General features: G+C 37.3%; 4 protein-coding genes across 4 annotated transcripts; 3 read left to right on the top strand and 1 right to left on the bottom strand.

Moving 5' to 3' along the window:
• Nucleotides 1-29,539: 29,539 nt before the first annotated feature.
• LOC104096672 (PLASMODESMATA CALLOSE-BINDING PROTEIN 3-like) lies at nt 29,540-32,424 on the bottom strand. Its single transcript, XM_009603078.4, has 4 exons — nt 32,070-32,424; nt 31,711-31,953; nt 31,591-31,624; nt 29,540-30,174 (listed from the first exon to the last, which is right to left on the bottom strand). Exons 1-4 carry the CDS (start codon nt 32,122-32,124, stop codon nt 29,922-29,924), a joined length of 585 nt encoding a protein of 194 aa, XP_009601373.1. The 5' UTR covers nt 32,125-32,424; the 3' UTR covers nt 29,540-29,921.
• Nucleotides 32,425-40,001: 7,577 nt separating this feature from the next.
• LOC138901806 (uncharacterized) lies at nt 40,002-40,712 on the top strand. The gene has a single exon (XM_070189598.1). The coding sequence runs from the start codon at nt 40,002-40,004 to the stop codon at nt 40,710-40,712; it is 711 nt and encodes a 236-aa protein (XP_070045699.1).
• Nucleotides 40,713-43,216: 2,504 nt separating this feature from the next.
• On the top strand, nt 43,217-43,711 carry LOC138901805 (uncharacterized). Its single transcript, XM_070189597.1, has one exon. The coding sequence runs from the start codon at nt 43,217-43,219 to the stop codon at nt 43,709-43,711; it is 495 nt and encodes a 164-aa protein (XP_070045698.1).
• A 23,671-nt stretch (nt 43,712-67,382) lies between these two features.
• On the top strand, nt 67,383-70,385 carry LOC138901804 (secreted RxLR effector protein 161-like). Its single transcript, XM_070189596.1, has 2 exons — nt 67,383-67,506; nt 69,760-70,385. The coding sequence occupies exons 1-2, from the start codon at nt 67,383-67,385 to the stop codon at nt 70,383-70,385; spliced, it is 750 nt and encodes a 249-aa protein (XP_070045697.1).
• The last annotated feature ends 1,704 nt before the right edge of the window (nt 70,386-72,089 follow it).

The raw sequence follows: 72,089 nt of genomic DNA, 5'->3' as shown, positions 1-72,089 counted from the left end.
CTTCACTTTAGGAAAGTTTAGACAAAATCCCCCAATTTCTCTTTTGAAACCCTCGATCAAATGACAAAAACGAAGATAGATTCATGATATAAAATAAAATAAAAAATGAGTAGAAAACACTTACCCCAATCCACATGGCGTTGCTTCAAGAATCGCCTCAATCCGAGCTCCATAGCTCGAAATATGCAAAAATGGCTGAAACCCCCGAAATAGAGTACTTTATATTTACCGGACATGAATTCCTTACGCGATCGCGGGACATTCTTCGCGATCGCGAAGAAAAAACTCAGCAGCCTCATAAAATACCTTACGTGATCGTGCAATAGCCAATGCGAACGCGATGGTTACCTTCATCTGAGTTATGCGATCGCAACAAATACAATACGAACGCGAAGAAGAAGCAGCCACTCCCCAGCTCAGTCCAAAACCACTACGCGAACGCGAGAGTTCTTGCGCGAACGCGATGCACAAACAACAACAGCCTATGCGAACGCGTCTGAGGACTCGCGAATGCGAAGAAGAAGAAATACTCTGCTCAAACTTTCCCTTACATGATCACACCTCCAAGTCCGCGATCGTGAAGAACCTTTAGTGTACTAGACTTCAGCAGAAACAAGCAATGCGATATGAAGGAGAAATGGTCCGAAATTGATCCGAAACACGCCCGAGCCTCTCGGGACCACGTCTGAACATTCCAAAAAGTCCCATATCATAACACGAACCTACTCGAGGTCTCAAATCATATATAACAACATCGTAACGACAAATCGCACCTCAAATCAAAATCAATGAACTTTGAACTTCTAACTTCCACATCCGATGCCGAAACCTATCAAATCACGTCCGATTGACCCCAAATTTTGCACATAAGTCACAAACGACACAATGGGCCTACTCCAACTCCCGGAACCCCAATCCGAGCCCGGTAACCTCAAAGTCCACTCTCGGTCAAATTTCTAAATTTTTAACTTTTGACCATTTCAAGCCTAATTCAACTACGGACCTCCAAATCACAATCTGGTCACGCTCCTAAGTCCAAAATCACCTAGCGAAGCTAACAGAACCATCAAAACTCCATTTCTGAGTCATTTACACACGTGTCAATATTCGGTCAACCTTTCAATTTAAAGCTTCAAACATGAAATTCATTCTTCCAAATCACTTCTGAAAACTTGAAAATCAAAAATGACGATTCACACAAGTCATAATATATCATACGATGATGCTCAAGACTTCAAATAGCTAAACAGAATGCAAATGCTCAAAACGACCGAGTGAGTCGTTACAATATTCTTGTTATGGTTTTATATAATCTAAAATTCATTTCAAGTATACTTATTATATAGCACAGTAAACATGCTGTCATAATTATATCTCTTTACATGAAGGCCGTGCAATTAAGGTCATACTTTTTGTTATCTAGCTCTTAATCATGAGGAGGAACAATTCACTTTTGGTATAGATTTCTCTTCTCTTTTTTTTGTTACATTTTATTTCTCTGTCTTCTCATTATCAATGTGTTATAGCCACTATTTGATTATATCCGACGATGACCCTTTGATGGGGCACAATTTAAAATTGGGTTTAACTTTTACGCAAAAACCGTGAAAATAAAGTTTACGCTACTATATTGGTGTATGTTAACAGATTAAATCCAATTAGTGACTGCATTTCTAAAGTTACCGGATTACAATTGCTATAGTGACGTTCATAACCTGAAAACATAAATAGAATTTTATCTAGTACGGAAGTTAAACTCTTTTAAAATCGGCGTAAGCTTAAGAGGGTGTTTGGCTGAGGTTGAACATCTTATAAGTATTTTTTAGCTTATCTATACATTGGTAAATACTAAAGTGGTAAATACCAAAGTGCTTATAAGCCAAAAATCACAAGTTGGTCACCCCGACTTATAATTTTTCGACTTATAATCACTTTTAGTTGGACCACAAATTTTATTATTTTATCCTTAATATCTTTTATAATCTCTAATATATCCTAGTAAAATAATACACCCAATCGTCTTCATACCTCATTCTTTCATCTTTTCCCGTCCCCTTTCAAAACCAAGCTGCAATTCTTCTCTTTCTCTTTTCCTTTTTTCTCCAAACATGCTGCAATTCTTCTAGTGTATCCTTTTGTTTTGCAACTAATTCCAAGGTGCCCTTTGTCTACTGGTATATTTATATGTATTTCATATAGTATTATGAAAATAAATAAGGAAGATAAGTAGCAACTAATATGTTTTAAATAACGAAACTTAATCAAATAGACAGGTTTTATTGAATTGTCTACCATGATGTGATATGACAGCTCAAGATATTTTTAATATGAGAATTTAAGTTCATTAGAATCGATTTTTTTAATTTTCTAAACGAATACTTTATGTAATATTTAAGTATAAATTTTATTATTAATTTTATCCAAATTATTTTAGTTTATGAATTAATAATATATGTTTATAAACAAGAATTTTATCTAATCAATTTAGAACTAAAAGTAAATTGAGACATATTAATTTGTATTTGAATCATATAAAAATCTTATAATTAATCATCTCTTTACTAGTGTTAACAACTTTAAGAATATTAGTACCTTTTTACCAAATATTTTAGATGCTTATTATCAATTTCAACACTTTTATTTAAATACATAACTGCTTATTTATTAAATCAATTTTAGCACTTAATTTTTTTTATCAATACTTAATGTTTATTCACTATTTTTAATCAACTAAACCAAACGGGCTCTAAATATTATCGCGTATATTTTCATATATGATTGGAAGAATTGTAAATAATGAATGAGGCACATGCTTTTAAGTGTTAAGCACTACTGGAATTACTCGGATTTCCGACGGCCTAATCCATCCAAAACCCAAGAGCACCAACGAATTATCGGCAATAAAGTGGCTGTCAAAAGATAACTAGTCGAAATTTTTTGTCAACGATCAACCATCGAAAATACTAACTAATATTTCCGACTGAAAATTTTCCAATGTTCCTGTACGAACCAATGCTTTGGAAAACTAATTTTTGATTGATGAATATTCTAGAACTTTTTCTACTATATAGAAAGACTAGTCTCGGAATACGCACGGCATGTATACATATGAACATATCTCTAGGGGTGTACATTGATCGGGTTGGTTCGGATTTTCTAATTACCAAACCAAACCAATAAAAGTCGGGTGTTTTAATCTCGTATTTTTCGGATTTTCGAGTTTTTTCGGATTTTTCCCCATAAAGTCTTCATAGCACAAAACGTAAAATTTGTGCTCCAAATATTTCTTTAATCCTAGTAAGACAGAATTATATAAGGTGTTTTTAAATAAAATAACATAAATATGAGATAACCTAAAATATTCAACAATAAAGTTAATAAAATCGCATAAAATAAATATTATTAATAAACCATAATGAAAACAAACATAATTTAAAATTATGACTAATAAGTACTATTATTTACATGACTAACCACTAAAAGAAAAATAAGATATACATTTTATCTAAACCATGGAAAAACTAAAAAAATAGATATCCAACGGTATTTTCATTAGTACAATTGAATTGAATATATTTTATTAGTATTAGTATTGATTTGATTTTGGTTTAGGATTTATTTGAGTTACTAACATTTATGAACTATAAAACTTATTGGAGCATCCAAAAATTATAAGCTCAAGCTTGAAATAATACGTTAAAAGATAAAACTATAAAAAAGTTTAAGAAATATTTATAAACTATACTACCATAAGTATTTTTAAAAAAATTATACATATAATGTCGGGTTTGTTTGGTTTCGGTTTGACTTTTTTTAGTTAAAACCAAACCAAAACAAATATGATTGTTTTTTTTCCAACACCAAACCAAATCAAACCAAATCATAGTCGGATTTTTTTTTCTCGGTTTGAGTCGGATTATCGGGTTGGTGCAGTTTGTCGGTTTCATTTGTTCACCCCTACCTATCTCAATGAATATAGAATTTTATTAAATCACATAGTTTTTATTTAAACAATTAGTTTATTTTTAAAAAAAAAAGTATGATTCTATTTCAGCTAGATCAATAACAAAACTGCAATTAAATTAGTATCTCTTTGATACGATGAATTGCCCTACCACTATCCCACTCTCTTGTGAAAGTTTCTTCCTTTATTATTTATGCTATATTATGATTTAATTTGTTAAATAATGTAGGAAAGTATAAATATCTAAATGAAATCTTAATAATCTATTTCACATTTATCAGAAAATCTAAATAAGACAGATTCTTTTCTAAGAGGGGCCTAAGATAAAGTTTTGATGGTTTGCCACTTTGTTCTACCAATTTAATTGTTTGTATGAATTAATATTAAGTAATTGTACTAAAGTAAACGCCTTGACCGATTAAAAAAAAAACTTCACAAACAACAAAGAGAATGCAAAAGCAAAATTTCATAAAAGCTAAAATCTTACTTAATTTTGAATTACCAAATTTTAGGAGCTCTATACATTCCAAATAAGAAACGACTTAATAGCTAAAATTTTAGTGAATTTAATTCAAAAAATAATTAATTGATAATTTTATCTAATATGAAATTCTTTTAAAGAAAAATTAGCCGATCATATGTAGCATTTAAGATTATTATAAAAATATTTATTTAAACTATAAATCCAAGAATCACTACGACATATATCTTGTCGACTTTCTCGATCATGTGCGCTTCGATTTCGATTCTTGAATTCTTCAACAAATCAAGAACACAATACCATACCCCCACCGATAGCAATGTAAAACAAGTGCTTTTCACGATCGTATCTCTCTTTGCCTTTATAAGCTAGTCTTAGAGTACGCGCTTCGCGTGTATTTTCTATATCAATAAATATACCATCTTAAAGAATTAAAATAAATAACATTAAATAAAGTGTTTGAGATACAAAAAAAAATGAGTCCCTAAACTTGATAGAATATTAATTTTACTTTAGCTAGTTCAATAAAAGAAGAAATTATACATCATAGAAGTCCTTAGAATTATGTGAAATATCTTGTAAAAATTATTATTATTTTGTATCTAATATCAAAAACAAAAAAGTAACACAAACTTATTTACCACAATCGATCAAAGATTTGGCAAATAGCACAAATTTAAGAGTATTATCTCTTGGTCTTCTTGAGATTCGGGAATGAAAAATTTGCCCTATAGCTTTTAGAAAAAAGGTACATGTGAATAGAGTCTAAGAATGATTAGTATTAAATTAATATTTTACAACAAACAACTAAATATACTATAAAGATATAGGGAGTTCAATTTGTAAGAATATTTACATAATAATAATAATAATAATAATTAATTAATGACAAATCATATAGAATATAATTTTTCTTCTATTGTTTCATCTTTATTGTTTCAAGTTTGCATTTTTACCGATTTGATACTTAATATTTCACAATAACCGATCTTACCCTATTTCTTGTTCTTTCACTGTTAATGCACTTCTTAAGGAACAAATATATGAATACTAGACAAGTGATGTTTGCTCAGTTGGTAAAAGCACATCCACCCACGACTGTTAAGTCCTGGGTTCGAGTCATGCTGGAGGAGAAGTGTGCAAACCCTATAGATTCTCCTAATTTGGGAGAGGTTTTAAAAAAAAAATTAAAAATATATATATGAATGCTAGGAGTTTTTTTTATTTGAAAAATACTTTACTTATACGATAATTTTGGGGGGAAAATTGAATCGCATTCTTTTGCTACTTAACCAATTTAATTATTTATTTTACGTATTAAAGAAAATATTTTCTTTCATTAATTTAAAACTTAATATTAACTCATCCCAAGTTTTAATATTTAGCTATAATTACAACTTGGGATAAATTCGAAAACTTTCCTTCGAAATTCTCTTTATAACACATACTTCTATTGCGGTTTGAGAATTATACTCACATCTCTTATTTTTATTTTTTATAACAAAATAAATTTCACATAATAACATCTATGTAATGTTCCAAATTGTCCTTCAATAGTATTAGATATTAAACACTAAATTTAGTAATATAAAATTCTTTACATTAGTACAAAATAAAAGTATTTGCACTTCCAAAATGATAAAGATGGGATTAGAACTCTTTCGTCTCAAGCTCGAATTTAACCTATTCCATGTTTTATTTTGCATATTTATTTATCTGAACTGAATATTGATCTTTAGAAATGAGGTAAGTTAATCTTTTTTCTATTCAACTATATCTTTCAATTTATTTATTAATATTATAAAATTATGAATGTATGATGAAAATTTAAACCATGATTTTATTGTGCTAATGTATATTAAGAATCTAAATTACTGAAATATGTCATATTATAAAATATATTAGAAGCAAAATAGCCCCCCGAAAGTTGTAAGACACTAAAGTAAACATTTCAAACTCAATTTTAAAGCTAGTCCTACGTTTTACGTACAACATGCAAAAACAATACTTAGACAAACTTGTCAAAACATAAAATGGCTAATGTCATTTAAAATTTCATGAGAAAATTCAATTGATGAACAAAAAAAATTACAATTATTGCTCTTTAATTTTTATTAATAATTCGATATTCCTTTTAATTTTTCCAAATACAATGAATATTCTACTTTTGTTTGATATATAACTTATGTTTACCTATTTTTAGTATCTTTAAAGTAGTGCTAATCTTTATAGTTTACAACAACTTTAATATTAATGGGCTTGAAATAAGGAAAATTATATAAAATAAAATTTAATTGCTTTTGGAATCCTAAATATAAGATTCTCTACATAATTAAGTTATGGAAATTTAATAATAAGAATTATAGTTGATTTCAATATCCCACATATTAGAAAAATAATTAAATGACCATTACTACATATTAGAAAAATATTTAAATTACTATTTTATCTAGTGTGAACTCTATTTTTAAAGGGTAAAAAAGGCGAACGACATTTCGCTAAGGGCCTTCATGCTTTTAATATAGTACTAATTTTTATTTACGTGTGTTGCACGTTAATAATAACACGTGTTGATGTAGTCAATTCTTTATATGAAGGGACACCAAATTAAATTAATAAGATAAATATCAATAATAAAACAACACTTAAAATATATGTATATATAATGCCGCCATAATTTAAAATGCTTAGAAATGTTATTACATATATTAGCATAATATGGGAACTCAAACTCATTGGATATAATCGTATGAACCTATAAAAATGATCAATTAAGTCATGTCAGTTATGACGTACTATTATGCACTTATAGTTTATAAATATGTAATGTGATGATATGTTACCTAAGACTTCTTTGTATATGTAATATTCTGACGCTTTGGTTGCTCGGTCATGATAAGAACTTTTGTTGTGGACATTGATATTTCTTTTGAAAGTGCAACATATAGTTGTCCATGCGAGAAAACATGTTGCGGGAGATGCAATCCAGCATTCGGAATTGTTTGTCCTTGTGCTTTATTTATTGTCATTGCAAAACGCAAGCGTACTGAAAATTGTTTACAAACAAATTTAAAAGGATATCCTTCATTTTTACAACTCCTTGTGCACAAATAAATAGGTAGAATTAGCAGCTTTCACGCGACCATTTATAATGTAATAGTTTTTTTCTGTTGAAATAAAAAATTTCGATCTTCAACATTTTTTTTGAAAAGTACTGCCTTGATCTTTGTCCCCTATAAATTAATATAAACAGAATTGTAGATTAATTAAAAATAATACGAATAAGTAATAAATTATATCAAAATAAATATACAAAAGAAGCCTACTTGTTTGTCAACAAATGTTAAATACCAATGCAAGCCCTCTCTATTGTTGTTCTTATATTTTATTATTGGTCCTCTTCGAATAGCCAATACCTTAATTACCCATTCAACATTATAAGGTTTAAGGTTATTTATTGGGACACATTATTTTTTCAAATCTGATTCCATTACGCCGCGCGAAGTACCTACAATATATAAGTAAAAGCTGCAAAATATTATCTAATAGCTGAAAATTAATATTGTTACACTAACATTAGTTGACATACCACAAACTATTGATCTCTAAAGATATACAATTTAAACATAATACTACGTCAATGTAAAAGACTTTGAAATCCAAAACTAAAAACTACGCCAAAAACCAAAGAAGTACGACACAAAAATAATTACAATAAAAGTTAAGATGTCATTGTTTTTCTCTCTAATTCATAAATATGACCATAAAGTATTACTAAATTACGAAAAACGGGAACAATAGAGAGAACTAATAATACTTTTGGAGAATTTTTTTTTTGTTCTACACCAAAACCTTTAGAGAATAATGAATAATGTGGAACAATGGCAGCTTATATAGAAATAACTGACTTATTCTTTTCTTATATGGATTCGTGCAATAAAGCTAAATTCTACGCAAACGGGAGAAGATTAAATAAGGAAGCATATTGTTGTCAAAAAAGGAAAAGGCTAGTTTCCTTTAGGTTTATGATTCTTTAGATTTTACTTTGCTTAAAATTCTTTCCTTACGCCTATCTTTTTTATGTTTTTTGTTTCCTTTAGGGGGGAGATTCTAAATTAGAATAGGATTTTCTTTGTTTAGGATTCTTTACTTATGTTATGTCTTTTATTTTTATTGTTACTTACGGGTGTCTTTTCTTTGTTTAGGTTTAGGATTCAATTTAAGTTTTATGTTGTGTCACTTAAAAAAAGAATTTGACCCTCAATAGGAAAGAGTTTGATATATACGTAGTTTAAATAGAAAGAAAAATCAGATAATTTACAATTATATCCTTAAATTATATAAATAATTAAGGTTATAAAAGTCGATTAATATTTCAAGGTTATTTTAATCGTGCAACATTTAACATAAATTATTCGTGCTTTTTATAATAATAATAATATATATATATATATATATATATATATATATATAAATAATTAAGGTTATAAAAATCGATTAATATTTCGGAGGTTATTTTAATCGTGCAACATTTAGCATAAATTATTCGTGCTTTTATATATATATATATATATATATATATATATATATATATATATACGGAGCACGGATCTCATTCTTTATATTTTCTTTTTTCATATGATAGTAATCTGAAACGGCTATTTTTAAAAGTAGCCACTTTCATGCCATTTTTTCATCGCAAGTTTTATCATTATCATTGCCATTGGGGAGGTATCCATGTGAACATCTAGCCATCTAGGGTGTTGGAGAATGGACTTAGGGTTAATATTACAATTAGTTATATCACATGTAGAGACTTTTTCATGTAGAAGATTTTTGAAATTTATAGCTAATTTCGCACGGTAGTTTATTTCATATAAAATTATATATACAAATATATTTTGAAAAAACTATACAGTATAACTGTTTTCAAAAATAATAGTCCACAATATATATATATATTTGTATGTTAATATATAATATTCATATTTTATACATTTTTGTGTGTATATTTAGCTATTAGATTTAATTATTTTTGGTCGACCGGTCAAATGTATAACTTCTCCATATATTTTCATATGATATATTCTATGAGTCAAATCAAGAGAAAATTTGAAGCCTTATGGAAAAGAAAAAAAGAGCAAATATCATTTTTGGCTCGCAATAGAAATTATTTATATCTACTAGCCACAAAAGTATATAAAATTTATAATTTTTTTTGTATATAACATACATAAATGTATATATATACCATTCTTTGGCTATTATTTTAAGAGCGTATGTACAAAGTCATTTTCCCAAAAACAATATAAAGCCTATTTAACAAAAAAGTCCACGACCCAAGCGAAAACTCCTCCTAGCAGGCCCAAATAATAAACTTCAAGGGTGATTTGCACAAATAGGACAATTTAGTGTCATTATTTAGTTTTCGGAAAATGGCCAAAAATACCCTTAACTTATTGGATTTGACTCAAATTTGCCCTCCTTCCACCTATTGATCCATAATTGCCCTCAACATTATATTTTGGCCTAAAAATACGTCTGACACTAACAGAAAATATAAGAAGGATTTTAAAAATGACATGGCACAATATAATTAGTCCAGGTGGCCTTAAAATGCCCCTGAAACTAACAGAAAATCTAAAAGGAATTAATGAACCACTTCACCATAATTGAACCCGACCCAACCCTCCTACCCAGTTGTCTTAGCAACCCTAACCCCCCATTAATTCATTCTTCTTTCTCCTCAATTATTTCGTCCTCTTCACCAACTCGATAACATCAACTTCTTTTCTGAACTTGAGAAAAATATTTTAAGGCATCATATAGACATTGTAAAGCTCATCTCATGTTAAGTTTTCTTCTTCACTTCGACTCAGATCTTTCTTATTTATTTTTAGACCCTGTAATCAATTCAAACTATAAATGGGCTAATTGTAGAACACTGCAAAGTTAAATATTTACACATAAAAAATAATTTCTTTATATAAAATTCACACTTTTTCTCCAAGTTATGCCAGAATCAATTCAAACAGCAAATGAGTCAACTGCCAAATACATGAAAATTAAATCTTTACCCATAAAAAGTTATTTCCTTTTATACTAATTTATACTTGTTCAGTGAATCTATTGCTAGAGATTCAAATTAACTGCAAATGGGTCAGTGAGCAAAATACCTCAAATCAAATTTTTAGATATAGAAGTGATTTTCTTAATGTATAATCGAACTTGTTCATCAAATTTTAAGGCCAAGAATCGATTCAGACAATAGCCCATTGCCAAATTATCTCAAAATAAAATCTTTACACATTAAAATATATTTTATTTATTCATACTTGTTCATCAAATATTGATGCTAGAGGAAGAGATGACAGATATAGGGAAGTCGTTCCCTCAAAATGGGATGGGGATGGGTAGGGTGATAGAGAACAAGTTCCTTGAGAAGACTACAACTAGAAGTGAAAATAGGCTAGAAACAGAAGAACCAAAGGGGGATTTGGGTTGTTTTAAGCAATTGGGTTGGACGGTTGGGTTATTGGGTCGGGTCATCAATGTAATTTATAATCCTACGTGGACTAATTATATGGTGTCATGTCATTCTTAAAATCCTTCTTATATTTTTTGTTAGTGTCAGGGGTATTTTTAGGCCAAAATATAAAGTTGAGGATAATTATGAACCCATAGGTGGAAGGTGGGCAAATTTGAGTCAAATCCAATAGGTTAAGGATATTTTTGGCCCTAACAAGTGTTAGACAATCGCTCGCCTATAGGCAACACACATTTGACATTAAAGATTTAATCATTAGTCAAAAAATCAAAACCGTTCATTTTCAACGTCATTGGGTGCCTTGTTCCGGGTGCCTTTCTCCAACTAGTTGCCTTCATAACTTTCTGGGAACTCTGCAAATTTTGAGTCTTAGCAGACACCATTGCGCGCTTCTTGTTCTGCAGTTCCATGGCGTTGAGAGCAGTTTTGCTAGCGAGTAGTAATCAAATAACTGACTACAAGATCGCAGTATGTGTTGAAAAAATAAATTAGATACATCATCAATTCACTTAGTTCATGTTTTAAGATATTAATGTGACTTGCATCATCCCCCATATTGAAAGGGAATCGAGATTACTCCTTCCTGAATTTCCAACAGTATGATCCTTTCAAACTTTATGATATTAGAATATTGTTGGTTCTTAGCAGCTAAACTTGTTTGAATTACTAGTACTAATTAACACCTATTAAGATTCGCCAGCATTGACAGTTAGCATACTTGTCTTTATTGGTTTACTAGATTCCCTTGATAGTTAGCCTCATTTCTTACATATTGTATACGGTCGAAATGAATTTGGCATGTCCAGTACGGTTCGAAGGGTGTTATATCGAAGTAAGATCCCGAAAGGGGAGGGGGGGTTCACGAACTAATCTAGAGCCTGGGAAGGCCGGTCCGTATTGAGATCGATATCATAATCAAACTCGAACAAGAATCGAACCATGGCGCGGGTAGATCTATCGTGCAGATAATCCAAAAATCAACCTACATCGATCAGGAATCTGTTCGAGGGCTCGAACCGGGATCGAGCTCGAGTCAAGATCACAAGTTCGATCCGAAATCAAGCTCGAACCAAAATCAAGGGTTCTAAGCAAGATCGGGCTCGCAGACAAAAGCCGTTGTAATCCCACTAGAGGGAATCTTGGTAGAAATTATGAAAAAGCTGATTTATCATGAGTTTCCCACTGAATGTTTATTTTATTATGCTTAGAGCCAAAACCTCTTCACTATAAAAGGACTTGTTTATCATTTTTGTAAGGCATCCATTGGAGGACTTACACTATCACAAATTGTATTATCCCATCTACAAGCAAGAGTGATCTTTCTAGTTTCTTGGATTGATTCTATTTTTGTTAAATCCTAAATTTCACTATTCATAATTGATTGGCATAGATTACGTTTTTCTCCAATCTATATTCGTACTTTTATTTATCCTAGCATTCTGTATTAAGTTGTATCACGTATCTTCGGAACTACGCATAAATTCAACTATATCCCTTTTTTCGGGGAAAGAGTTTGGCGCCCACCGTGGGGACGAGGATAATAGTGGTCACTTATTTCCGAAAATAACCTTCAATTCAGTTTCGGCTACGAATAGCCACCGACCAAATGGCTTAGCCGACCGATTACGAAGCCAACCTTCAAGATGAAACCAACAACTTGGCACTACCCGAGATTCGAGCCGGAATACCACTAGATGTCAATTCACAAATTGCTTTGGAAGCAAACCAGCGTTCCGAGCCGGAAAGAAGCATTCAGGGCGGTGCTCGATCCGTAGCCCAAGACACCCAAAACCCGGAGGAGATCGGGGTCAGCTTACGCATGATCTTTGAGATGTTACAAGCCCAACAATTAGCAATAGCTCAGCTACAGAGCCAAACTCGCGCACAAAGCAGGCCGGTTTCCAACCCACCTCGAGAGGTCACCCCCAGAACAGAGCCTGCCATAGTAAAATCTAACGAGCAGGAATCGGGGACTAATCCCGGAATTACTAAACTACTCGAGGAACTCACGAAACGAGTCGAAGCCAACGACAAGAGGGTGGAGACGTATAATGCCAGGGTCGATCAAATCCCGGGAGCTCCGCCAATGATAAAAGGGTTTGATTCAAAAAACAAATCATACAAAAGCCTTTTCCATCGAGTGCGGCACCAAAGCCAATCCCCAAAAAGTTCCGTATGCCCGAAATTTTCAAATACAACGGTACGACCGATCCTAACGAACATGTCACCTCCTACACGTGTGCCATAAAAGGCAACGATTTGGAAGATGACGAGATTGAATCCATGCTATTGAAAAAGTTCGGGGAGACCCTCTCGAAAGGAGCTATGATTTGGTACCACAATCTACCACCAAATTCCATTGATTCTTTTGCCATGTTGGCAGATTCGTTTGTAAAAGCACATGCTGGTGCCATAAAGGTCGCAACGAGAAAATCAGACCTCTTCAAAGTAAAGCAAAGGTAGGGAGAAATGCTGATGGAATTCGTATACCGATTTCAAATGGAACGCATAGAGTTACCCCCGGTCACCGACGCCTGGGCCGTACAAGCTTTCACCCAAGGATTGAACGAGCTAAGTTCGGCAGCATCACATTGGCTGAAGCAAAATTTGATCGAGTACCCGGCGGTAACTTGGGCAGATGTACATAACCGATATCAATCGAAAATTAGGGTCGAGGACGATCAGTCGGGGACCCCGTACGGACCTGTTCATCAGAACAGGATGGTTATTAATCAAAAGCAGATCGATAGAGAACAAAGGTCAAACAGAGACCGACATCGACCATACATCACCGATCAAGTAAACAATAGTTCAACACGCAATGCAGTTCGGAAGAGTCAAAGAATTGATCGGGGACAAAATTCTCGGGGGCTTATGAGTAAGAGCGGCTTCGACAAATATGCCGAGCCTATAGAAGCACCTCGATTATCAGAGTATAACTTCAACGTTGGCGCATCCGCTCTTGTATCGGCCATCGGACACATCGAAGACACTAAATGGCCCCGACCAATGCAAGCCAATCCTATCCGGAGAAATCCCAATCTAACGTGTGAATACCATGGAACCCATGGCCACAGAACGGAAGATTGCAAGCAATTAAGATAGGAAATAGCTTGCCTATTTAACAAAGGGCACCTTCGGGAGTTTCTGAGTGATAAAGCAAAGAGCCATTTTAGAAGTAGGGATGTCAGCAAGCAGAACGAGAAAGAAGAACCACAACACGTTATCCACATGATCATCGACGGCACCGATACCCCTCGGAGACCGATGCTTAAGCGCACTAAAACATCGATGGTGAGGTAAAAGCGATCTCGGACTCAAGAGTACTCACCCATGGGGACTTTGTCTTTTGGTGATAAAGATGCAGAAAGGGTCATCCAGCCTCACAACGACGCCCTCGTAATATCCGTACTGTAAATAAAACTAAGATTAAGCGTGTGTTGCTCGATCCAGGTAGCTCGGCCAATATCATCCGATTAAAGGTAGTAGAGCAGCTCGGCCTACGGGATCGAATCGTGCCTGCAACTCTGGTCCTAAATGGGTTCAATATGGCATGCGAAACCACCAAAGGGGAGATAGCCTTGCCGATAAACGTGGACGGAACTGTCCAGGAAACAAAGTTTCACGTGATCGAAGGCGATATGAGGTAAACGCCCTTTTCGGAAGGCCATGGATCCACAACATGAGAGTCGTGCCTTCGACCCTGCACCAGCTCCTCAAATTTCCAGCGTCGGGAGATGTCAAAATGGTATACGGAGAGTAGCCAACCGCAAAAGAAATATTCGCCGTCGATGAAGCCAAACCAATGTCCTCACTTTTGCCGATAAAGGGCCCGGGCCCGGAAGGAGAACGGGACACCAAATAGCAATCACAGACAGTGACTCCAACCCAGCCTGACAACCAGAAAATCGAAGAGAATGAAGACCAAAGGTTCCCTCGATCTTTCGTAACTCCCGATGACTCGGATGCCAAAAAATCAATGATCGAGGAGCTAGAACAAGTCGTATTAATCGAGCGCCGGCCCGAGCAAAAGGTATACTTGGGAACGGGGCTGAGCCCTGAACTCAGGAAGAAACTCGTTCAATTTCTTATCAATAACATCGATTGTTTCGCCTGGTCCCATTTAGATATAACAGGGATCCCGCCGGACATAACGATGCATCAGCTAAGTTTTGACCATCGGTTCAGACCGATGAAGCAAAAAAGAAGACCCCAGTCAGATAGAAAGAACGCCTTCATAAAGGACGAGGTAACCAAACTTCTCAAAATAGGGTCCATTCGGGAGGTAAAATACCCCGAATGGTTAGCCAACGTAGTCGTAGTCCCTAAAAAAGGGGACAAACTTAGGATGTGCGTGGACTATAAGGATTTGAACAAAGCATGCCCCAAAGATTCTTTTCCACTGCCCAACATCGATCACATGATCGATGTCACGGCCGACCACGAGATTCTCACTTTTCTCGATGCCTATTCCGGGTATAATCAAATACAGATGAACCCGGAGGACCAGAGAAAACCTCGTTTGTCACCAAATATGGGACGTATTGTTATAATGTGATGCCCTTCGGGCTAAAAAATGCAGGGGCCACTTACCAACGCCTAGTGAATAAAATGTTCGAAGAACAAATAGGAAAATCAATGGAGGTTTATATTGATGAGATGTTAGTCAAATCCATGCGCGCAGAGGACCATTTAGCTCATTTGCAGGAAACGTTCGAGATTATGAGGAAATACAAAATGAAGCTCAACCCCGAAAAATGTGCCTTCGGTGTCGGTTCGGGAAAGTTCCTCGGCTTCATGGTATCACATCGGGGAATAGAGATTAACCCCGATAAAATCAAGGCTGTTGAAGACATCACCGTCGTAGACAGCGTAAAGGTCGTGCAAAGACTAACGGGTCAGATCGCCGCCCTAAGCCGATTCACATCGAGGTCATCCGATCGAAGTCATAAAATTATTTTCTCTACTCAAAAAGAAGAACGATTTTTCGTGGACCCCAGAGTGCCAACAAGCATTAGAAGGACTAAAATGATATCTGTCAAGAGCACCACTGCTTCACACTCCAAAAACCGATGAGAAACTTTGCTTATACCTAGCAGTGTCGGAAGTCGCCATAAGCGGTGTCCTGGTTCGAGAAGAGCAAGGTACACAATTCCTAGTTTATTATACAAGTCGAACCTTAGGAGAGGCGAAAACTAGGTATCCGCTCCTAGAAAAGTTGGCGCTTGCATTAATAAGCGCCTCAAGGAAGTTAAGGTCGTATTTCCAATGTCATCCCATAAGCGTATTGTCTACTTACCCGCTTCGTAATATTTTGCACAAACCCGAGTTATCAGGCCGGCTGGCCAAATGGGATGTCAAACTCAGTGGGTACGATATCGAATATAGACCCCGTACGACCATCAAGTCTCAAGTCCTAGCAGACTTCGTGGCCGATTTCACACCAGCCCTCATACCCGAAGCCGAAAAAGAACTGTTGAAATCAGGTACATCATCGGCTGGCCAAGGGTCTGGACTGGGCATAGTTTTGAAACCACCCATGGGTGGCATTATTAGACAATCTATTAAAACTATCAGATTGACTAACAACGAGACCGGGTATGAAGCCGTGATTGTAGGTCTCGAGCTAGCTAGAAATTTGGGAGCAGAAATCATTGAAGCAAACTGCGACTCCTTGCTGGTGGTGAGTCAAGTAAACAAAACTTTCGAAGTTCGAGAAGGTAGAATGCAGAGGTATTTAGATAAATTGCTTATCACTTTGCGCCATTTCAAATAATGGACTTTACGGCATGTACCACAGGAACAGAATAATGAGGCCGACGCACTGGTGAATTTGGGGTCATCGGTCGAGGTAGATGATATGGGCTCGGGGAATGTGGTTCAACTTTCGAGATCGGTAGTCGAAGAAGGACACGCCGAAATAAATTCTACAAGCTTAACTTGGGATTGGAGAAACAAGTATATCGAATATTTGGAAAACGGAAAACTCCCATTGGACCCTAAAGAGTCCAGAACCCTACGGACCAAGGCTGCTCGATTCACTCTGGCTTCAGACGGAACACTGTACCGAAGAACGTTCGACGGACCATTGGCTGTATGCTTGGGGCCGGGGGATGTCGATTATGTCCTACGGAAAGTGCATGAGGGTACTTGCGAGGATCACTCTAGAGCCGACACATTAGTCCAAAAAATAATTAGAGCAGGGTATTATTGGATCGATCTGGGCAAAGATACGAAGGAATTTGTTCGTAAATGTGATAAATGCCAAAGGTTCGCGCCAATGATCCACCAGCCCGGAGAACAACTCCACTCGGTCCTATCCCCGTGGCCTTTCATGAAATGGGGAATGGATATCGTCGGCCCTCTGCCATCGACCCCAGGTAAAGCTAAATTCATGACCGACTATTTTTCTAAATGGGTTAAAGCGTAGGCGTTCGAGAAAATAAGAGAGAAATAAGTTATAGACTTTATTTGGGATCATATCATATGTCGGTTCGGGATACCCGCCAAAATAATATGTGACAATGGAAAGCAATTCATTGGAGGCAAAGTAACAAGATTCCTCGAAAACCACAAGATAAAAAGAATATTGTCGATGTCGTACCATCCCAGTGGGAACGGGCAGGCCGAATCAACGAATAAAACTGTCATTCAAAACTTAAAGAAGAGGTTGAACGATGCTAAAGGGAGATGGAGAGAAATCATGCCCGAAGTCCTTTGGGCATATCGGACAACATCAAAATCCAGTACGGGGGCGACCCCGTTCTCCTTAGTATATATATCCGAAGCATTAATACCAGTCGAGGTTGGTGAACCCAGTGCCAGATTTTGATTCTCGATGGAAGAATCAAATAACGAGGCTATGAACACAAGCCTCGAACTATCGGACGAAAGGCGAGAAACTGCCCTCGTCCGAATTGTCGCCCAAAAGCAACGAATCAAAAGGTATTATAACCGAAGAACCAAGCTCCATCATTTCAAGCCTAGGGACTTAGTGTTAAGAAAGATTACCATCAATACCCGAAATCCGAATGAAGGGAAGCTAGGACCAAATTGGGAAGGACCATATCAGGTACACGAGGACATCGGGAATGGATCGTACAGGATCAGCGTTATAAACGGCAAATAGTTATCAAGCAACTGGAATGTATCACATCTGAAACGGTACTACTGTTAAGGTACAACCTTTCCATATTCGTTTACATCTCGAAACTGACCCCTGCAGAAGTCCGAACAGGGGACGGATCTCTCATCAGAAAGCACGTGTTGTACTCTTTTTTCCTTAAGACCGATTTTTATTCCAAATAGCTTTTTCGGCAAGGTTTTTAATGAGGCAACCACTGGTCGTGCAACACTTATGATAATATCCGAGGCCCCGTAAGAGAGTTACTTCACAGCAACAGGGTCCCTATAGGAAAACTATAAAGAGCCAAATGATCGAAGCGAGCCATAATCGTATAAGTTGGCCCGAACCCGGGCGTGTAATAACATGTGAAGAATTAAGATATAATGCGACCATTAAGCCTACGGGCTATATATTTTTTATCTCAAGTTCGAGCAAAAACTATTTCGACCAAATAAGCCTACTGGCTATTTCTCATTTTGAGTTCGAGCAAACACTCACTCGATCAAATAGCCTACGGGTTGCATTAATTCGAGTTCGAATCATTCACTCGACCAAGCCTACGGGCTATTCTTTAATTCAAGTTCGAGCAAACACTCACTCGACCAAATAGCCTACGGGCTGCATTAATTCGAGTTTGAATCATTCACTCGACCAAGCCTACGGGCTATTCTTTAATTCGAGTTTGAGCAAACACTCACTCGACCAAATAGCCTACGAGCTGCATTAATTCGAGTTCGAATTATTCACTCGATTAAGCCTATGGGCTATTTTTTATCTCGAGTTCGAGCCAAAACTCACTCGACCAAATAGCCTACGGGTTGCATTAATTCGAGTTCGAATCATTCACTCGATCAAGCCTACGGGCTATTTTTTATCTCGAGTTCGAGCATAAACTCACTCGACCAAATAGCCTACGGGCTGCATTAATTCGAGTTCGAATCATTCACACGATCAAACCTACGGGCTATTCTTTAAATCGAGTTCGAGCAAACACTCACTCGATCAAATAGCCTACGGGCTGCATTAATTCGAGTTCGAATCATTCACTCGACTAAGCCTACAAGATACATTAATTCGACCACAAGCAAACACTCGCTCGACCGCCGCGCCCACGGGTCATATTCTCTTCAAAATCGAATCATTGACAATTAAATCGAGCACAAGCAGACACTCGCTCGGTTGAAGAGACTGCGAGGTTCGAGTTTGATTAATTGGTTTAAAACATTATGGAAATATTCATGAGACAAATCACAGCAACCGAGGAAACAGAATCAAAAGCAAGTCAGCAAAAGAAGAGGCCTATACACAAAATTTCCATATATATGGGCGGCTACAAAAAAAAAATTATTTTAAACGGGAGCGGTCTTTTCTTTATCAGATCCCCCGCCCCGCTCTCGGATCCACTTTTGCTCCCATCGTCATCATCATCATCTTCGAAAACCAGAGCTTCGGCATCAACCTCGAGTTCTTTTGCCCTTTTTATCTCTTCCGTGAGATCGAAGCCGCGAGCATGAATCTCCTCGAGGGTTTCTCTCCTGGATCGGTACTTAGCAAGTTCGGCAACCCAATGCGCCCGACCATCGGCGGATTCGGCTGCCTCTTTTGCCTGAACTTAGGCAGCTTCAGCATCATCCCGATAGACGGCCACGAACGCGTCCGCACAAGTCTTTGCCTTTTCGGCATCGGAGTCGGCCTTGGCGAGTACTGAGGCCAACCGAGCCTCAAGCTCCTTGATTTTCTTTGCTTGAACCTGGTTTTTCTCCTTCACTTTCTGAAGTTGGGTTTCAGACGACGATAACTGGGCTCGAGCGGTCTCTTTTTCTGCAGCAAAGTGGTCCATACCTTCTTTCCACCGCAAGGATTCCATCCTTATCACATCGACCTCCTCACGCAACCTCCCTATTATCTCGATTTTTTGTTGCAGCTGTGAGATCGAAATGTTAGATACCGTTCCGGTATCGAACCCATAGGTTTTCAAAAGCATCATTACCTGCTCAGACAAATCATTCTGGTCTCGATAAGCCTTGGACAGCTCGGCCCGAAGATCTTTTATTTCCTCCTCTCTATGTCCTAAGGAAAGTTTGAGAGAGTTCCTCTCATCGATAGCGCGTTTCAGGTCGGTCGCGTATCGATGCAGCTCATTCTGGGAATGAAAACATTGTTCTCGATGGACTGCCGCAGCCTACGAAGAAACAAGGAGCGAAGTTAAAGAAAGACGAACATAAAGGCAATACCAACAAAAAGGTTTTTCAAAAGACTCACTTGGTCCAGAGCCTGCCGTAAATCGTGAAAAAGATCCGATTCATCACCGGCACTGGCAACATCCTCGATACCAGTGAATAGGTCACAAAACGGATCCTCTTCATCATGAGGCCTATCTAGATTAAGGGCCCCCAGAGCTTGAGCTTCCCAAATCACCCCTGCGGAAAAAACGGGAAAGAGAGGTAAGTCCTCGATCGCTGCTGCCTCGAGTGAATCGCTCGGAGCATTCACCTCGGCTCAGAGGGGTTCGAAGGGCTCCCTGATTGTAACCCCTGCGGGTTGATTCCGATGAGAAGTGTCTTTGACATCCAATAGTTCGGGGACTCTGCCGGAACCACTCTCCGGTATATTTTCAGTTCGAGACGGAGCCCCATAGGGCATCATCGATCCAGTCGACATTGAAGCATCGGTGGCTCTCTTCGTCTGGACCACCAACGTGGACTCATCATATTCTTCTTCTTCTTCTTCTTCTTCTTCTTCTTCTTCATCCCTTAGGCGCAAAACATATTCTACGGTCAAAGGAATGACATTCTTGTTTGGTTTACGAGCCGTCCTCTTCTTCGGTTTTGGATATTCGGACAACGAAGCTCTCTTCTTTTTATTTTCCTTCACATGCTTTGGAACGAAGGTCGAGACATCCTCCTCATTAGACAGAGGTATCAAGACCGCATCCTTACCCAAACCTGCATATGGGAAACCTTATCAAAAATATATCGAGAAATGCCTCGTCAGATTCCGAGAAATGAGCTTACCGTGGTTTTTGGCCTCCCACCGACCCTTAGACAAATCACGCCATGAGCGCTCGGCGTATGTGGAAGTCGAAACAAGAGCCCGTACCCATTTCTTGAGGTCGGAAACTACTCCGGGCATCCAGGGAACCTCTACATCATGAAAAGGGGAGTGTCGATAAGAGAACAAATGAAAGAACAAAATAGAAACAAGAGCAAAATCACACTTACGTTTCAAATTCCATTCCTCGGGAAAGGGAATCTTTTCGGTCGGGATCAGGTCCGAAGTCCTTACTCGAACGAACCTGCTCATCCAACCCCGGTCCCTGTCCTCGTCAATACTCGAGAAAAAAGCCTTGGTAGCCCAATGCTGGAGTTTTATTAACCCTCTCCGAAAAAGTCGGGGAAGGTATAGCCGGATAAGATGATCAAGGGTGAACGACATCCCCTCGATTTTGCTCACGAAATATCGGATCAGAATAACGATCCTCCACAAAGAAGGATGGACCTGGCCTAAGGTTACCTGATACTATCGACATAAGTCGATAACGACGGAATCGAGGGGACCCAAAGTGAAAGGATAGGTATATACATTCAAAAACCCTTTCACGTGAGAAGTAATTTCTTCGTCAGGGGTAGGTATTATCACTTCTTTTTCCCCCCAATTGCAATCCTTCTTTAACAGATCGAGGTGCTTTTTAGTAATCGAACACATGTACCTCGATACCGGCTCACACCGGCCAGGGACCGATGAACCTTTATCAACTTTAAAATCTGAAGTAAGGACGCATGCCCCGGGGACACACTTCTCTGGCCGTGGTTCCACCGATGTCTCATCGGCGACACACTGTGAAGATGGAGCTTTCTCTTTTTGAGGAACTGTTTGCGATGTTTTCGCCATTATTATAAAAAATAAGGAGCAGAAGGAGGTGATAGAGATTTGGTAGAATTGAGGGATCCTTTCGGAAAGAAATCACAACTTTTTTGTAAGAAGAGATTGAGAAATTTTAGAAGATTGAAGATGTAAAATTGGTAAAATATAAAGGTGAGAGCGATTTATAGGTTCAAAGCGGTGGCGGTTCATTATCAGCAGTGACCGACCACCGCCTGATATGCATTAAATACCTTGGGAGACTAAACCGACAGGACAACTATCATATGCGTCATGATCGAACCTGATGGAATCAACAGAATATAATCCGATCGAGCTGTTGAAAATCATATCGTTTCTCGCCGTATTTATTTCTGAGAAACGAGGGGACTATCTGTATACGGTCGAAATGAATTTGGCATGTCCGGTACGGTTCGAAGGGTGATATATCGAAGTAAGATCCCGAAGGGGGGTTCATGAACTAATCTAGAGCCTGGGAAGGCCGGTCCGTGTTGAGATCAATATCATAATCAAACTAGAACAATAATCGAACCATGGCGCGGGTAGATCTATCATGCAGATAATCTAAAAATTAACCTACATCGACCAGGAATCTGTTCCAGGGCTCGAACCGGGATCGAGCTCGAGTCAAGATCACAAGTTCGAGCCGAAATCACGCTCGAACCAAAATTGAGGGTTCTAAGCAAGATGAGGCTCGCAGACAAAAGCCATTGTAATCCCACTAGAGGGAATCTTTGCAGAAATTGTGGAAAAACTGATTTATCATGAGTTTCCCACTGAATGTTTATTTTATTATGCTTGGAGCCAAAACCCCATCACTATAAAAGGACTTGTTTATCATTTTTGTAAGGCATCCATTGGAGGACTTACACTATCACAAATTGTATTATCCCATCTACAAGCAAGAGTGATCTTTCTAGTTTCTTGGATTGATTCTATTTTTGTTAAATCCTAAATTTCACTGTTCATAATTGATTGGCATAGATTACGTTTTTCTCCAATCTATATTCGTACTTTTATTTATCCTAGCATTTTGTATTGAGTTGTACCACGTATCTTCGGAACTACGCATAAATTCAACTCTATCCCTTTTTTCGGGGAAACACACATATATATATATATATATATATACTGGGAAGTGTTTTGACATCCACTACAAAAGAACTACTCACTTAAAACGTTTAACCATTCTTAATTTCTTGTAATAAAACTTGTTAAGTCTTTCTTTCTATGTCCTGATTAATTATTAAGAAGAGAAATTTATGGTAAGTGAATTATTATGTCTGGCCGCCTGGGGCCAATATTGACAGTGTGCATTATCATGAGCTATAATTTTCTCATGCTGTTGAGAGGCTAATGTATAGTTAGGTTTTGTTTTCTTTCTCTTTGGGGCACATGGGATGAGTCAGGTTAGCTCTATGTCTTGTCAGAAATTTCCATTAAGTGGAAGACAATAATACTACCATATTCTCTTAAGATTATTTTTTAACTTCACTGAGTCGAAGACAATAGTACTACCATATTTTTAACTTAGTTAAAGATGTTTGAAGTTCCTTCAGCTTCAAACAAAAAAACTAGTTTGAAGTTCTTGCACAGATTATTGTCTCTATTAACGTAACCTTGTTCCTGTCATTGTAAATAACTTACCAAATTTCACAGTGACACCATTCACCTCTAACTAACAAGACAAAGATAAAAGCCAAGATTCCTTCAGCTTTAAAGACAAGTTGGGGGTCGTTTGGTTAAAAGACAAATTATGTTGGGATTACTTATACTGAAATTAGTTATGCTTGGATTAGTTATTTTGATATTATTTTTGATTGACTGTTTGATATGTTGTATTAATTCTGAGATTGTCAATTTTACTTCTTTATCCTAAGATAACTTATCCCAGGATTACTAACCAAACAAGGAATAAAATAGTACTAAATTTTTATCCCAGGATTATTTTTGCTTATCCATCATACCAAACGACCCCTTAGCATCTTAATTTAGATGCAGAAAGCAAGAAAATCAATTAACAAAGAGGACAATATATATTACAGAATGGGAAGGGTAGCGAGTAGTCATTGGTAACTTTTAAAAGAATAGTCGATTACTAGTAGTCACTTAGTGATAGTAGTTAGCATTAGTTAATGATAGTTAGGTAGTTAGTGACGGCTGGACACAACTAAGTTAACAGTTAGTTAGTGTACAGTATATAACTGAAAGTAGTTAGCTTTTGTATTCACTTGGTTCATTTTGTTATTTGAGAAAATGTTCCTTCCATAGTCTCTCTAATCTCTCCTCTCGTTTATTGAAGATTATCCTCCAGAAATCATCAGGATATCAGAGCTTGCGGATTGATTTGAGTTTCGTTCACTCTTATCTGGTGTTATCATCAACTACTCTTCATTTCACCCAATTGTTTTCGATTTACCAATTTTTGGTGTGATTCTTCTTTGAGCAATTAAGGTTACACAAATCCGAAATTTTCTTGAGATTTCAACTTCATCATCAATGACGATTGGAAGTTCATATGGCATTATTGATACTCCTGCACCATCTCCAGCTAGAGGCAGTATTGGAGCAATTCCAGTTATAGATCAGCATCATTCACACTTTCTCCAGCCCTGTGATATTCCAGGTAGCTTGGTCATCTCAATCAAACTCACTGGACCTAAGAATTATGCCTTATGGAACAGTTTATGCGAGTTAGTTTACTTAGAAAGAGTAAATCAGGATTTGTCGATGGTAGGTATTCTAAGGACAAATTTGATCCATCTATGCATGAGTTGTGGGATAATTGCAATGCTATAGTGCCTTCATGGATAATGAACTCTGTTAGCGATGAATTACTGAGTGGTATGGTATATGCTACGAGTGCTCAGAAGGTGTGGACAAACCTTAGGAAAAATTTTGATAAGGTGAATGGATCTAGAATATTGTACTTTCATAGGCAAATAGCTACTTTAACTCGGGGGATCTCATATGTTTCAGTTTATTTCTCAAAACTAAAAGAATTGTAGGCAGAGTTTGATGCCTTAATGCCTTGTCCTAGTTGTGGTTGTGAAGAGACTAAAACGTATGTTCAGTATTTTGAGTCTCAAAGGTTTCTGTAGTTCCTAATGGGGCTGAATGAGTCATATGCTTAGTCTAGCAATCAGATAATGATGATGTCACCAACTCCATCTATTTAATAAGGCATATGCCATGATTATCTCTGAGGAAAGCAGGAGGCCATTGACTCGTCCCACACATGTGCCTGAGGTAAATGAGGGAATAACTTTGTTTAGCAACAATGGAGGGTAAAAGGCTGGTAATATATCCAGTCTTGAAAACACCGCCATGTTCAATAGCAAAGGAGGATCTGCTAGTTTAGGACCTATCTATAGGCACAAGAAAAACAACTTGTATTGTGACTATTGTCATTTCAAGGGGCACACTAGAGATACTTGCTATAAGCTGGTAGGATATCCAGCAGATATCAAAACTAAGAAGAAGACCCCCTCTTTCAATTATGCTAGAGACAACCAACCTAGCAATGATGTTAAATCTACTTCCACCAGTGATGGTTTTGGTGCAAGTGTCAATCTTGCTAGAAATGCAGCACCTTATCAAGGTCAGAATCAGAACATTCAAGCTAGACTAGCTGAAATTCCTCAGTTCACTCAGGAGCAGTATACTCAGATTTTGTAGATGCTTGGCAAAGGAAATAAGAATGGTGGTTCATCTGTGCTGTAAGTGTAGCAAATGCAGTTACTACCACTAATGAGGATCTAATTAAGTGGATAGTAGATTCTGGAGTATCCAACTACATGATTAACAACATACAAATTTTGATTGAAAGTAGCTTATATGATAAATCTAAAGAGTAAAGTTTATCTACCAACTGGGACGTCAGTCACTGTCATCACATAGGCTCTACCTATCTCTTTCCTGGTCAAAAGATAACCAATGTGATATATGTACCTGGATTCCAATATAATCTTTTGTTTGTGTCAAAGTTGACAAAAGAACTAAAGTGTACAACCTTGTTCTATCCTGACTTCTTCATTTTTCAGGACCTCTTTAGTGGCAAAGTGAAGGGGATTGGTAGAGATGACAGTGGTCTATATGTGTTCAACCCCAATAGCAAGCTTCATGTTGATTATGCTGTGACAACTGTTCCAGAGAGTAATGTTTCAAAATATTTCTCAAAGTTAGTTGTTGTAAATATAATAATTGGCAGTAGAATAAATGTAGATCTTTGGAATACTAAGTCATGTGCCCATTAGCACTTTGAAACAAATGAAAGAATTTCAGTATGTAGAACTTGATAAGTATGAAGGCCATTGTATTGTTTGTCCACTGGCTAAACAATCAAGACTGTCATTTCCTTTGAGTAACACTGTTTCTACTACTTGCTTCCATAACATCCATGGGGATATTTGGGCCTCATACAGAGTTCCTACATACGATGGCAGAAGGTATTTTCTAACTTTAGTAGATGATCACTCCAGGCACACTTGGATTTTATTGCTGCCTTTCAAAGGTGAAGTAATTGTAGTGTTAAGGAACTTCTTGCTCATGGTTCAACATGTCTATTCATGTTTTGTAAAAGTCCTCATAACTGACAATGGCTGTGAGTTCTTTAATTCACAGATGACTACACTTCTTCAATCCTTTAGAATCATTCATCAAAGTTCTTGTGTCTACACTCCTCAATAAAATGGAGTAGCAGTGAGGAGACACAGGTACATTTTGGACGCTGCAAGAGCTTTGTGATTCCAAGCATCAGTTCCTCTAAAGTTTTGGGAAGAATGTGCTCTAACTACTGTTTATGTGATAAACGGGCTACCAACACCCACTCTTCAAGGCAGGTGTCCCTATGAGGTGTTATATGGTCATTCACCTTCCTTGAGTCATCTGAAGGTATTTGGTTGTCTGGGATATGTCACACATCTCAAAAGAGGGGATAAATTCTCACCTTGGGTAATTCCTGCTATATTCCTTGGTTACTCTATGACACAACAGTGATATAAAATGTATGTTATTCACTCAAGGGATTTTCAGGTTACATTCAAGAAGATGTGTTTCCATTTAAATCTCTTCCTACTAATAGACATAGCTACTATCTCCTCTACTGCTCCTGTTATTCCTACTTCATCAGAAAGTGTTGGCTCTGCTGATTCAGCTGTGGAATCTGTCATGCCAGAAGCAGTTGTATAACCTACTACCATGCTGGATACACCAGCATCTATTGCACCCACTAAGGTAGTTGATGCCACCAGTTCTACAACACATGGCATTCCCATGACTTCAACTGCACCTGAAGAAGGCAGGAAATCCACCAAAACTAGTAAACCACCAGTTTGACTAAATTGGCTAAAAGACTATGTCACTCAGAAGCAAGGAAATGCTAACTGCTTCTATCATATGTCCAATTACGTTTCCTATGCCAACATATCTCCTTCTTTGGAATTGCTCTCTCTATATACTCAGCTATTGAAAAACCTAAGTCTTACTCTGAAGCAGTGAAGCATAAGCAGTGGATAGAGGCTATGCAGTCAGAGATTGCAACGTTCGAGGAAAACAACACCTGGAGCATTATTGATCTTCCTTCTAGCAAGATGCCTATAGGCTGCAGATGGGTGTACAAAGAGAAGTACACTGCATCAGGAGATGTAGAGAGGTATAAAGCCAGACTAGTGGCTAAAGGCTATAGCCAACATGAGGGGCTAGACTACATATAAATTTTCTCTCCTGTGGCCAAAATGGTCACAGTGAGGTCTGTCATTGCTATTGCAGTAGCCAAGCACTAGCCTATTTAACAAATAGATGTTCATAATGCCTTTCTATAAGGTGATCCCCTAGAAGAAGTTTATATGGACATCCCTCAAGGGTTTGCAAGCCAGGGAGGGATTCCTAAAGTCTACAAACTCCATAAATCATTGTGGATTAAAACAAGCTCTTAGGCAATGAAACAAAAAAAACTGATAGATGCATTACTGGATCTTGGTTTTACTCAAAGTCACTATAATTATTCTCTCTTTACCAAGAAGGAGCAGGTTGCCCTGGTAGTTGTCTTAGTCTATGTGATGATTTGCTAGTGACAGAGAGTTGTTCTAAGTTGATAGTAAGAACCAAGAATGACCTGAAGCTCAAGTTCAAAATAAAGGACTTGGGTGAACTAAAATTCTTTCTTGGTATAGAATTTGCTAGGTCCAGGAAAGACATAGTGATGAGTCAGAGGAAATATGCATTGGAAACTTATCTCTGAAATGGGATTAGGAAGATCCAAACCAGTTGGTACTCCATTGGAATCCAATGTGAAACTCACACCTGATGAATATGACTCTTTTATTAAAGGAGACTCAATATCTGAAGTGGCAAAAGATGACAACCTACTTTCAGATCCTGATCAATATCAAAGGCTAATAGGGAGACCGCTATATCTCACTATGACCAGAATTGATATTGCCTATGTTGTGCAAGTCCTCAGCGAGTTTATGCACAAGCCAAAGCAATCACACTTAGAGGCTGCTTTCAGAGTGGTGAGATACATCAAAACTAGCACAATTGTAGCCTATTGTGATTCAGATTGGGGGGGGGGGGCTACAAACTAGGAGATTTATTACAGGGTATCTAGTGAAGTTTGGTATCCTGGAAGCCAAAGAAACAGGACACAGTAGTTAGAAGCTCAGCAGAGGCAGAATTCAAAAGCATGAGGCAAAATTCAAAAGCATGGCTTCCACAGTTGCCGAACTGAGCTGGTTAACAGGCTTGTACAAGGAGTTGGGAGTTAATGTTAACCTGCCCATTTCCCCCTCTATTGTGACAAGAAAGCTGCTATTCAGATTGCAGCTAATACCATTTTTCATGAGAGAACTAAGCATATTAACATTGACTATCACTTTGTTAGGGAGAAGATTATTCAAGATGTGATAAAAAACTTTCAATATTTCAACCAAGGAGCAACTCGCAGACTTCTTGAGGGAGGGTATTGAAAGAATAATCGATTACTATTAGCCAGTTAGTGATAGTAGTTAATGATAGTTAGGTAGTTAGCGACGGCTGGACACAACTAAGTTAAAAGTTAGTTTCATTTTGCTATCTAAGAAAATGTTCCCTCCATAGTCTCTATGTTCTCTCCCTTTCGTTTATTAACAGGCTTGTACTGGTTAACAGGCTTGTACAAGGAGCTGGGAGTTAATGTTAACCTGCCCATTTCCCCCTCTATTATGACAAGAAAACTGCTATTCAAATTGCAGCTAATCCCATTTTTCATGAGAGAACTAAGCATATTAACATTGACCATCACTTTGTTAGGGAGAAGATTATTCAAGATGTGATAAAAAACTTTCAATATTTCAACCAAGGAGCAACTAGCAGACTTCTTGAGGGAGGGTATTGAAAGGATAATCAATTACTATTAGCCAATTAGTGATAGTAGTTAATGATAGGTAGTTAGCGACGGCGGACACAACTAAGTTAAAAGTTAGTTTCATTTTGCTATCTGAGAAAATGTTCCCTCCATAGTCTCTCTGATCTCTCCCTTTCGTTTATTGAAGATTATCCTCCAGAAATCATCAGTAACAATATTTGAATAAAAAATAGTACAGCCTATCTCTACTCTCCAGATATACAAATTGGGAAAAATCTAAAAAGAAGAGATTAGGCCCTTCTACACTACTACAGTTACTACTAATAAACAACATTGCATTCCCCTTGGAAGGGAATCCAGTTCCAACTTTTTGATGCAACAAGGTGGAAAACAAGAAAATCACAACAAAAAAAAAGAAAAGAAAAAAAAAGAAAAGAAAAGAGGAAGTGTCCACATGATTTTCCCCCATACTAATCTATTCAATTAGAATCAGTCATGCAAATTATATTGCCGTGGCATATGCTCAACTGTCCCTTATATTCCTTCCAACCTTTTTTCAATAATTCACTGCCATCTTTAAACCCTTAAGTATACAAAGCTTGTAAACAAAAGGGCCATTGTGAAAAAGATAATGCTGCTTTGATGAATAGCAGTCCCCGCGGAGGTGTCGGTCATGCCACTTCCTGTTGGTCCAAGTCCAAAAACTGGATTAGTCCCTGTTGTGGTTGTGCCTGTTCCAGTGTTCATTCCTGTGCCAGTCCCGGTGCCGGTGCTGGTGCCACCTGTTGATGGATTTGTGGTTCCTGTTGTTGGAGTTGTGCTTCCACCACTGTTATTGATAACCAGAAACAAAAGGATATCAAGAAACAGCAAAAATAGACATTCCAATCAATTAACCGCTATAAAATACTACCTCGGATTCATATTTTCTTTATTATAAGATTTTTGCACACCCTTGTACCCCCTTTACTCTCTTTAAATGTCGTTAAATTAACACTCAGACTAATTGAAACCTCAAGGGGTAGATTTTAAAATTTTTAAAAAGTACTAGCAGTAATGATTTCTTGTTTTTAATAGTTAAGCTTGCAAAACCACTAGTCATTTGGCCGGCTATTGAAAGAAAAAGCTTGCATCTGCTTCCCCTATTATATAACCGGTCCCATCTCTATCCAAACCTAACGTGGTAGTTTCCCATCATAAAAAATTGGAGGACTACCGATTGATTGACCCGGAAGTAAAGAATGACGGTTTGACGAGCTCTTATTCGCTCCTGGCGGACCTGTATACTACTCTTGTTGGTATAAAGGACACATAGTTGCATGAACCGAACTTGAGAAAGCAAGTTGCATGATACAAATAAACGGCGGACCTGTATACTACTCTTGTTGGTATAAAGGACACATAGTTGCATGAACCGAACTTGAGAAAGCAAGTTGCATGATACAAATAAACGAAGGACCTAACATGATTAAAATATGTTAAATGATGGTAGATACACACCTGAAATTTTCATTATAGCAAAAGAGAAAGGTACACCGTACTCATTGAACATTAATAGACAGATGATATCAACATCAAGACAGTTCACATGCGCATATATATAATGAAAGAAACAAACACTCAACAAATGACGATTTGATAGTGACAGTACACTAACAATGGCTATTGGAAGATTTTGGTGAAGTAGAAACAGTACCAGCAATCTTAATTAGTATACAACAATAGACCATTGTGTCATAATCAAGTTACACTTCAATTTGCATTTAGGCATGAATAATTGCAACCTTTTCTTATAAACCTTTTCATACCCAAAGACACAGTTTTAACTTCCATTACCAACCCCTTACCTTCAAACCTACAATTTATAATTAACACAAATTTGATATCATCAAGTCACCAATTTTATTTTTAAGATTATAAATCTTGCAATTTAAGATTTTTATATAACTACACTAAAAAAAGAACCTTTTTCTTCCTTTTTTCAAAACTCGAGAGGATGAGAATCAGCTTTAAGTTGAAGCTATTATCATACAGCCAGGAGCAACAGTTAGAATCTTTCCTTTATTTTTAAGGTAAAACTTTAGGTGGAATCTAAATAAAGTCTTAAAAAGCCAAAATAGAAAAACTGTATATAAAAAAAGAGGCTTTGTAATGGAAATATTAGCAAGATTTCTACATTGAAGAGATGCTTATGTAATGCTAGCTAGATCTAAAATCAAATATGCCATAAGCTTAGAAAACATACCCAGCAGTGGACTGATATACACATCCAGAAGTGGCTGATGATAAAAAACAAAAAAGAAAAGTTAATAAATCTTTGAAAAGATAAAATAAAGGATCAAGTGAAGATAAAGAGGAAACTTACAAGATGGTGCATTTGAACTCAAAGTAGCAGTACCCTTAAAGTCACAACTAGCACCAGACCCACCCTTTCTCTGATAATAGCTATTTACAGCATAGCTGCAGTGATCTTTGATAGTATCAGGGTTGTAACAAGCACCACCTTGATGTATAGCAGTACAATCTGCTCCAGATCCACACGCATAATCTATGTTCTCCTGCAGAATCTTTTCATCTACCCCATCTTTGCAAACACAGTATGAAGCACCTACAACAACAAAAAGGCAAAAGACTGAATCTTTTTGCAAAACCCATGTCAAGAAAAATATGAAAAATGTAGAATACAGAAAAAACTTGAGGGCAGAGTAAAAAGTGACAGCTTACTTGAGTGACCAGTGATAGCCAAGAAAAATACCAAAGACAACATACAAGCAGCCATGATTTTGTTACAAGATCTTGAAGCAATAATGAAGAGATTACACACAATAGTCCCTTTGCTTTTTTCAAGAATAAGAGGTTGGTAAAGGAGGTGAGAGAGGAAACAGAGTTTTCTTGACTAATAAAATGAGAGTGAGAGTGGCTAGTCTTATGAAGTACAGGAGCGAAATGTCTGTTTTAGTGGCTTGTTATATATGTATGAATAAGTGTATTAATGTACTATATTTTCGTATGTGTTTGTTAAGAATGGGAGACAGTGTTTTAGGAAATTGAGCAGTAAAGCAAAAGCCTTTTGTCATGTAATTGACAGTACCTGTACTTGTGTACATGTGTGGCTCTTTGCCTTTCAAACGGTCATAAACTCATCTTCATGGTCAAAATCTAACTCAACTTTGGTTAAACTTACTCCTCAAAAAATGAAAAATAAAAATGAAAAATTCTAGGGTTTCCAGTCTTGTTGCAGAAGAGGCCCCATGATAGGTTGTTTCAGCACACTTTTTCTGGTGTGCTGTCACTCTGAGTTTGCATTATGGTATCCCTTTGCATTCAATGGAGGTATCATAAATAGTTCAACAAATTCTTCCCACAAGTATAGTGGAGTATATAATAATTACAGCGAAAAAGCTTTAGTTATGATTTGAATATGATCAAATATTTCTCCTATAGAATTTAAGGTTTCATTAATTAACTAATGATATAATAAAGGTTTCAATAATCAAATGATATCATTTAAGTAGATCTCATAATCACGTGGAAGAAAATTTTCTTACTAAAAGCACAAACCTAACAAAAAATGAGACACGCTAGAAAAAAAGATATAAGCGACACCATTTAGCTGAATACATTTACATTAAATCTTGTCAGAGTTATAGGTAGTACTACTAAAACATAAAGAACCTCTAGTGTTAGAGATACTTTTTCCTTTTTGTCAAATTTTACTTTTATATAATATTTGACTCATAAGATGAGCCTAAATGATTCGTATTATCCAAAATATTGTCCGTTATCTTTGAGTGTAGGTCTATTTTGATTTCTCAAATATAACTTTGGGCATATTTAGTCCATTAAGTATGCTAAAGTGGAGCATCTTTAGTCTCAATGACATAGGTTTTGACCAATATTGTCCCTTATCTTTGAGGGTAGGTCTATTTTGGTCCCTCAAATATAACTCTAAGCATATTTAGTCCCTTAAGTATGCTAAAGTGGAGCACCTTTAGTCTCACTGACACAATATATTCAAAAACTAACGGTGTTACCCAACTCTGATTCATGAAGCAAATCTTCCGCTCTAAAGCAAAATGTTTCCTCTCATTTTATTGGATAACGCAAATTATCACTTTAATTCCTCATTTTTAGATAATGTCTTCTAAAATTTTGATCTTGAAAAAATCCCATTCTGTGCCAGTTTTCAATGAGAAAATGACAATGTATAGCCGCTGTTAAAATAATAGCCGAAACAGTGTATAAAATTTGTATATTTAAAATATACTAAAAAATTGTATAAAATATATATATATATATATATATATATATACAAAATATACAAATTTTATACATTTTGCTTTAGAGCAGAAGATTTGCTTCATGAATCAGAGTTGGGTAACACCGTTAGTTTTTGAATATATTGTGTCAGTGAGACTAAAAGTGCTCCACTTTAGCATACTTAAGGGACTAAATATGCTCAGAGTTATATTTGAGGGACCAAAATAGACCTACCTTCTAAGATAAGGGACAATATTGGTCAAAACCTCTGTTAGTGAGACTAAAAATGCTCTATTTTAGCATACTTAAGGAACTAAATATGTTCAGGGTTATATTTGAAGGACCAAAATAGACTTACCCTCAAAGATAAAGGACAATATTGGTCAAAACCTCTAACCAACCCAACTTAAGTACTTGTAGTTAAGGCACAATTGTTGTTGTATTAACTAATAATATAAAAAATTATGTTCACTATAAATTGGTCGATTTAAATATAGTACACACATTATCTTTTTCAAATTATCAACTTATGGTTAACGTAAAAACATACTTTTAAATGACATAATTATGTAAATATTTCTTGTACTACGAATAAATGAAATTCATAGTCTGCTGTCTTAATTTTCCCTGTCTAAGGGAAATCAGATATTTTAAAATTCATCCTCTGCTATTTTAAAATTCTAAAACTTCATATATATAAGCTAATCTCAGTTAAAAGATGCTATAGAAAACTGATTTTATTTTAATCATCACATACATGTTCTTTTTTAAGAGCTTACATTCTATATAATTTCTTCGTTGCGACTATTCCCATGTACAAACATGTTATATACTGCTCTAATGAAGAACCTTGACACTCTTATTCATAGCATTATACAAGAATGCTTCGTATATACATCTTTTACGTACCTTAGCAAATGGAGGAGTCCTCCTATCTTAGGTAGTTAGTTATCCTACTAAACCATCCCCACTAATTCTTTGTTGACTAGTTATACCACCTTTAGCAAATATACTTGTGTTATCGCCATTAGGATTGGTAGGTTAGATTTATGTTCACCTCCTTTAAACTTTTTGTTAATATTTTAAGTGTGATGTTTGCGAGTCATCGTGCTTTTTACCCATTGAGTTCTAATAAAACATCTTAACTATATTTTTCTTTGATTAAAATTAATATACGACGTAGAGATTAATACCGATCTCTCCACTATTATGAAAGTGAAAGCCTAAATGGATGGACTTAATTAAAAAAAATTGTTAATTTGTAATATAAAGTTTGAAAATAGCAACACAACTTGAGACAGAATACAATTTGTTTATTAAGAAATTGAACTGGCGAGAAAATCGAAAAGAGAAAAAGCAGAATTTCTTATTGTTTCAACATCATTTTCTTATTAAGAGAAAAAAGCCTCTTATGACCATAAATAATATTGAAGTTATGCAAAATCTTGTTTGGTCATTAGTATTTGTAAATACTAAACTTTATTATTTAGAATACTGACGACATACTGAAATTTTGATTAAGGAGTATTCTTGACTTTCAAATATTCTTTTCAACTTCGATTAAATTATAATTTCCAAAATGCCTAGAAAATATTTTGAAAGAGAGACCATAGTATCAAAATTAGATTAAGGAAATGACAGTTATTCGAAATGAAGAACGCTATAAAATGAAAATTAAGAAGCTAAACGTGAGCTTGGTAGATTCTTTTCCTTTTCTCGGGCATATCATATCAGTTTTTGGAATATGGACTCCTATATATAATGTGGCAGAGAGATTCTCTGCATGGTAAAACTAAGCTCAATGGTTAGCAAACTTTTACTGCTCTAAAAGTTTTCTTACGATGTTAATATAATGGTTGTTAAAAATATAAATAAGGTTGTTGTAACTTGTAGTAGAAGTCCTTTTATTTATTTTCTATGTGGAAAAGTAACATGACGACAACGAAGATCTTCACTTCAGCGGTCCTCTTCGACATTTCTCCTGCCATCATCAACTTAAATAAAATAACATGTCACATTTACATAGTAATTGGGAAAAGATCATACCTCAACCATATGATATAGATATTTTATCATAATGCAAGCATTATTAATTATTTTTATGCCTTAAATCCTTGACTTATAGACAGTGACAAATCCAGCAGATCCACCTTGAGAGGTAGGGGTGCCATGCCACCCACAAGTGAAGCAAGAATTTTTACGATCTATGTTAAAAAATTTCAGAATATTGATTCGATGTATACGCTGCCGCCCGCAATATCAAACTAGAGGAAAGGTGCCCTTGTTGGGAGTTAGTTTCTCAAAGTTATTCTTATGTTTAGGCTTAGGTTCGAGTCTGATTCTAATGAGGAAATTAATTTTTCGTTTGCTCAGTTTCCCTTTTATTTTATTTTTTCCCTTTTGAGTTTTGGCTTTGTCTTTTCTACTTCCTTTGTTTTTATATCCTTTACCCTCTTTATTTTTTCTTTTTCCAATCTTTTTTCCTTTTGTTTGTTTGTCAATGACTTTGAAAGGGGAACACATAAAAAAAACTTAAAATTATCAAAGTACCATCAATAATTAAAAACCATTGCGCTTAATTCAAATTTTTGCACTTATGTAAATGAAAGGTTTACAAGATTATTCTTTTTAAAATTCCGTTAGCTTGTATATTTTATATACGAAGTGCAATTGTCCTATTGCTGGCATCTCTTATGCTCTTATAGAATTAGTGTGATTCTCCTGTTAAAAATACTCTTTCACTTGTACAAAAGATTTTAATAAAAAGGCATTCCTTTATTGAAGGAAGATTGCTAATTTTTACTTGTGTTGATTTATTTTTTATATGATTGTGTTGATTTTTTAAGGGGAGCCTTGGCGTAAATTGATTAAGTTACTGACATATAACAAAGGGGTTAAGGGTTTGAGCCGTGGAAACAGCCTCTTACAGAAATGCAGGATAAGGCTGTGTACAATAAACTCTTTCCCTGGACCCCGCGCATAGCGGGAGCTTAATGCACCAGACTATTCTTTTTTTAGTGTGATGTTTTAAGACTGGTTGATATATTTGGTTGAGGTCCCGGGGGCCTGGCCTCGGGTAAATTTCATATGGTTAACGGATAAAAATTCGATTTTAAGCATAGCTCAAGCTTTGCTGCATCTGGTGTAACTGCACCTGCGCATTTTGGACCGCAGGTATGGCACCGCAGAAGTGTCCTTTGAGCCGCAGAAGCGGAATTGGAGTTGTCCCACTGAGCCCGCAGATGCAGTCATGGTTCCTCTGAAGCGAGCTCACAGAAGCGAGAGGTTGGGCGCACATGCGGAAGGTGCGCAGGTGCGATGGTGAGTTCCACACTTGCGGTTGCGCAGATGCGAGGGAGAAGACCGCAGAAGCGGAGGCCCAGCTCTAGTGGTTAATTGCGGAAGCGGTACATTTTCCACAAAAGCGAGACCGTAAATGCGGTCAAGTGGCCCACAGAAGCGGAGGTCCTGGGTAGTGTTTAAAACCGAAGGGCTTCGTGATTTTTGTCATTTTGGACTTTACAAACTCAATCTAGGGCGATTGTTGAGAGCATTTTCGAGGAATTTCTTGAGGTAAGTCCCTTGTGTTTATTTTTGATCAATAATATTATTTTTTCGTATGTTTTCCACCTAGTTAGTGTGGATTTAAGGTAAAAATTGAGAGTTTGAGGTTAGGGATTTAGCGAATTGATTTGAGGAATTGAGTAGTGATTTGGTGTCGGATTTTGATATTTTTGGTATGGGTGAACTCGATATTAAATAGGTGATCGTATTTTGTGACTGTTACCCGATTCCGAGATGTGGGACCGGGGTCGACCTTTTTGGGCCAAATTTTCTATTCTTTGCTAAAGTCGTAGTTTCATTATTTAAATTGGTTTCTTGTAGTTGTATTCATGTTATGTAATTACTTTTGGCTAGATTTGGGACATTCAAAGTCAGAAAGTCGAGGAAAAGGCATTCTTACCAATTGATTGAGCGACACTTGAGGTAAGTGACTTGTCTAACCTTGTGTGGGGGAAATCCCCTTGGGTTTTGGAACTATTGTAACCATCAGTGATATGTGAGCGTCGTGTACGCGAGGTGACGAGTGCGTACACGAGCTGATTATGGAAAATTCGGTTCTTGCTGATTTGTTATCTTTTAAAATACATTAACGAAGTTGTTTTCTTTTAAAATACATTAACTGAGTTTTCTTAACATATGTAATAATCATGTTTAGCCTAGTATCGCATGCCTACGTGCCTTAATTCTTACTTGCAATTTGTGCAACATGCTTAGTTGAATTACCTGCTTTACTTGATTTGAATTAAATCTTTAACTGTAAGATTCTTGCTGTAAATTCGTGTTTCCCTTCGATTACCTGTTGTATATTTACTTTGGGACTACGAGGCGGTTCCTCGGGAAATCCCCCTGTACTGCATATTTACTTTGGGACTACGAGGCATTTACTTGGGAGATCCCCATGTACTGCATATTTACTTTGGGACTACAAGGCATTTACTCGGGAGATCCCCCATGTACTACATATTTACTTTGGGACTACGAGGAGGTTCCTCGGGGGATTCTCATGTACTGCATCTTTACATTTGGGGCTACGAGACGGTACCTCGGGAGTGCCCCTGCTGTGTACCTCTATTTATTGTGCTGATATTTTGTGATACTTCTTATTTTTAAATTGTCAGTCATTTCAAAATATTATTATATCTTCTGCCTTATTTTTCTTTTAAACTAGTAGGGGCCAGACCTGGCCTCGTCACTACCCTATCGAGATTAGGCTTGGCACTTACTGGGTTCCATTGTGGCGTACTCATACTACACTCTACACATCTTTTTGTGCAGATCCAGGTTCTTTTCACCAGACCAGATACCAGTGAGTTGGACCGCACGTAGAGACTTCAAGGTATATCTGCTAGTGTCCGCAGACCTCGGAGTCCCCCTTTATCCTAACTATGTTATTTTCCTTATTTTCTTTAGATTCTTATTTATAGAGACATTTAGTAATTGGTCTTAGAAGCTTGTGACTTATTTTTACCAGGTTTTGGAAGATGTATTGATTTGAATTGCAATTTTATTATTTAGTTATTCCGCAAATTGTTAGGCTTACTTAGTCTTAGAGACTAGGTGCCATCACGATATCCTACGGAGGAAAATTGAGGTCGTGACAAGTTGGTATTAGAGCTCTAGGTTCATAGGTGTTATGAGTGACAAGCAGGTTTAGTAGAGTCTCACGGATCGGTACAGAGATGTCTGTACTTATCTTCGGGAGGCTATGGAACTGTTAGGAAAATTTTCACTTTCTTTGATTCCTTATCGTGCGATATTTTGACTTCGGACTCTAAATTTTTGTCAGATGGTGAGGACACGTACAACTGGATTAGATTATCAGACACCCGCGCCCCATGCTAGAGCCGCGAGAGGTTGGGGTCGGGGTAGAGGCTGATGACGTCCACATGGTGCAGGCAGAGCACCCGCACGAGTTACCGCAGAGGATCCACCAGTAGATCCAGTCGGAGAGGCAGGCACCTAAGATGTTTGTTACTACACCAACTCTCCAGGAGACTCCAACCCAGTTCCTGAGCATGTTCAGCACCTTGGCTCAGGCAGGATTGATACCCCTTGCTCTTGCTATATCTCAGGCCGGGGGAGGAGCACAGACTCCCATCGCCGGTACCCCAGAGCAGCGGGTTCATGTAGACCAGGATCCAGAGATCATACTGATACAACCAGTAACTCCAATTCAACCCGAGGTTAGGGCAGCATCTTCTGAGGTAGAGCAGCTCAGGATCGAGAGGTACAAGAAGTACCACCCACCTACTTTCAGTAGCTTGGCATTAGAGGATGCCTAGAGTTTTCTGGATGAGTGTCATTGTATTCTCCGTACTATGGGTGTTGCGAAGACTAGTGGGGTTTCTTTCACTACTTTCCATCTTAGAGGAACGACCTATCAGTGGTGACATGCATATGAGTTGGATAGTCCGGATGAGGTAGCTTCACTCTCCTGGACTCAGTTCTCAGATATGTTCCTGAGGGAGTATGTTCCTCAAAGTCTTAGGGATGCTTGGCACGCAGAGTTTGAGCATTCGTTCCAGGTGCTATGACCGTGTTAGAGTATGCAGTCCGATTCAATAATTTGGCCAGGTATGCACCTGCCCTGGTTGCTACTGTTCGAGAGCGGGTTCGTCGGTTCATTGAGGGGCTCAACCCCAGTATCAGATTGAGCATGGCCCGCAAGTTGGAGATAGATATTATGTACCAGTAGGTAGTAGGGATTTCTAGGAAGTTAGAGGGCATGCTGACTCGGGATAGAGAAGAGAGAGAGAGGCCAAGAGGTCTCGAGAGTCTGGCACTTACAGTGGTACTGGTGCCTCAGCTACAGCTTGTCAAGGCAGAGGTTATATGGTCCGCCCTATTCATTTAGCACTTTCAGCTGCCAGCGGTGCTCCGGCCACTACTAGGCCTGTGGATCCTTATTATGCACCTTTAGTATCTAGTGTGCCTCCTGTACGAGGTGCTTCCAATAGTCAGTCTAGTCGATCAGGCCCGATCCAGTCACATCAGCCTCGTCCTTCGAGAGCTTATTTTGAGTGTGGCAACACTCGTCATTTGGTGAGGGATTGCCCCATATTCAGGAGGGGTGCACCTCCACAAATTTCTCAGGCACCGCGTGCTCTACCGGGTCCTCATGCTATGATTACAGTACCAACTACCATCCCACATGCACATCCAGCTAGAGATGGAGGTTGGACAGGTAGTGGTCGCCCTAAAGGGGAAGGTAAAGCCCGATATTATGCCCTTCCTGCTACGGCAAAGGTAGTTGCATCAGATTCTGTTATCATAAGTATTGTTCCGGTCTATCATAGAGATGCATCAGTCTTATTTGATCCATGCTCAACTTATTCCTATGTGTCATCTTATTTTGCTTCGTATCTTGGTGTATTCCGTGATTCTCTGAGTTCACCTGTTTATGTATCTACACCCGTAGGTGATTCCATTGTTGTTGACTGTGTGTATCGGTCCTTTTTGATTGTTCGTAGTGGTTTTGAGACCAGAGCCGATTTATTATTGCTCAGTATGGTGGATTTCAACGTTATTTTTGGCATGGACTAGTTATCTCCATATCACGCTATCCTTGATTGTCATTCCAAGATGGTGATGTTGGCTATGCTAGGTCTACCGCGACTAGAGTGGAGAGGTACCTTAGATCATGTTCCTAGCAAGGTTGTTTCATTTCTTAAAGCTCAGCAAATGGTTGAGAAGGGGTATGATGCGTATCTGGCCTATGTGAGAGATGTTAGTGTTGATACTCCTACTCTCGAGTTAGTTCTGGTGGTGAGGGATTTTGCAGACGTATTTCCAGCAGATCTTCCGGGTATGCCACCGACAGAGATATTGGCTTTGGCATTGATTTGTTACCGGCCACTCAGCCCATTTTTATTCCACCTTATCGTATGGCCCAACAGAGTTGAAGGAGTTAAAGGAACAATTGCAAGAGTTGCTTGATAAGGGCTTCATTCGGCCCAGTGTGTTGCCATGGGGTGCTCCTATCTTGTTTGTGAAGAAAAAGGATGATTCTATGCGGATGTGTATTGATTATCGCCAGTTGAACAAGGTTAAAGTGAAGAAAAGGTATCCATTGCCATGTATTGATGACCTATTTGATTAGCTTTAGGGTGCCAGAGTGTTCTCTACGATCGACTTGCATTCAGGCTATCATCAATTGAATATTCGGGAGCCATATATCTTGAAGACTGCTTTCAAGACTCGGTATGTTCATTACGAGTTCCTTGTGATGTCATTTGGGTTGATCAACGCCCCAGCAACATTCATGCACTTGATGAACAATATATTTCAGCCATATCTTGACTCATTTGTCATTGTATTTATTGATGACATTCTGGTGTACTCCCGGAGTCGGGAGGATCATGAGCAGCACCTGAGGACTGTGCTTCAGACCTTGAGAGAGAAAAAGTTATATGCAAATTTTTTGAAGTGTGAGTTCTTGCTAGATTCGGTGGCTTTTTTGGGTCATGTATTATCGAGTGAGGGGATCAAGGTAGACCCAAAGAAGATTGAAGCAGTGCAGAGTTGGCCTAGACTATCCTCAGCTACGGAGATCCGAAGCTTTCTTGGCTTGGCGGGGTATTACCGTCGATTTATATAGGGTTTCTCGTCCATTGCATCACTTATGACCAGATTGACCCAGAAGGGTGCTCCGTTCAGATGGACCGAGGAGTGTGAGGAGAGCTTTCAAAAGCTTAAGACTGTTTTGACTATAGCCCCAGTGTTAGTGTTGCCTACTGGATCGGGGTCCTACAAGGTGTATTATTATACGTCGCACATTGATCTCGGTGCGGTGTTGATGTAGGATGGTAGGGTGATCTCCTACGCGTCTCGACAGTTGAAGGTGCTTGAGAAGAATTATCTTGTCCACGACCTTGAGTTAGCAGCTATTGTTCATGCCTTGAAGATCTGGCGGCACTATTTGTATGGTATTCCTTGTCAGGTTTTCACCGATCACTGGAGCCTACAACATCTGTTTAAACAGAAGGATCTTAACTTTGCGACAGTAGAGATGGTTGGAGTTGCTTAAGGATTATGACATCACCATTCTCTATTATTCCGGGAAGGCCAATGTAGTGGTCGATGCCTTGAGTCGCAAGGCGGAGAGTTTGGGCAGTTTAGCGTATTTACCAGTAGCAGAGAGGCCTTTAGCCTTGGATGTTTAGGCCTTGGCCAACCAGTTTGTCAGATTGGATATTTCCGAGCCGAGCAGAGTTCTGGCTTGTGTGGTTGCTCAGTCTTCTCTTTATGATCATATCAGGGAGCGTCAGTATGATGACCCACATATGTTTGTCCTTAAGGACACGGTTCAACACGGTGATGCCAAGGAAATCACTATTGGAGATGACAATGTATTACGAATGCAGGGCATGCTATGTGTGCCTAATGTAGATGGTTTGCGTGAGTTGATTCTACATGAAGCTTGTAGTTCGCGGTACTCCATTCATCCAGGTGCCGTGAAGATGTATCAGGATTTGAGGAAGCACTATTGGTGGAGGCAGATGAAGAAGGACATGGTAGAATATCTAGCTCGTTGCCCAAATTGTCAGCAGGTGAAGTATGAGCATCAGCGACCGGGTGGATTGCTTCAGAAGATGGAGATTCCAGAGTGGAAATGGGAGCGAATCACTATGAATTTTGTTATTGGACTCCTACAGACTCAGAGGAAGTTCGATGTAGTTTGGGTGATTGTGGATAGATTGATCAAGTTAGCTAATTTAATTCCTATGGTTACTACCTACTCTTCAGAGTGGCTGGCTCAGATTTACATTCGCGAGATTTTCAGGCTTCATGGTGTACCGGTATCTATCATCTCTTACCGGGGTACGCAGTTTACATCACGGTTCTAGAGAGCCATACATCGTGAGTTGGGTACTCGTGTGGAGTTGAGTACAATATTTCACCCTCAGACAGACGGACAGTCCGAGCGCACTATTCAGATATTGGAGGATATGTTTCGTGCGTGTGTGATTGATTTTGGGGGTGCTTGGGTTCAGTTCTTGCCACTTGCGGAGTTTTCCTACAATAATATTTATCGGGCGAGCATTTAGATGGACCCGTATGAGGATTTGTATGGTAGATGGTGCCGGTCTCCAGTGGGTTGGTTTGAGTCGGGCAAGGCTAGGCTATTGGGTATAGACTTGGTTCAGAATGCCTTGGAGAAAGTTAAATTGATTCAGGATCGACTTCATACAGCCCAGTCCAGGCAGAAGAGTTATGGGGATCGAAAGGTTTGCGACGTTGCATTCATGGTTGAAGAGCAGGTTTTGCTCCGGGTTTTGCCCATGAAGGGTGTTATGAGGTTCAGAAAGAAGGGCAAGTTGAGCCCTAGGTATATCAGACCTTTTGATATTCTTGAGAGGGTTGAAGAGGTCACTTATAGACTTTCACTACCACCTAGTCTCTATGCAGTTCATCCAGTATTCCATATTTCCATGCTCCGAAAGTATCACGACGATCCCTCTCATATGTTAGACTTTATCTCAGTCCAGTTGGACAAGGACCTATCTTATATGGAGGAGTCAGCAGCCATTTTGGACAGGTAGGTTCAAAAGTTGAGGTCGAAGAACATTGCTTCAGTAAACGTTCAGTGGAGGGGTCATCCGGTCGAGGAGGCGACTTGGGAGACTGAGTAGGGTATACGCAACACTTATCCCCATCTTTTCACCACTTCAGGTATGTCTCTATACTCGTTCGAGGACGAACGTATGTTTTAAAAGGGGGAAGATGTAACGACTCGGCCGGTCGTTTTGAGAGAATTATCCCTGAACTCCTATTTATTACTCCCTCTACTTCATTTCGTGGTTATGTAACTTGCCGAGAGGATTTATTTTTGGTTTCAGAGTGAAATGGGACACATAGTCCCTAAAATAGAGGTTTAAGTCATAGAAATTGATCGTAGGTTAAACTGTGTAAAGACGACTGCGGAATGGAGTTTTGACGATTCCTATAACTCCGTAGGGTGATTTTGGTCTTAGGAGCATATTCGGATGTTGAATTGGAAGTCCGTAGGTCATTTTAGCGCTATTGGCGAAAGTTAGAAAAAAGGATAATTTTTGAGAAGTTTGACCGGAAGTGGACTTTTTGATATCGAGGTCAGATTCTGATTCCGAAAGTTGGAGTAGGTCCGAATGTCAATTATGACTTGTGTGCAAAATTTGAAGTCAATCATACTTAATTTGATAGGTTTCAAAGTCAGATGTAAAAGTTTGAAACTTTGAAGTTCATTAGGCTTGAATCGATGTATAATTCATATTTTTAGCATTGTTTGATGTGATTTAAAGGCTCGACTAAGTTTGTGTGATGTTTTAGGACTGGTTAGTATATTTGGTTGAGGTCTCGGGGGCCTCGGGTGAGTTTCAGATGGTTAACGGATAAAAATTGGACTTTAAGCATAACTGAAGCTTTGTTGCGTCTGGTATAATCGCACCTATGCATTTTGGGCCACAGGTGCATCACCATAGAAGCCGCAGAAGCGGAATTGGAGTTGTCCAGCTGAACCCGCAGATGCGGTCATGGCTCCGTTGAAGCAAGCTCGCAGGAGCGAGAGGTTGGGCGCAAATGTGGAAGGTGCGCACATGCGATGGTGAGTTCCGCACCTGCGGTTGCGTAGATGCGAGGGAGAAGAACGCAGAAGCGGAGGACCATATCTAGTGGTTAGCCAAGGAATCAGTGAATTTTCCGTAAAAGCGGGACCACAAATGCGGTCAAGTGACCTGCAAAAGCGGAAGTCCAGGGCAGTGTTTAAAACTGAAGGGGTTCGTGATTTTTGTCATTTTGGACTTTGCAAACTCGATCTAGGGCAATTTTTGAGAGCATTTTTGTGGGATTTCTTGAGGTAAGTCCCTTGTGTTTATTTTTGATCAATAATCTTGTTTCCCCGTTGGTTTCCCACCTAGTTAGTGTGTATTTAATGTGAAAATTGAGAGTTTGAGGTCAGGAATTTGGAGAATTGATTTGAGAAATTGAGTGGCGATTTGGTGTGAGATATTGGTATTTTTGGTATGGGTGAACTCAATATTGAATGGGTGTTGTGACTTTTATCCGATTCCGAGACGTGGGCTCGGGTCGACTTTTTGGGCCAAATTTTTTATTCTTTGCTAAAGTCGTAGTTTCATTATTTAAATTAATTTCTTGTAGTTGTATTTATGTTATGTAATTGCTTTTGGCTATATTTGGGCCATTCAGAGTCGGAAAGTCGAGGGAAAGGCATTCTTACCGATTTATTGAGCGACACTTGAGGTAAGTGACTTATCTAACCTTGTGTGGGGAAAATCCCCTTAGGTTTTGGAACTGTTGTAACCATATGTGATATGTGAGCGCCGTGTACGCGAGGTGACGAGTGTGTACACGGGCTGATTATGGAAAATTCGATTCTTGCTGATTTGTCATCTTTTAAAATACATTAACAGAGTTGTTTTCTTTTAAAATACATTAACTGAGTTGCCTTAACATATGTAGTGATCATGTTTAGCGTAGCATCGCATGCCTACGTGCCTTAATTCTTACGTGCAATTTGTGCAACATGCTTAATTGAATTACGTGCTTTACTTGATTTGAATTAAATCTTTAACCGTAAGATTCTTGCTGAAAATTCGTGGTTCCCTTCGAATACCTGCTGCATATTTACTTTGGGACTACAAGGCGGTTCCTCGGGAAATTCCCTGTACTGCATATTTACTTTGGGACTATGAGGCGTTTACTCGGGAGATCCCCCTGTACTAAATATTTACTTTGGAACTACGAGGTGTTTACTCGGGAAATACCCCATGTACTGCATATTTACTTTGAGACTACGAGGCGTTTACTCGGGAGATCCCGCATGTACTGCATATTTACTCTGGGTCTATGAGGCGGTTGCTCGGGAGATCCCTATGTACTGCATCTTTACATTTGGGACTACGAGGCGGTACCTCAGGAGTGCCCCTATTGTGTACCTCTATTTATTGTGCTGATATTTTCTGAAACTTCTTATTTTTAAATTCTCAGTCATTTCAAAATATTATTATATCTTATGTCTTATTTTTCTTTTAAACTAGTAGGGCCCTGACCTGACCTCGTCACTACTCTATCGAGGTTAGGCTTGGCACTTACTGTGTACCATTGTGGCTTACTCATACTACACTCTGCACACCTTTTTGTGGAGATTCAGGTTCTTTCCACCAGACCAGATATCAGTGAGTTGGACTGCACGTGGAGACTTCAAGGTATATCTGCCAGCGTCCGCAGACCTCAGAGTCCCCCTCTATCCTTACCATGTTATTTTTTTATTTTCTTTAGACCCTGATGTATAGAGACATTTAGTAATTGCTCTTAGAAGCTTGTGACTTATTTCTACCGGGTTTTGGGAGATGTATTGATTTGAATCGTAGTTTTATTATTTAGTTATTCCGCAAATTGTTAGGCTTACCTAGTCTAAGAGACTAGGTGCCATCACGACATCCTACAGAGGGAAATTGGGGTCGTGACAATTCGTACCCTATATTTACATCAATTCAATAAATGCACGACAAATCTTAACATACAGTTTTATCACTAAACCGTAAATAATTCACATACATTATCACCTTAATTTATGACTTAATCATGTAAATTAATATAGTTTGATGTAATTGTAAACACCATATGCATATAATTTTTTACCATAAATTAAAAAAAATTCCTTATTTGATAATATTCACAATGTAGACTTTCAAAGCTAGAGAGTTCCGTTAAGGAAAGACTTTTTGAGACACAAGTTTTAGTTTGTCACTTGTATAAACATATCTAATATAGTTATTTATTTACAATATTATTCCCTCGATATCTTTATACTCTCTTTAAATAAGAAAATTCTTCATTTCAGCCGCGAGTGTAGATCATGAATTAGCCAAAACACAGTAAATTTTGTGTCTCCTTTCGTATTTTTCCTTTTTTCTTAAGAGTTTTTGAGACACAAGCTACCGCAAGTCTCCCTTCATAAAGATAAAACCCCTAATCATACTTTTGGTTTTGGATAAAACTTAAAAGTAGGAAAAGGCAATTCCAATGGAGATCAAGGGAATTGATATTCATAAGATCAGACTATACATTCGCTCAAAGTTTTCCAAGTAATGTGTCCAAACATTGTTGGCGGTTTTTTGTCTTTCTTAATGCGACAAATTAATATATGTGATTATAACTAGAACATTATGCCTAGCTGATCAGATCCAGTTTGAGGAACATTCGTCAATAGTTTAAGCTTATGAATTAATTGTGTGTATATATATATATATATGAAAATTAAACCCTTTCACGTAGAGTTGAGCTACATCAAAGTACACTCGTAATGCATGTATAGTTGTTCAATTCATGACTTCATGTGAACAAATAAAATAATAGAAAAAGGAACAGAATAATTGGACGACCCTTTGAAATCTAAGCTCACCTCTCTCGAATAATACACACAGCAAAAGCTGTAAAACAAATAAAGAAAGAAAAAGAAATATAAACTATTTAAAGGATATGCAAAACAAAGGACTAGCTAGTGATATGTTCATGGTGAGAGGCGGATCCAAGATTTAAAGTTTATGGGTTCCTGTCGCAATCTCAAATTAATATATCATAATAACTGGGTTCACAGTTAGATATTTATAGATATTTAATAAATAGTTTTAGTGAAAATACAGGGTTTACGCAAAATTTACTGGATTGCCGGGAACCCATACACTGTACTCTAGATACGCCTTTGTTCAGGGTAGGCGAAATGCACATAGAGCAGGGTAGGGGTGGGCATCGGTCGGTTCGGTTCGATTATGAATATTATCGGTTTAGCATATCGGTTATCCGTTTACAAATATGATAAACCGATAACCAAATCGATAAGATATTAGTTATCGGTTATCGGTTATCGGTTAATCGGTTATCGATCATTATCAGTTCGGTTATCGGTTTACCCGATAAGATAACTCAATCTAGAGTTAAACAAAAGAGAGAAGAGTAAAACAGTTTTAAAACTCGTTTCTGGCGAGAACTAAAACAGTTTTATATCAGTTCTGGACAGTAGACACAACTAATTGTGCTAATCTTCCTGCTAGCTTTGACTTAATCTGATCCCTGCAATACAGTTGTTGTATCACATGTCTTACCAATTGTGTTAAAATAGTTTTATATCGACAACTAATATTCAATGTAATCAACACTGCATTGAACAAAGAATCTGCAACAAACATAATCAAACACTACATTGAACAAAGAATTTGCAACTAATATTCAACATAATGTTGCTGCTATAACTTTCCAGTTTCTAACACTACAAACATCAACATAATATTTCTGCTAAGCCATAAAATTTACAACTAATAGTTCAATACTACAAATAGTTGTCCAATTGTTTGAAAGAGTAGGGATGACATCGATAGAATCAAACACAACTAATAGTTCAAATACATTAATAACAATACAAAGTAGTAGCAATTTCACCTTAAGATTTACAAGTCCAAACATAGTACTAATAGTTCAAATTCAAGTTAACAAGATAACAACTACTCAATCCTTATAGGCTTCACCAAATTGCGCTCCAAACAATGCTCAACATGCCTCATTAAGTACTTAGTACCAGTTTCTCGTGCATTGTAACATAAAACAAGATGACAATGACTACATCTTACTTTCCACCATCCATCATCACCTTCTTCATTCCTTTCATAGTGACTCCAAACATGTGAGATAGTTTTAAGACCACAAATTCGAGGCATGGCTACACCTATTAAACATAAAAAGAAAACATATTAAGTCAAGTAATATTTGTAAACATACTATGTGTTATATAAGTTGAATAATTAACTTACCAAAGTTTTAACTCACAACTATCTAAGATTCTGCACATCATCATCGTAAGGTTCATTTCCAAGTTTGGCAAAATCTATGAGAATATATATTAACAACTCAAACAACAAAAATAATAAATAAACTATTTATAAAAATAATATACAATCAAATAAATTATAATATTGCTACCTTGTTCCAGTTGCTCGAGAACATCTAAATCTTCCTCAACACTTACAGGTAATGGCTCACTCCGAAGCCAATCTTGAAGGCATACTAGAACTTCTACTAATTTAGGAGTCAATGAACTCCTAAATGAATCAAGAATACGCCCTCCAGTGCTAAATGCACATTCAGATGCAACACTTAAAATAGGAATAGATAACACATCTCGAGCCATCTCAGCAAGAATGGGGAATCTAGGTGAGTTTACTTTCCACCAAAGCAATATAAAAGAAATCAAGCAGCGAGGCAACATAATCTTAAAAAACAAATTGAAAGCTTGAAAAGAGTTGACACATTAGTTAACAGGACTTTGGAATACAAGAAAAAGAAAAGAGCAATGTAATGCATGGTTATTCCAATTCAATATAATATGTGGCTATAATTCTTTAGTTTCGTACATTATGTGCCTTGCATTTTACATGCTTTAATGATAAATTATACTTTATTTGTGCATAATGAGGTCTATTTTATGTGTAGGTGAATTGGAGATGAAAGTAGGGCAAAAGAGATACTTAAACGTTGAAAGTGTGCTTGAGAACAGTGAAAAGGAGAGACCTGGTGAGGCCAGCCTAAGGCTAGGCTGGACCGGGCTTTAGCCTAGCGAGGCCAGCCAAATTTCAGGCGTTAGGCTGGCGACGCCAGGCCTGAAGCCAAGCCCAATCCGAGTTTTGAAGACTTAATTCGTTCCGGGTTTGACTAGGACTCGACCCACACGTTTAGGGTTTCTAATCAAATGTGTTACTACTGACTGCACACTGCAGTACCAGTAATTTCTTTTGATCGGTGAATGCACTACCAGTAAGGTTCTATTTTCATGATAAAATCTTAAAAAACGAATTAAAAGAATCTAGACATAAGGCAACTAAACAAAATACATATTGGTTTTATCCTACACCTACTTTTTCTGTGATTTTACAATTAATATTCTCAGAAATTTTTCATTCTTAAAGTTGATTCTACGATTTCCTAGACAATGAAGTTCCATGTAGACAATGAAGATGAAGCAACTAAAAACTTACACGAAGAATGAAGATGAAGCTGAAGAATACGACTAAGAAATGTGAACTGTGAAGTAATTGAAGAGTGAAGAGTCTGAACTCTGAAGAATGCGGCTGAGGCTGAGAAAGAATAGGAAAGAATGAAGCCCTAGCATATCTGCATATGTATATACTTAAAGGTAAAGTAGTGATTTCGTTAATCCTTATTGGGTTATCGGTTAACCCAATAATAGAATTTCCAAATCGAGGCCCGAACCGATAACCCAATAGTAAAAAAATTTTAAACCGTTACCGAACCGTTAACCCAATAACCCAATACCGATAACCCAATAAATAATTAACGGTTCGGGTTATCGGTTTTACCCGATATATGCCCAGCCCTAGAGCAGGGAAGCGAGATTAGGAGTACTCTTCGAATTGTGACTTTTTAGCCATTTATTTATACCTTTAAGGATCATTTCTATTCTCTATCTTCTCAATTAAAATGTGAGATCATGGTAAGGATGGCAAACGCGCGGGTCGAGTCGGATATGGAACAGGTCAAAACGGATAATGAAAAAACGGATAAATTATCCGACTAGACCCATATTTAATACGGATAAAAAATGGGTTAACCGACGGATAATATGAGTAACCATATTATCCATGGCCTCTTGAATATGATCACTTTTGGAAGAATTCTTAGTCTCTCAAACTTTAGGAATCCCAAATTTGAAGCTTTACAAATGTAAAAATTAAACCCTTATCCATTTTCTGAATGGATAATATGATTTTAATCCATATTTGATCAGTTTTTAAAAAGTTCATTATCCAACCCGCTTTTTAGTAGATAATATGAGTGATTAACTATTTTTTTTTAACCATTTTGCTCATGGTTTCATATTCTTTTTCTCCAATATTTTAGTGTAACAATAGAGTAGAGAAAGATTAGCTATATATTGACTGAAATTCCTATGGCCATAAATTTTATCCCTTATTCTCAATTTGAAAGCTATTAGGTTCCAATTATCTATATAGATCTTCGTTCCCCATCGAGCAATTTTTTTACAATGGATGTTGCATATGAACTCAAGTATAAAAAGTATTATTTACTATAGAGTGGAAAATATTTGAGGGGAAATTATTATCTGTAAACATTTTCAAAAAGCAAAGAACGAAAAAAAGAGAGAAAAGAATAAGAATGGTGACAATTCAAGAATAACAGAGAAATGAATGTCAAAAAAGTTTTCTTCCTCACTTTTGTCAAACGCGGTTGATATATGCCTTCCTTTTAACAAAAGATACCCTATCTTAATAATCACGTAATCATGTTTAGAGAACCGAAATCTATTTTAAGACAATCAATTAGACAGTAAATCTTCAGTAATACTACTTAGAATGGGCCAACTACCACTTTGGTTCTGCGGAAACTGTTACCTTCGATTCTATTTCTCATATCGTCATAGTTTGGTTTTACCAAGATTGGATGTGATAATGATTTAAATTTAAAATGATTAAAACGTACTAGTGTTGACAATTTTGGGAATATATTTAGCTCTTTTTTTTGGTTAATATACTGGAGTTAGCCATGTGACTAGGAGGTCACAGGTTTGAGCCGGGAAAACAGCCTATTACAGAAATATAAAGTAAGGTTGCGTGCGATAGACCCTTATGGTCCGACCTTTCTTCAGACCGCGCACATAACGAGAGTTTAGTGCACGGGTTGCCCTTTTATACTTGAGCCAGTTTCTCTGAGTTTATATTAATGGCAAAAAATCCCGACATGTACCTGAACAATTGAAGTTTTAACCAGGAATCTTGACCTATTTTGATATTCGTCCAATTCAACATTATTTATTTTTGTTTGCCTAAAAGATATATATTTGATAATTTTTTAGGGTTACACAGAACTTTATCTGCATATTTTAATTTGTAAATATATATGCCAAAAATGAGATGGTAAAGCCTAACTTCTTTAGAACTTAAAACAGACACATTCATTGTAGGAGAAAGATCACGGTTGATTTTTTGATTCAACGGAGAAGGGCTAAAAATGCAAAAGGTCTAAATATACCCTTTATCCACCTGTTTTGTTAAAATTACTCTCTTACCTTTCTGGTTTATTTATGCCCTTCAAACTATTTTTGTTTTTTATTTTTTTAAGTATTTATTAAGTGGCGACTTCCTATTGGATGAAATTAAAACTCACCCCATCCTGACCTTTTCCCTCTAATTACCGCCCCGACCCAACATACTCGCCCCATGACCCCAAAACCCTTCACATTTTTGTTCTCTGGAATTTTTTTTCCAGCATACTTATTTATAAGATAAATGTACATAGATGAATAATTGGAGGAAAACTATTTTCACAGTGGTAAAATAGACGCTCAAGTTAGTTGAGCAACAAAAAGCATGAAAACTTGTTGAGTTTTCTTCATTTCTCGTGATTTTCTCGCCAAAACGGATAAAAAAATAGATATTCATCCATAATATTCACTAACAATGAGTTGGATAATAAAAATTTTAAAAACAAGTCAAATATGCATAAGAATCATATTATTCACTTAGAAAATAAATAACCAAAGGATAACTAATGAGTTTAATTTTTACATTCATAATGACTCAAATTGGAAGTTTCTCAAGCTTGGGAGAGACTAAGAATTTCTCCCAAAAGTGATCATATTCTAAAAGTCATGGACAATTAATTCGTTTTCTATCTGTATTAAATATGGGTTGGATCGGATAATTTATCAGTTTTGCATTACCCTGTTTCAACCCACCCATATTCGATCCGACTCACCCGTTTGCCCCTACCTTAGATGATTGAAACTTATTATAAATTACCTCATTTGCTGAACTTATGATTAAAAAATCTAGTTATCACAGTAAGTTTTGTTCTCTGGATTAGTATGTTATTGTTTGATTTTTGCTAACTATTCGTACCATTTCAAATGGGTGTGGTTTATAAAAGTTTCTTCAACGGGTTTAGACAATTTTGTGTTGGTTGAACTTGAAAAAAAACTCCATTGAAGCTTCAAGTTCAAAGAAGAAGAAGATTTTCTTTTAACGAATTTTGGGTCCTGGGGCGGGTATGTTAGGTTAGGGCGAGTTTAATCAGAGGGAAAAGGTTAGGGTGGGTGCGTTTAATTTCGTCCAATAGGAATTTGCCACATAAATAAATAATCTTAGTTTTTTTTTTTAATAGTTTGAAGGGCATAAATGAGCCAAAAAGGTAAGCAAATGGATATTTTTAACAAAATAGGTGGATGAAGGATATATTTAGACCTTTTTCGATAGATCAGAGACATTTTTGGCCCTTTATCCGTTGATTCAAAAGTGTCCCATTCTTCACAAGGTACATATATGTTTGAACTTAGGAAACTCATTCAACTAGGCAGAAGTGTAGAATTCGGATCCATCGGAGTCTCAATCGGTCTACAACCTGTCATTCCTGTCTCCTCAAGAATGTCTAAGGCATACTTCCGCTGTGAGATCACAATACCTGAGCTAGACTGAGCGATCTCAATTCTCAGAAAATACTTTAGTCTGCCCAGATCTTTAGTCTGAACGTGTTGAAAGAGATGTTGCTTCAACTTAGTAATACCATCTTGATCATTGCCTGTAATAACAATATCGTTAACATAGATCACCAGATAAATACAAAGCTATAGTAAATTCCTCAAAGGTTGGTATAGGTAAGACCTCAGATATATCAAAGTGGTCAGAAGAGGTAAAGAAAGGTTTAGACTCAAATAACGTGACGTCAGCTTACATAAGGTACCTACGAAGATTAGGTGAGTAACAACGATATGCCTTCTGAACACGAGAATAACCAAGGAAGACACACTTGAGAGTGCTAGGAGCTAGCTTATCTTTCCTATGGGCTAAGTAATGAACGAAACATGTTCTCCCAAAAATACGAGGGGAAAGAGAGTATAAGGATGACTGGGAAAACAATACTAAATACAGAATCTGATTCTGGATGGGAGATGAAGGCATCCGTTTAATCAATTAACAAGATGTGATAATTGCATCGCCCTAAAAACGCAGCGGAACACGAGATTCAATGAGAAGTGTGCGAGCAGTCTCAATGAGGTGCCTATTCTTTCTCTCTGCAACCCAATTTTTTGAGGGTTATAAGGACAAAATGTCTGATGAATAATTCCTTGAGAAGTCATAAACTGCTGAAACTGAGAGGATAAATATTCTAAGGCATTATCACTGCGAAAAGTGCGAATAGAAACACCAAATTGATTTTTGATTTCAGCACAAAAATTCTGGAATATAGAAAATAACTTAGAATGATCTTTCGTTAAGAAAAGCCAAGTACATCTTGAATAATCATCAATGAAACTAACAAAATAGCGAAATCCCAAGGTTGAACTGACTCTACTAGGACCCCATATATTAGAATGAACTAAAGATAAAACAGACTCTGCATGGCTCTCAACACTACGCGAAAAGAAGGCTGGGGTATGTTTCCCAAGCTAACACGAATCACAATCTAATGTAGACAAATTAGGCACCATTTTCTAAAGCTTGTATAAACTGAGATGTCCTAAACGTCTGTGAATTAGGTCTGGAGAATCTGTAACTAGACATTATGTGGAGGGATTTAGTGAGTTAATGTAGTAAATGCCTTCTGATTCACTCCCCGTGCCAATCGTCTGTCCCGTACTGCGATCCTGCATAATAAAAAAATCATCAATAAAATATATACCACAATAGAGGGCACGAGTCAAACGACTAACAAATGCAAGACTAAAAGGACAACCAGAGACATAAAGAACGAAATCTAGAGTGATAGAAGATAGGGGATTAGCTTGTCCAACTCCTTATGCTTTAGTTTGAAACCCATTGATTAAAGTAACAGTGGGAAGAGACTGTGAATACACAATATTCGACAAAAGTGATTTATTACCATACATACGTTCATAAGCGCCTGAGTCCATGAGTACTAGACTGGGAAATACAAGCAAAAGAATTACCGGCAACAAAAGTATCAGTTTGAGCAATCGAGGCTACTTGTGGAGATGTTTGCTTACTTGCTTGATACTGAAGGAACTCATTATATTCTCTTTCAGATAAATAAAATCCCTAGTTACCTGTAGTCTCGGTTTGAGAAACATAAGTATTTTTTTGGTGGTCGACCATGTAAAGAATAGCATACTTCACAAGTGTGTCCAAGTTTGTAACAATAAGAAAACTTGGGTCTAGATTTTCCAAAACGACCTCCTCCTCGTCTATTCTCCATAGTTTAAGATGCCCGATTGTCCAGTGTCTGGGACGTGAGAACAGAGGAGTCAAGTGTCTGTGATGAGATCACTGGGTGACTTGGTGCTGCAATAAGGCAAAAAAATGGAGAGAATAATTCATCAACTGTGGGTACAGTCGGACTAGCCAAAATCTGATCGTGTACTGAATTAAGATCATTAGGAAGTCCTGCGAGGGTATGAACTAGAAACATCTTCTGTCATTTCTCTTGTTGCTTTTCAATACTAGCAAAAACTACCATCAACTGCACAAATTCCTCCATGACTGCCTGTACTTGTCCCAAATAAGTAGACATATCCAATTTCTATTTTTTCAAGTTAGTCATTCGCGATATCACATCATAAAAATGAGATATGTCATTAGTGTATAAAGTGCGAGCCTTTTCCCTAACTAAATGACATGTTTGGAATGGACGAAACAAGGGCATCAGCTTGGGATCAATAAATCACCATAAGATACTACATAATTGAGCATCGATCATTTTCCAAAGTGCTTTGGCCTATTCATCTCCCTCACTAGCCTTTTTGGTTAAGTGATCTTGAACACCTTGATCCTTGCACCACAATTCAACAAAGGAAGCCAAGCTAAATAGTTTGAACTTCCCATTAAGAGCTCCGAAGTAATCACGAAGTTTGAATTTTCAGAACCCGAATTTTTAGAACTAAATATATCAACTCCCAAAGACATTGTTGGACCAAACAATTAAGAGGTCACAGAAACAATTAAGAGGCAGCAGAAAAAAAAATACTATATCCGTCAGAAACTGGAACAGTTGCCGGAATCTGCAAATAGTTGCCAAAAAATACAAAAATTATCAGAATTTGGTGTAACTTGGACTGATAGGCTCAGAATGACCTCGTGATCCAACTGTCCAAAAGGAGTTACTCCAAAAACTGGCCGAAAAATGGTTCACGTGCCGGCGCATGTGACTGACATGTCGCCGGCGCCGGAGGTTCTAGCCGCGCGTGACAGCGCGTGGAAGGTCCTCTGACGGTCTGGTTTCTTGGGCTTTAGTTGCCGAAGCCTTCTAAGTATGTTGGTGGTGGTGTTTTTAGCACAACACACACCAAAAAGGAGGTGACGCGATCAGATCTGGAAAAGTCACTGGAAGTTGATGCACATCGACTGTTTCTCATGGGTGTTCTAATACCATGTGAGAATTAATAACTCGAAAAATTGTATTATTGATGTATTAACAATAATAAAATGAGTCCTATATATATAGTACATATTTTACTCCTACTACATATAGGATTAGAGTTATTTACATGTAACTATTTAACTACCAAACTAACAGGAATGAAACAGGTTCAAATATAGCAAAATGGACAGAAATATTCATATTGACTGCAATAAGTTTGGGATTCAGTCTATGTTGTTGTAGTAGTTTCTGAGGTGACATGTCTTTAAAATATAATGCATGAAAATTTGTATTTTGCACTATGGTTTTGCTTACATTTAGGAGCCTCTTGGCTTATGGATAGAATAAAGGAGGGTTCTATTATTTCTTTCGTGTAAGGGTATTGTGTTTGGAATGAACTTTTTAATGTTCGGTTATCTTAAATTACTTTGCTTTGCCTTTTTCACTTTTGCATATATCAAGTTGATCTTGAAAACCTACAAATTGATGAAATTAAGATGTAGAATTTATGAGTCTTAAATATCACGAATGTCTTGGTTTTATTGTTTATATGACGAAAACTTTCTAGGGGGCATAGCTTTTAAGATAATGGACCAAAAATCGTATTTTGCATAGTCATTTTGGTCTACGAAGAATATTTAGAGAAGGAGCATTGACGCTCCTGCTAAGAGGTGTGAGAGGTTGGCCATATCGGGTATGAGAAGAGATCGAGGTAGGCTAAAGAAGTACTTGGGTGAGGTGATTATGTAGGACATGACGCTGCTTCAACTTACTGAGGACATGACCCTTTATAGGAAGATGTGGAGATCGAAGATTAGGGTAGAATGTTAGTAGATAGTTAAAAGTTTCCCTTTTCTCTCCAGTAGTATTAGTAACACTCATGTACCTTCATATTCTTAGATCTATATTACGTCATGTTGATTAGTTTGCTTCAGTTATTGTATTTCCCTATTGTTAATATTTGGTACTACTTATTCTTTTCTTCCTCTTTTTCTTCTCTCAGTATTTTCTTTCTTCTTCTTCTCCTCCTCTTTCATACCTTTCTGAGCCAAGGGTTTATTGGAAAAAGCCTATCTACCTTCACAAGGTAGGGGTAAGACTTGCTTGCACACTACCCTCCCTAGACAAAGCAATACCGATCACACTCTCTTTATTAGATATCAAAGTGGTAAACTCACTCTTCTCATAGTTTATGTTGATGATATAGTAATGACAAGAGATGGCAAAGAGGAATTAACCCGATTGAATAAACTGTTGGCACAAGAATTTGAGATCAAGGATCTAGGAAAAGTACAGTACTTCTTGGGAATTGAGGTTTCTAGATCAAAAATAGGAATCTTCATTTATCAAAGAAAGTACATTATGGATCTCTTGAAAGAAACCGGTATGATTGGTTATAAACCAACAGAATTACCCATTGAATGAAATCACAAGCTACAAACATGGGTTGGAGAGTCAGTTGATAAGGAGAGATATCAGAGGCTGGTTGGAAGAGTTATCTATCTCTCTCACACTAGACCAGACATAGCTTATTCAGTGAGCTTAGTGAGTCAGTTTATGCATGATCCCCAAGACTCTCATATGCAAGCTATCTTTCATATTTTACGGTATTTGAAGTCTGCTCCGAGGAAAGGTTTGCTTTTCTCCAAACATGGTCACCTCCGGATAGAGGCCTATACAGATGCGGTTTGGACTTGGTCTCTAAATGATAGAAGATCTACATCTGGTCACTGTATACTCGTAGGAGGGAACTTAGTCACTTGGATAAGAAAAAAGCAAAGTGTAGTTGTCAGATCAAGTGCGGAAGTAGAATATAGAGCTATGACCCAAGGTGTTTGTGAACTTATTTGGTTGCAAAAGTTATTAGAGGAATTGGGACCGTCTGAAAAAAGGGAACTTTCCTTGTACTGAGACAACAATGCTGCAATCGGTATAGCTAATAATCCTATTCAACATGACCAAATAAAGCATGTTGAAATTGATAGACACTTCATCAAAGAAAAGGTTACAAGTGTTATCTTGAGGTTGCTTCATGTGCCATCAAAGAAACAACTAGTTGATGTACTTACAAAAGGTCTCAACAAATGGACTTTTCATACATTGATTTGCAAGTTGGGCATGTGCGATATCTTTGTACCAACTTGAGGGGTATTGAATATTTGATTAGCTTAATTGTAGTGATTTGATTAGCTTAATTATAGGGATCTTATTTGATTAGCTTAATTATAGGGATCTTATTTTATTTGATTGTAATTAGCATTATTATCTTTGATTGTCTTTCCTAAAGTAGAGATAGGACTGATTATATAAATATCCTAGTGTATAGGTTGTACAAATATTGAAATATACAAAGAAGTCTTTTCTTCTTCTCAAATGCAACACTATTTGCATGTCATCCTTTTTAGCAGCTCGCCTCCATTTTGAATATTCCTCTATTCTCCTGCACCTTCATCTTTAGTTATTGCTAAAAAGCCCATCAAGCAAAAAATGTGAGTTTCATGCCTTTACTAGGGAACCTATTTGATGCCACCGTCCACAAGATATTTGCCCCATTTATATAAGAATTACTTCTTAGCGCATAAATGCTATATAATGACATTCCCATGTGCTACTTATGCCAGGATGATTGAGGTTGGCAGGGTATAAAGAAGCTCTGTCTAATGATGAGTCATATGACTTAGTTATTGGCTTACTTTTAAAGCAGATCTTATTGACAATGCCTTAAAATATGTTGATTCATCATTGAAATCCGGCTATAAGCTATCCATGAATGTATCAACGAGTGTGTATGTAGTTGTGTTTTCAAAAGCATGCTGGATATATTAGTCTCAATTATAGACAAATGCAAGGTAGCTATGCCTTTATTTTTGGTTTTAAGATAATTCTTACTGTGTAGATGTCCCTGCTTGAAATGTATTTTTATATCTGACACTGCTTATATGGTATTGGCAGAAAACGGGTCAAAACAAAGGCTTACTTCCCCTTGGAACATGTGCACACATCTTGCTGATGTTGCACTACAAGCAGATAATAGTGAACTAGCCTTTTTTGCCCTAGAGTTCTTTGTAAAATGGATAGTTAGAGGTGAGAGGGTGAGGCCCCTGCTTTGCTCTTCGTTGATGAGGGCCTGCTTGTGGCTGCATTTGGAAATGCTGGTAGAACCCAGAATTCTAAACTTCTCAATGGCGCTTGGGAAGTTCTTAAGTGCTCATTGCGCCAAATGAGACTACCTATTACTGAATCTTTCCTTGCGAAGATATATGCTAATGCTTCATTGGGACACTTGCAGAATGCTTTTGCTACTCTGCATGAATTTGTAAAAGCTTATGGAAATTCTATAGAAGAGAGTGAGGAAGAAATATTTTCTCCTTTTACCTCTTTGAATCCACTGGTTGTTGCTTGCTGCAGGAACGACTTTGTGACCTTGGATTTAGTATGTTTTGTCTCTTCAAATTCACCCACCCTAATGTTACTAAATTCAAATAATATTTGTTAGATCACGCAAGCATGTGTGAAGTACGTCGATTAGAAAATCTCTAGGTATTGATGTTCTACTCTAGTAGAGTTTACTGCACAAGTAGAAAATAACAAGAAGATAATACTAATGTATTACACTGAAAACACAGAATCTACTTCAACAAAGTCTGAGAATAACCACTCCAACACTGATAACTCTTAAATTTTAGCATATAACATTCTAGACTGACTAAAAAATGACTGAAATCAATACTAGCGACACATAACCAAAATACATATTATTAATATTACGAGACATGAAATTTCTAGACATTCGAGAGGCTAGAACTCTCCCAAGGATTCTTTATTTTTCTGTTGAATATTTCCTTCCCTACTGCTTCCCTTTTTCTCCAGATAAAATTGCCCAATACATGAGTAACTGTCAACAAACAGTTACTAAGTTTTCAATTTGTTATTTTTGGCCCTCTTGGAATAAGTTTTTATAACCTGAGGCTTATCATTACCCTCCCCTATATGAGTCACCTTGTCTTCAAGGTGAAAGTCAGGAAATTGTAGATCAATGACTGCATAGTCCTCCCAAGTGTTCTCAAATTCAGGCAGGTTCTTCCACTTGATTAACACTTCCCATTTATCATTAAGTAGCTTCCTGATCTGCCTCACCGCTTCAGGTTCAGCTTGAAGCTCCAATTCTGTTGTAAGAAACGGAGGTAGGTATTAAGTAGGTGTTGTTTGTTGAAAGCATTGTCTCAACTGTGAAACATGAAACACTTAGTGAATGCGTGCTCCAACAGGTAACTCTAACCGATAAGCTACAGGACCAATCTTCTCTAGAATCTTGAAAGGACCATAAAAATGGGGACTGAGTTTTTCATTAATCTTCTTAGCCAGAGAACGTAGTTTGTATAGCCGAAGTTTTATATACACCATTTCTCCAACCTCAAAATTCACTTCCCTGCGATGTCGATCTACTTGATTCTTCATTCTTTATTGTGCCTGTATTAGATGATTTTTGAGTTCAGTTAAGATCAAATTTCTAGTACGAACTTGTTCATTTACTTCTTCCACTGCAGAAGTAGTGTCATCCATGTGAAAAATCGATGGTGGATCCCTCCCATATAATGCTTTAAAGGGTGTCATACCGGCAAATATGTTAAAAGACGTATTAAACTAATATTCAGCCTAAGCTAGCCAATGGAACCATTGCTTAGCATTTTCTCCAGCCATACAACGAAGATATGCCTCCAAACTCCTATTCACCACTTATGTTTTCCCATCAATATTTGGATGATATGCAAAGCTATAGCGTAATCTAATTCCTGATATTTTAAACAACTCCCTCCAAAACTGGCTAATGAACACACGGTCACGATCAGACACAATATATTTAGGAAAACCATGCAACTTAACCACTTCCTTTGCAAAAATAGCAGCCATATCTTTAGCATTAAAAGGATGAGAAAGTGGGATAAAGTGTGCGTACTTAGTAAGACGGTCTACCACAACCACTATAGTGTCAAACTTATGGGATTTAGAAAGACCAGTAATGAAATCCATACTTACATCTTCCCACACATGCTGAGGTATAGGTAAAGGTTGAAGTAATCCGGCTAGACTCAAGGTTTGAGACTTATTATTTTGACAAATTTCACACTTGGCAACGAAGTCTTGCAAATCCCTTTTCATACCTTCCCAGTAAATATTTTCAGACAATCTCTTATATGTGCGAAGATACCCAGAATGGCCACCTATTGGAGAAGAATGAAACTCTTTCAACAACCCTGGGATTCTGGATGATCCTTTTGGCAAAACCAAACGTCCCTTGAACAGTAGACATCCATTCTTCAAGCTGTATTTGTCGTCTGTTTGTTGTCCAGTAATTAACCTTTGTAAGATACAAGCCATTTTACCGTCTCTTTTTACTTCTTGTTCTTATTCCTCTTTGTATTCGTTCTTCCAAACCGAAAAGGCATATAACTCTGCAGATTCCCCGCGTCTAGACAGTGCGTCAACCATTCTATTTTCAGCACCTGCTTTGTACTTGATCTCAAACGTATAACCCATGAGTTTGGAAACCCATTTCGGCTGATTCTCATCCATAACTCATTCCAGCAAAAAATTAAGGGCATTTTGATAAGTTTTAATGTTGAAACGATGACCCATCAAGTAGCGATTCCATCTCTTAATGGCCAACATAATGGCCATTAGCTCCCGTTTATATACCGAGCATTGTCTTGCTCTAGAAGAAAGCATTCTGCTGAAATATGCAATAGGTTACCTTTTTGCATTAAAACTGCACCAACACCAAATTCCGAAGCATCAACTTCAATTACAAAAGATTGAGAAAAATCTGGCATCACTAAGACGGGTACGTGAGTCATAGCCAACTTCAATGCCTCAAATGCTTGTTGATCTCGTTCTCCCCACAAAAAAAAAAAAAAATTTCTTCAATAAATCTTTTAATGAGGCACCAATCTTACCATAGTCTTTGATAAACTTTTGGTAGTACCCAGTGAGTCCCAAAAATCCCCGCAAAGACTTGATATCTCTAGGAACTGGCCAAGATATCATACTCTCAATCTTGGAGGGATCTGCCTGCACTCCTTCAGAGGAGATGATATGGCCCAAGTATTCAAGTTTAAGCTTCCCAAACACGCACTTCTTCTTGTTGATTACCAGTTGCTTCTGTTTGAGAATATCTAAAGCAACCTTCAAATGTTCAAGATGAGAAGCATAGTCTCTACTGTAAATCAAAATATCATCGAAAAATACTAAAATAAATTTTCGCAAATGATTTCTGAAAATATGATTCATTAATGACTGAAAAGTCGAGGGTGCATTGGTCAAGCCAAATGGCATGACCGTGAACTCATAATGTCCCTCATGGGTGCGGAAAGTTGTTTTCGGTTCATCTCCAGCTTGAATGCGAATCTGATGATATCCCGACTTGAGATCCAACTTGGTAAATATGGTGGCTCCCCCTAGATCATCAAGTAGATCATCAATGCATGGTAATGGAAATTTATCAGGGACTGTGATGTCATTAAGAGCCTGATAATCCTCGCAAAAACACCAACTTCTATCCTTTTTCTTAACAAGTAATACCAGACTAGAATATGGACTAGTAGTAGGCCTAATGATTCCAGCATCCATCATCTCTTTGACCAAACGCTCGATCTCAGCCTTTTGAGAATGAGGATATCGATATGGACGAATGTTTGGTGGTTGTGTTCCGGACTTAATAGTAATAGCATGATCCCGAGAACGACGTGGTGGTAGACCCGAAGCTTGCTCACATATTTCTAGATAATCAGATAACAACTCCTCAATCTCCTTTGATGTTATAGTTGTTTCACCTTCATGTACTACCTGATTCAACTCAATCCAGAATCTTTGGTTCCCTTTCTTTAGCAAATTGTTCATAGCTTTTAATGACACAACTGTACAAACCATACCTGGATCCCCCCGAAGCAACACCATTCTTCCTGCATCTTCAAATTTCATGGTAAGAAGTTTCTAGTTTACCCTCATCTCACCCAAAGTGGCTAACCATTCCATCCCCAATACCACATAAGTTCCAATTAGGGGTGGGCATAAAATCCGAAAAATCAAATTCCGAACCGGACCGAATTAATTCGGTATTTCGGTATCAATTTTTTAGTTATTCGGTATTTTGGAACGGTTCTCGGTATTGAGATTTTGATATTTCGGTATATCGAAATACCGAAATACCAAATTAATTTTACCTACAGTCCTACGCTGCCCAGTGGCCTAGCCCAAAATTTTAAACCCCTAACCAATAAGACTAAGCCTAAGTCCCTTACTCTCTTTCCATTGTTTCCCAGCCTAACCCAAATATCCAATAGAAATTAGGAATTAGCAATCTTGCGTCTATTTAGTGCTGCCTCAAAGCAGCTCAACTTGCAAATGGAGATGAAAATCGTTCTGTTAATCAGAACTGAGAACTTGTGCTTCAAAAGCTCTCAGCTGGAGCAATATATATTACTCTTAATTAAGATTTGGTTCGCTTTATGAAAAATTTCTCTGCCCAAGCCCAACTGTTTGCTAGTGCAATAAAATGATAAGTTTTTTCAACTATATATATGCAATTTTCACTGGCAGTGCCACTTCTTATCACGTTAGATAGGGACGGTACGATACTGAAACCGTACCGAACCAAAGAAGACAATAAAGAACCGTACCGAACTATTTTGGTACAGTATTTGGTATACAAAATTGATATACCTAATACGAAATACCGAACCGTCATTCATAAATACTGTATCGATGTACCGAACACCCATCCCTCGTTCCAATTAATTCAAACAGAAAATATTGTTGGTGAATTTTTACTCCCTACACGTCCAACCTCACTCCTTTGCATATTTCATTCCCATTGACTTGTTGACCATTACCAACTGTTACTTCAAATTTGTTGGTCTTCTCAATAGGTAATTGTAGATGACGAGCAAGGCTGGAAGATATAAAATTATGGGTAGCTCCGCTGTCCACCAAAACTATCACGTCGTGCCCATGAATTTTTCCCACAAGTTTCATTGTTCTTTAAAGGCCCACAACCGAATTCATATTCAACACCATCATAGTAGCCTTTTGTTTTCCTTCATCTGCAGCCTCTCCGGCGACCTCAAAGAATTGTTCTGTTTCCTCTTCCTTTGTGTTAGGAGCCTCTGAAACAATCAAGAGGTTAAGTTGCTTATTCTTACAATGATGGTTAGGGCCAATTTTTTCGTCACATCTGAAACATAACCCTAACTCTCTTTTTCGGGCAATTTATGAATCAAACAGCCTTCTGAATCGTCCCTCAGATTTTGCTGCAGAAGACACGTTGAAACCAGTTGGCTTTATTGAAGCATGCAATTGCGAATCAATGTTGCGTCCTGCTGCCGGTTTGTGACCCGATAGTAATTGGGTCTAAATCCAACTTGTTTGTTGCTTGAACTACCTCTATTTGGTTTAGAATTAAACACCCGAACTTGCTCCAAAATAGAATTTCGATCCTCTACCTTCTGAGCCATCTCCATTATCTTCCTCAATGTTTGAGCCAGCAAAAGCATCACTTCTGCTCGGATTTATTCTTTACAACCATTTAAAAACACTCCAGATAACAGTCCATATGATTCCTCCCTCGTAGAACTTGTCACCTTCTCAAATTCTTCACGAAACGTTGCAATAGTGGTGTTCTGCTTTAGCCCCATTAAGACGGCTTACTAGTTGCTCTTCTACGAATGATGAAATTGGTTCAGCAACTCTCTTTTGAAGTATTCCCAGGTTGGAACTGGTTGTCTAGACTCTAACCAATAATACAAAATTAAGGTGTTTCCTTCTAAACAAACACCGACTGCCTGCAATCTTTCTGCTTCAGAAACTTCATTCACTGCAAAGTATCATTCCACTCTAAAACTCCATCTGATAGGGTCCTCTCCTTCAAAAATTGGTAGTTGTACTTTCCGAAAATTTTCCCCATCTTTTTCTCCAACCAAGTTAACATTACTTCCCTCTTCTTGGCTTCCCAAAGTTCTGGTTTGAGAAGGGGATGCTTCTGCAATCACAGTTCTCCCATGTGCTTCAATTCTCGCAAGAAACTCTCATTTCTTGGAACCATTCTTTTAGTCTTCTAACATCTTCTCTTACCCCATTCAAATTAGTTTTCACTTGCTCAACTCGTCCCTCCATTTTACTCCTTACCATACCCGAACGTCACCGCTCTGATACCAAATTGATAGAGTTTACTGCACAAATGGAAAATAACAGGAAGAAATACTAATGTATTACACCGAAAGAACAAAATCTACTTCAGCAAAGTCTGAGAATAACCACTCCAACACTGATAACTCCTAAATTACAACATATAACATTCTAGACTGAATAGAGAATGACTGAAATCAATACTAGCTACACAGAATCAAAATACATATTACTAAGATTACGAGACATGAAATTTCTAGACATTCGAGAGGCTAGAACTCTCCCAATGATGCTTTATTTTTCTGTTAAATATTTCCTTCCCTACTGCTTCCCTCTTTCTCCAGATAAAACTACACAATACATGAGCAACTGTCAACTGGGTTGGAAAGAAAGGAAGCCTCGCGCCGTCGTCGTTGCTCGCTCAGCTCGGCTTTGGCTTCGTTCAACGATTGATTGATTAATCTTTTTGGTTCTTTCCCGGATTATTTTAAATCCTTTTTCCAAGAATATTTCAAACGTGAAATGTTCCCACCTGTTCCAATAGCCATGACTGTTTCTGAAAGGTTGCAAGTCTTTTCAGAAACAGTGCCAGAAAATGGCTATAAATATGGCTTGATCCAAGAATCTTTCCTTACGAAATGTTTCTAATCTTCTTCTTATTCTTCTTCTGCACAAAATTTTTCAGTGTGTTTTTCAACCATTGAGTGGTTCGCAGTTCATCAGAGTTTTTGGTACCAATACACTGGTGAGTTAAATCGTTCTATCCTGGAAGGGTAATATTCTATCACCCCGGGGTACTTGAGGGGAATAATTTCCTTAAGGACACACTGTGCAATTAGTGGGATCAATTTATTCCAAAATTATTTTTAGATATTATTTCGACATTATGTTGCTGCTAACTTTCTTGTTTCTGTTTTCTGTTTTAGAAAGTTTACTGTTTCATTATTCATTATAGTAATACAGATTGGATAACAATCTTAAGAAAATTATTTCTTATATTATAATTTGTATTCTGTTTTTGGAGATTAAAACATGTGTGATTTTCTACTCCTTCTGAATTTTTCTATTCTGATTTGAAGATATAAAAACTTCATCTATTTTCTGTGAAACAATATATAAATTTTTAGTTTTTATTTATTAAACGTACTGTTTATCATTAATTATAGTATTGTTTACTGTTCTATTTTTGCCATTAATTGAACTCTTCTGTTGTTGACAGTGAGAAATGGCAATTGATAATGGAAATTCTTCTACGACTGTTGCGACAACGACGATAGCCTCGTCAAGCCGAACTGCCGTGCCACCGACCGAGAAACCGAGGAAATTTTCTGGAGCCAACTTCAAGGGATGGCAGCAAATGGTGTTTTTCTGGCTTACCACTCTTGGTATTTAGAAGTTCACCAGTGAAGACTCTCCAGTGCCTGCCGCCGACATGCCGGACAATGAGAAGTTTATGATTGTTGAGGCGTGAAAACAAGCAAACTTTATTTGCAAAGGCTACATCCTAAGTGCTTTGGAGGATAACTTATACAATGTCTACAGTGCTATGAAGCATTTCACGTGGCTGCAATGATTGAAAAATTGCCTCATTCGTGAAGAGATTTCAAAAACTATCTTAAGCACAAGCGCAAAGAAATGAAGTTGGAAGATCTTGTAATTCGCCTTAAGATTGAGGAAGACAACAAAATAGCCGAGAAAAAGTCTCGTGGAAATTCAACGATTATAGGAGCTAATATCGTTGAGGAGACTGCTCCAAAATGTAAGATATGAAGAGGTCTTCTGGACAGACTAAGGAGTAGAACAAGAAGAAATTCAAGGGCAACTGCTACAATTATGGAAACGCGGGTCACAAATCCCATAAGTGTCGTCTTCCTAAAAAGGATAAGAAAAAGGGACAAGCCAACATAGTGGAGAAGAATGATGACATCGATAATTTGTGTGCAATACTTTCGGAATGCAACCTAGTTGAAAATTCGAAGTAGTGGTGGATTGACTCTGGAGCTACTCGACATGTTTGTGTTATCAAAAAAGTATTTGCGACTTACTCTACTGCTAGTCCCGAAGAAGAGCTTTCCATGGAAAATACTGCAACAACCAAGATTGAGAGTTATGGGAAGATATTCCTGAAGATGACTTCCGGCAGGGTGTTAACGCTCAACAACGTTCTTCATGTTCCTACTATTAGGAAGAACTTGGTTTCAACTTCTTTACTTGTTAAGAATGGATTCAAATGTGTATTTGTATCTGACAAAGTTGTTGTAAGTAAGAATGAAATGTATGTTGGAAAGGGCTACATCACATAGGATCTTTTCAAACTCAATGTAAGGGTTGTTGAGAGTATTAATAAAATTTCAACTTCTTCTTATTTATTGGAGTCAAATGATTTATGGTAAAGCCTAAATCGACCCCCTTCTTTTTTTCTTTGAAATATTCGTTAAGGACATGCCAATTACAAAACCTTGCGGAAGTTAATTGATTTAGAAGTATTGCCTAAATTTGAGTGTAATAAATCAAAATGTCAAATATGTGTTGAATCTAAGTTTGTAAAACATCCTTATAAGTCTGTTTAAAGGAAGTCAAATCCTTTAGACTTAATTCATACTGACATTTGTGATGTGAAGTCGACACCATCTCGAGGTGGGAAAAAGTATTTTATAACTTTTATTGACGATTGTACTTGATATTTTTATGTTTATTTGCTTAATAGTAAGGATGAAACAATTAAAGAATTTAAGCAATACAAGAATGAAGTGGAGAATTAATTGAATAAAAAGATCAAAATGATTAGAAGTGATAGGGGTGGAGAATATGAATTCTCATTTGCAAAAATATGTTTGGAACATGGAATTATCCATCAAACTACTACCCTCTACACACCTCAATCTAATAGAATTGCGGAAAGAAAAAACCAGACATTAAAGGAAATGATGAATTCTTTATCAATAGAGTACCCCACAGCAAAACACAATCTATTCCATATGAAAAATAGAAAGGAAGAAAACCCAACTTGAAATATTTTAAAGTGTGGGGGTGTTTAGCAAAGGTACAAGTACCTTTACCCAAAAGGGTAAAAATTAGACCAAAACTGTGGACTACATTTTCATTGGATATGCTACAAACAGTAAAGTATGTCGGTTTTTGGTTCATAAATATGATAATCCCGAAATTCATCTTAATACGGTAATTGAATCAGATAATGATAAATTCTTTGAAAGCATCTATCCGTATAAAACTGAATGCCAGTCATTAAGTGAAAGACCTAAATGACCACGGGAAGGACCAAAGGAAAATACTCCAAGTAATGAAAATTTAAGGCGTAGTAAACGTCAAAGAACATCTACTTCCTTTGGACCAGATTTTGTGACATTCTTACTTGAAAATGAGCCTCAAACGTTCAAAGCAGCTATGTCATCTTCTGATTCAGCATTTTGGAAAGAGGCAGTCAATAGTGAGATTTAATTAATTTTGGATAACCATACATGGGAATTGGTTGATCTTCCTCCAGGAAATAAGCCTTTAGGTTCGAAATGGATCTTTAAACGAAAAATAAAAGCTGATGGCACTATTGACAAATATAAGGCAAAACTTGTTGTCAAAGGTTATAGACAAAAGGTAGGCCTTGATTACTTTGGCACTTACTCGCCAGTATTGAGGATAACATCTATTAGGGTGTTAGTGGCACTGACGGCCATGTATGGTCTTGAAATCCATCAAATGGATGTTACAATAACTTTCTTAAATGGAGAATTGGAGGAAGAGATTTACATGGAACAAACTGAGAGTTTTGTTGTTTCGGGTAAAGAAAAGAAAGTGTGTAAACTAGTTAAGTCGCTTTATGGACTTAAACAAGCACCCAAACAATGGCATGCCAAATTTGACCAAACAATGTTGGCAAGTGGGTTTAAAATCAACGAGTGTGACAAATGTGTTTACATTAAAAATACTCCAAGTCGTGAAGTCATTGTTTGTTTATATGTTGATGACATATTTATAATGAGCAAAAATATGGCAGATATAAATGCTACTAAGCGCATGTTGGTTAGCAAATTCGACATGAAAGACTTAGGAGTTGCTGATGCCATCTTGGGAATTAGAATTCACAAGACTCCACAAGGTCTAGCATTATCACAGTCTCACTACATTGAAAAAGTACTTGACAAATTCAAGTATTTGGATTTCAAGATTTCCAAGACTCCAATTGACGTGAGTTATGCACTTCAAAACAATGAAGGTAAAAGTAACTCACAACTGAACTATGCAAGAGTATTGGGAGGTTTGATGTATATCATGAATTGCACGCGACCAGATATAGCACGTGATGTTAGCAAACTGAGTCGGTTTACAAGTAGTCCTAATCAAATACATAGGATGTCAATGAAACGAGTTTTGAGGTATCTGAAACATATCCAAAATTATGCTTTGCATTATAACAAATATCCCTCCGTGATCGAGGGATATAGTGATAAAAATTGGATCACCGGATCATCTAAAGTTAAATCCACGAGTGGATACGTTTTCACAATTGGGAATGGAGCAGTGTCTTGGAAATCATCCAAACAAACGTGCATCGTCCGCTCTATAATGGAATCTGAATTCATAGCTTTAGACAAGGCCGGTGAAGAAGCTGAATGGCTCTGAAATTTCTTGGAAGATATTCCATTTTGGCTCAAACCTTTGGCACCTATATGTATACATTGTGATAGTCAAGCGGCAATAGGTAGGGCAGGGAGCGTTATGTATAATGGAAAATCTTGTCACATTCGACAGAGACACAATACCATTAGATAAATTCTCTCTAGTGGTATTATCACGATTGGCTACCTAAAGTTAAGAGATAACATGTCAGATCCACTTATAAAAGGCCTATCTATAGAGGCAGTTGAAAGATCATCGAAGGGAATGGGGTTAAGGCCTAGGACAAGTCATCATGGCAGTAACTCTACCTAGCAGACTGGAGATCCCAAGATCTAGGTTCAAGGAGATTAAACAAAGTTATGAATGACGGTTCAACATTGTCAAATAACTCAACCATTCTCGTGATGAAGACAATGTTCAAAAATCAGGGTAAAACATTAAGAATTTTTGATGAGTCAATAAAGCTTAAAGCTTTTTAATGATTTGCTAAGTCTAGCAGGAAATATTCAGATAGTGTGTCTATAGGATTACATGATTAGAAATCACTTATGTGAGTGTGAAGTGTAAGCCGCTTCAAGGGGAATGAAAGTAAAGACCCATTCTCTAAGCACTCATGAAACTAGGTGGTGTTCATGGCTGAAACGATCACAACCATGAGAACCATAGATGGTCAAGGGTTGATTGTGTGACTTATGTTGTCTAGGTATACAACAAAGCTCGACGGTTCAAAGATATCAAATCTACCGATTGGCCGAGTATATCCAATATAAGTTCACTACGGAAAGTTCAAAGGGAAACCTATTTATCCAGATGCAATTAATCCTTGTATTTAAATCACACACTTTTCCGTGTATTCCTTTGTAATATAGCCATTACCCATTCATGTGGGGGGGGGGGATTATTGGTAATAAAAGATTGGTGAATGGGAAATGAAGGGAAGAAAGTGGAGGGAAAGTGAGCTTCTTTTTGCTTTGGAAAGAGCAAAGTGTCCCTCATTGATGGTGGAAAGAAAAATGAATGTGCTTATATTGAGAGAGCACTTCTCTTAGTGTTAAATGGGTTGGAAAGAAAGGAATCCTCGCGCCGTCGTTGTCGTCGCTCGCTCGGCTCGGCTTCAGCTTCGGATTCGGCTTTGGCTTCAGATTTAGCTTCGACTTCGGCTTCGGATTCAGATTCAGATTCAGATTCGGTTAAAGTTTGATTGATTAATCTTTTTTGGACAAATTTTCTTTCAATTATTTAATTAATTAATTTAATTAATTAACAAAAATTCAACCCGGAATAACGCAGGACCCGCGACACGACCCGATCCGATTCTTTTTCGAATTATTTTAAATCCTCTTTCCCAGAATATTTCAAACGTGAAATGTTCCCACCTGTTCCAATAGCAATGGCTGTTTCTGAAAGGTTGCAAACCTTTTCAGAAACAGTGCCATAAAATGGCTATAAATATGGCTTGATCCCAGAATCTTTCCTTACAAATTTTTTCTGATCTTCTTCTTCTTCTTCTGCACAAAATTTTTCAGTGTGTTTTACAACCATTGAGTGATTCGCAGCTCATCAGAGTTTTTGGTACCAATACACTAGTGAGTTAAATCGTTCTATCCTGGGAGGGTATTATTACATCTCCTCAGGTACTTGAGGGGAATAATTTCCTTAAGGACACACTATGCATTCAGTGGGCTCAATTTATTTTGAAATTATTTT

Source organism: Nicotiana tomentosiformis, chromosome 11 (assembly GCF_000390325.3).
Source record: "Nicotiana tomentosiformis chromosome 11, ASM39032v3, whole genome shotgun sequence".
Classification (NCBI taxonomy): Eukaryota; Viridiplantae; Streptophyta; class Magnoliopsida; order Solanales; family Solanaceae; genus Nicotiana; species Nicotiana tomentosiformis.
This window is presented reverse-complemented; position numbering and strand designations above follow the sequence as displayed.

Excerpts from the sequence above, each read along its gene's own strand:
- LOC104096672 (XM_009603078.4), bottom strand. The coding sequence starts at position 32,124 with ATGGCTGCTTGTATGTTGTCTTTGGTATTTTTCTTGGCTATCACTGGT. Across the intron at positions 31,954-32,069 it reads GGCTATCACTGGTCACTCAA|GTGCTTCATACTGTGTTTGC; the intron begins GTAAGCTGTCAC and ends TTGTTGTTGTAG. Across the intron at positions 30,175-31,590 it reads GTATATCAGTCCACTGCTGG|TGGTGGAAGCACAACTCCAA; the intron begins GTATGTTTTCTA and ends TATCAATAACAG.
- LOC138901806 (XM_070189598.1), top strand. The coding sequence starts at position 40,002 with ATGGTCCGCCCTATTCATTTAGCACTTTCAGCTGCCAGCGGTGCTCCG.
- LOC138901805 (XM_070189597.1), top strand. The coding sequence starts at position 43,217 with ATGGACCCGTATGAGGATTTGTATGGTAGATGGTGCCGGTCTCCAGTG.
- LOC138901804 (XM_070189596.1), top strand. The coding sequence starts at position 67,383 with ATGAAGTTGGAAGATCTTGTAATTCGCCTTAAGATTGAGGAAGACAAC. Across the intron at positions 67,507-69,759 it reads TGAGGAGACTGCTCCAAAAT|ATATAAATGCTACTAAGCGC; the intron begins GTAAGATATGAA and ends AAAATATGGCAG.